Source organism: Rhagoletis pomonella, unplaced genomic scaffold (genome assembly GCF_013731165.1).
Source record: "Rhagoletis pomonella isolate Grant_MI unplaced genomic scaffold, Rhpom_1.0 Rhpom_scaffold_00002, whole genome shotgun sequence".
Taxonomy (NCBI): Eukaryota; Metazoa; Arthropoda; class Insecta; order Diptera; family Tephritidae; genus Rhagoletis; species Rhagoletis pomonella.
Genome location: NW_023458556.1, coordinates 42,183,980 through 42,255,040, shown reverse-complemented (window position 1 = coordinate 42,255,040; position 71,061 = coordinate 42,183,980). Strand labels below are relative to the sequence as shown.

General features: G+C 36.5%; 8 protein-coding genes across 9 annotated transcripts in view; 1 reads left to right on the top strand and 7 right to left on the bottom strand.

Moving 5' to 3' along the window:
* Positions 1-1,393: 1,393 nt before the first annotated feature.
* LOC118733630 (estradiol 17-beta-dehydrogenase 8) lies at positions 1,394-3,016 on the bottom strand. 2 transcript variants are annotated; one of them, XM_036463123.1, is made up of 4 exons: positions 2,832-3,016; positions 2,582-2,766; positions 2,299-2,418; positions 1,394-2,221 (listed from the first exon to the last, which is right to left on the bottom strand). In XM_036463123.1, exons 2-4 carry the CDS (start codon positions 2,613-2,615, stop codon positions 1,635-1,637), a joined length of 741 nt encoding a protein of 246 aa, XP_036319016.1. In that variant the 5' UTR covers positions 2,616-2,766; positions 2,832-3,016; the 3' UTR covers positions 1,394-1,634. The 2 variants fall into 2 exon arrangements, with proteins under 2 accessions (XP_036319016.1, XP_036319015.1); XM_036463122.1 differs by lacking the exon at positions 2,832-3,016 and having other exon boundaries at positions 2,582-2,809.
* Positions 3,017-7,333: 4,317 nt separating this feature from the next.
* LOC118753381 lies at positions 7,334-7,958 on the bottom strand. The gene is made up of 2 exons (XM_036488260.1): positions 7,892-7,958; positions 7,334-7,827 (listed from the first exon to the last, which is right to left on the bottom strand). The coding sequence occupies exons 1-2, from the start codon at positions 7,956-7,958 to the stop codon at positions 7,334-7,336; spliced, it is 561 nt and encodes a 186-aa protein (XP_036344153.1).
* A 27,020-nt stretch (positions 7,959-34,978) lies between these two features.
* Positions 34,979-35,948, bottom strand: LOC118753370 (myotubularin-related protein DDB_G0290005-like). The gene is made up of 2 exons (XM_036488248.1): positions 35,885-35,948; positions 34,979-35,820 (listed from the first exon to the last, which is right to left on the bottom strand). Exons 1-2 carry the CDS (start codon positions 35,946-35,948, stop codon positions 34,979-34,981), a joined length of 906 nt encoding a protein of 301 aa, XP_036344141.1.
* Positions 35,949-39,968: 4,020 nt separating this feature from the next.
* LOC118753359 (peptidyl-prolyl cis-trans isomerase G-like) lies at positions 39,969-41,074 on the bottom strand. The gene is made up of 3 exons (XM_036488238.1): positions 41,002-41,074; positions 40,655-40,932; positions 39,969-40,562 (listed from the first exon to the last, which is right to left on the bottom strand). The coding sequence occupies exons 1-3, from the start codon at positions 41,072-41,074 to the stop codon at positions 39,969-39,971; spliced, it is 945 nt and encodes a 314-aa protein (XP_036344131.1).
* Positions 41,075-42,284: 1,210 nt separating this feature from the next.
* On the bottom strand, positions 42,285-43,314 carry LOC118753350 (SAGA-associated factor 73; the record flags this gene model as incomplete). Its single annotated transcript, XM_036488228.1, has 1 exon — positions 42,285-43,314. A coding segment is annotated over one exon (939 nt), but the record flags the coding sequence as incomplete, so codon positions are not given.
* Positions 43,315-51,791: 8,477 nt separating this feature from the next.
* Positions 51,792-54,402, bottom strand: LOC118753339 (probable serine/threonine-protein kinase kinX). The gene is made up of 2 exons (XM_036488217.1): positions 54,258-54,402; positions 51,792-54,191 (listed from the first exon to the last, which is right to left on the bottom strand). Exons 1-2 carry the CDS (start codon positions 54,400-54,402, stop codon positions 51,844-51,846), a joined length of 2,493 nt encoding a protein of 830 aa, XP_036344110.1. The 3' UTR covers positions 51,792-51,843.
* An 8,796-nt stretch (positions 54,403-63,198) lies between these two features.
* LOC118753329 lies at positions 63,199-64,977 on the top strand. Its single transcript, XM_036488206.1, has 2 exons — positions 63,199-63,262; positions 64,151-64,977. Exons 1-2 carry the CDS (start codon positions 63,199-63,201, stop codon positions 64,930-64,932), a joined length of 846 nt encoding a protein of 281 aa, XP_036344099.1. The 3' UTR covers positions 64,933-64,977.
* A 3,945-nt stretch (positions 64,978-68,922) lies between these two features.
* LOC118753318 (GATA zinc finger domain-containing protein 14) overlaps positions 68,923-71,061 on the bottom strand; it is a 64,873-nt gene continuing 62,734 nt past the window's right edge. Inside the window, exon 3 of the mRNA XM_036488196.1 lies at positions 68,923-70,636. Coding sequence (XP_036344089.1) covers positions 68,946-70,636 — 1,691 coding nt within the window. The 3' untranslated portion in view covers positions 68,923-68,945. The remainder of the gene's footprint in view (positions 70,637-71,061) is intronic.

Below are 71,061 nucleotides of genomic sequence, written 5' to 3'. Positions count from 1 at the left end.
ATAGGAGGCACAGTTTTGCAGACCTTCACATAAGCTACAGTTCCAAAACTACGGAAAAAATCCCCAAGAAATAAGCACGAATAATTCCAAAGAAACCCAGTATGTCCGAAAAAGTAGTGAACGGCCCCAGGAATGTTTTAAGAAACTCGTGAAAAGTCTTGAAAGAAATCCGAAAAATCATGCACTATTTCGGAGGGCTTACATACATATATGCAATACCCTCTTTTTGCAAATTTCACAAAACTTATTTTCTGAAGTTAGAACTCTACTGGAACTTAACTGTCAACACAGATGTTAGTTTCAACTTATGCGTTATTGTATTGTAGACGGTATTGCAAAGAAGCCGTCGATATGTAACTACTTAGATTAATACACAAGTTCATTATTTATACCCACATATGTACAAGAGCAAAATATCTACATAGGTATATCGTACTTTGATTTAATTGGAGATTTTTCAACTTCGGTGATCCTTAGTCCAATTGCCCGCATACAAAACCCTACAGTTGCCATTTTATTGAACTAACATGGAACTTCTTCCAAAAAAGGGCCAGAAAACCCCTTTACAGTTGCAGTTAAGGGGATAATATATTCTCCGAAAAAAAAAAATTGATTATATTTGAAGTGAATTCTTTTGGGATTTGACCACCACAAATGCATACTAAAGTTTGACGAGGAAAACACAATTTAAATTTTGGGCGAAACTTTGCCTTTGTGTTTGCTTCAAAAAAATTTAAAAAAATTCATAAGAAAATCATATTCATAAAAGCAGTACGACCATTTTTTCACATTTTTTTTTTTTTTGCCAAACGCAGAGGTTGCCTTTTTACATTTAAAAATTATGATAAATCGATGTCCTTGTCCAGAGTAATTTTTTTTTTTGTTCGAAAATTCCCACCAGATCTAAGTTCCTAGCCCCCTTATGTCAGTAAAGCTCGCCCAAAAATTTTTAAATTTTGGCAAGGAAGTATTCCATTCGAAGGCAAATTCGATTTTTTTTTGCCGAATCTAGGACTTGCCGTTTGAAATTTTTCGTCATATCTTCGGCATTTACAGTAGGATCTTAAATTATGATATAACGATGTTTTTTACTCAGGGAGATTTTTTTTTTTATTTTAAGTTTCATTGCCTTCAAGTACCCCCTTTTGGTACTTACACAGCAGATCTCAGTTCTTTTCCTTTTTGTGGCGATTTTTTTTTTGCTGTAAGGTGGTACGGTCTAATGCATTTAGTATAGAAAGCTTGAAAGAGCTTTGCCCGCGAGCAAGTTGATGCCCACCACCGGTCTAATGTATATTTGTCATAGTTTGGTTAATTATGAAGGATTTATAGCCGAAGATCAACTACACAAGCTCCAATAAAAAGAAAATCATCAAAAATCCGTGTACATTTATTAAAATAATTTCACTAAATTTGTTACTTAAGTAATATTTCACACAAGTATAAATTTTTGTAGTTTTTATATAACAGTTGATTAACGACACAGCCAATGCTAGTCCAAGTATTCTAGTCTACAAGTATTAAATGCAAATTATGTTTGGTTTATTATAAAACATGTACTGAGTAGTAAAAGCATAAGGATTGATAATTCCCACAGATCTGTACATCACCTCGGCCTTTCACGAGTATTCTATCTATTTCAATCCACCAGTCACTTCAATCGCTGCACCGTTTACATAAGAGGACTTTTCGCAAGCAAGAAATGCAATCACATCAGCAACTTCCTCTGGACGCCCTAAACGGCCCATGGGACATCTTCGAAAAATTTCTTCCTTAATCTGCTCCGGTATTACATCCACCATCGGCGTGTCGATGAAACCCGGCAATATCGAATTTACACGTATGCCAAACTTGCCGAATTCCTTCGCCGCAATTTCAGTCAATGAGATCACACCCGCTTTGGTAGCAGCATAATTAGCCTGTCCCGGATTACTAATGCGTGCCACAATGCTGGATATGTTTATAATGCTGCCATTGCGCACATGGTGCTCGATCATGGCACGCGCAAATTGCTGTGTCATCAAGAAGGTGCCCTTTAAATTCACCTTGTACACATCATCGTAGTCTTTTTCTGTCAATTTGAGTAAGTAACCGTCGCGTGTAATGCCCGCCGCATTGACGACAATTGAAGGTGGTTGCTTGAAATGCTCAATGGATGAAGTGACACCTTTGCTGACGCTCTCCAGCGAAGACACATCCAATTCCAATGCAAAAGCACGATCTGTGTCGATTACAATTTAAAAATAAATAGAAGACACATGCGGAACTTGCTCAATGGTAGCATATTTTAAGGCTCACCATTTCCGATGTCTTTTACTGTTTGTTCAGCTGCCCGCAAGTTGCGATCAGCTGCGATCACTTTAGCACCGTCGCGTGCGAGTATCCGGCAGGTGGCGCGCCCAATGCCAGAGCCGGCGCCTATGGTGTGTAGACAGCATGCGAATTGAGTGTGTAGCAATAAACAATGGCGAACGCATGTGCCAGCACATAAATAGTGGAATAAACAAATATGCAAAAGGAAATCGAAAAGTAACATACATAAATATTGAAAACAAATTGTATTTATGTATGTATCAATCACCTGTGACAATGGCCAATTTCCCCAGCAATACCATTTTGTATTTTCTTTTGCGATTACTTAACAATCCGCAGCTGATTGGAAAAGTAAACAGCTACAAAGATGAAAATCACGCTTCGTTCTTGGATAATAATATTTAGCTATGGCACACGCAAGTAAATGCAACGCGAGTGCCTTTTTCGAAAATGCTATATAGGTATATATGTATGTATGTACTTATATGTACTCGTATATAAATTAATGGTATACACACTTTGCCAAAAAATTAAACAATAAAAAATGAGCGATCCACAACAACAACACTTAAGTTCAGTTTATCGCCCAACAAACAAAAAACGTAAACGACTACCCGTGTTAATGAGTGCAAAGCTCAAAAACCAAACACAAAACAAAGAAGTAAAATTGACGAAGAACAACTGGCAGCTACTGACTAAATCAGTGGGAGTTAAGTTTGCGACTGCAAGACCAAGTGTCATGGGGAAAACAGCTGACCGTTTACGTTCGCCATATTCAGAGATAAGCGGTGGAAAAAGCTTTACGCAATACTCTTACCAGAGACCTTATATTAGCTCTCTGCATACACTGATAAGATGCTAGCTTTCTTGAAAATGTTATGCTATGATCACTGTCTGAAGCGCCTACAATTATGCAATGCCTTCTTCATATGTACTGTTCAGCGAATGGCTTAAAATTGAACACCCTGCTGGAAAAAATTTCGACTAAGTAGGTACAATAATGATTTTCTGTCTAAGTACTTCAATGCGATAACTACTTAAACGATTTCTTTCTTTCCAAATCAAGAGCATACATAAGAGCTGAATATAAATTCTAAAATTTAAAAGATCTCCTCTATATGTGGTCCCTACATACATTGGTCAAAAGGAGTCATATGTAGAGCACCGAAAAAAATGCTTGCAAAGAAATTTTATATTGTGCATGCATTTTTAAATGTAAATATGTGTATGTACTAGGGTGCATCACTCTTTGATACAATTCAGTCGCCGCTTTTTTTTCAGCGTAAATTTAAAATATATTAAATTTTATTATTATATTTTAATACTGCCTCCAAAATAGTTTGGAAAAATATTTAGATTAGCGTGACCAGGGCCAATTTGGAAAAATCTCCAAAAGGCGGAGATTTTTAAAAATAAAATTAGTATTAAAAAATATTTTTTCCAAAAAAACACCTCTGATGATGGAAGAGTTTAACCTTAAAAGGTCTGCATAAAAATGTTTAAAAATTACAAGCCGGAATCAAAATATGTAATGAGATTTTTGGCCCTATTTTCAAATCAGCCCAGCTCACGTAAATCTTATAATTTTTCCGAAATGTGTTTGCGAAATTCTTAAATTTTATAATTCCGGTGAAAACATCGCAACTTTTTTTGGAAAGGCACCCTACTGTGCATAAAATCTAATCAATTCTATAAAAACGTACATAGGTACATTAGGGTGGTCCAATATAAGTACAGTCGGAATTTGAGGTCTCACTTTTTGTTGAAATGTTGTAGAATTTTTGAAAATCATTATTTTTCGATCGGAAAACTCTGGTTCTCTTCCTATCGAAAAATAGTGATTTTCAAGAACTCTATACCATTTCTACGAAAAGTTGTTTTTCCCCATATAAAATGCATGCAAAACTTTGAGCGCTTTGACCGACCCCTAAATATTTTTTTGATTTAAAAATAAAAAATTAGGAGTATATGTTTTCCGGCATAGAACAATCCTTGAGCGCGGAGCAGCAAAAAAATTCTGACTTTACTGTTTCATATGCGGTAGTGGTCAAAACATATCGAACCGAAACGAATATTTTAAAAAAGCTGGCCAATATCAGTGTTTGAGGTAAAAACTTTGTGTTCTTTTGGTTAAGTTTAATGTCTTCTGCGTTTCCTTTAATCCCAAGCGGGACATATTGCATCTACTACGCCGACGCGGTGATCGCTTTAAGCTCCTTCGAGCTTAGACCGAGCTACTTCGTCTTTCGATCGACTATTCTTATCCACGTCTGCCGGAAAAAATGCTTCTGCCAATTAGGGGATTCCGTCCAAAGGTCTTCTTTACGCAAAATGTGCCTAATCTACTTCCATTTCTGTCTTCGAATCCAGATGTCACGGAGCTTCATGTTGGCCTTTCTGAGCAACTCCTCATTTGAGTTTGTTTCAGGCCAAACAATTTGAAGTATCATTCGGATACATGTTTTAACGAAAACTTGTGGCTCCTGGTTATTGCAGTAGTAAATTGCCGGGTGGAATTGCCATCAGTAATATCGAGAGGATACTGGCTTTGAAAACTTTATCCTTAAGCTGGATTTCAGATTGTTAATTCGCTATAATATCTAGCAGAAAAAAAGTTCGCCGTGCACTCCTGGGTCTAAAATATTTTCGTAAGGCAATTTAAAAAAATTTGTTTGCGCAAAGTCACGACGGGATCGCTTTTTTGCATTCTCGTCATATGAACTAACAGATCTTAAAGATATATCGAAGTTCTTGTCTGGAAGAAAACAGTTTTTTTTGTTCCAAATTTAATTGACCTCAAGAACCTCTTATAGTCCTCAGTTGTTATTACTCTAACGAACCACCGTAATGCCAGTAAATTAAAGCTCTGCAAATATCATTCACCTTTTCGGTAGGTCGAGTTGAACGCAGCCTAGGCGCGCGACAGTCAAGTCTACAGAAATTTCATTAAAAACAATAACACAGGTATACAAACAAACAAAAAGTTTCTGCATACTGAACCAAACCTCTATACCCCTATGTTATTCGACGCCCTGAATGCGAATCCGAGGTCTGTTAGCCTCCATCACGTCACGTTCGAGGTCATTTGAAGGTCAAGTAGGGAAAAATTCGCATTCCGCGCGTCGAATAACATAGGGGTATGGAGGTTTGGTTCAATATGAAGTAACTTTTTTGAAGTGAAACTTCTTTAGCGGCGGTTGGTTGGTGGGGAGAAAATGGCAAATTCAACGGAAATTGCACACGGAAATGGTGCAACGGAAATATGCAACGGAAATGGTGCAACGGAAATGGTTGGGCCTGAAACAAGTGCTTCTTATGTGTATGCATATGCTATTAATTTAACTAAAATTTGCTGATAAAAGGTTAAAGAATAACACTTAGAAAAAGGCCAAAACAAGAATGAAAGTAAGTACATAGATAAAGAAAAGGATAAATTCAAAGGCAAAAATAAAGACAAAAACAAAGATGCGTAAAGATAAAGGCAAAAATGAAGGCCAAGGTAAATTTAAACACTTTACTTATATATATAAGGGCAAAGGTGAAGGGGAATATGTATGTAGATGAAGAAAATGATAAACATAAAAGTAAAGACAAAGAGGAAGATGGGGATACCGATAAAAGTAAAGATGAAGATGGTTAAAGAAAGATTAAAATAAAGGTAATTTAAGAGGAAAGGATATAGAGAGAGACACAGAGACTCAATATGGGAATTATTTTGGGATTTTAGAAATTTTCGGAATTCTCGGGGCTTATCGACTTTTTATCGGTTTTGTTATCGACATTTTTATCCATTTGTTATCGATTTTGCAATCGATATTTTTAACTATTTTGTTAGCGATATTTTTATCGATTTTGTTAGCGATTATTTTATCGATTTTGTTGTCGATATTTTTACAGATTTTTTATCGGTTTCGTTATCGATATTTATCGATTTTGTTATCGATATTTTTCGATTTTGTTATCGATATTTATTGATTTTGTTATCGATTTTTTATCGATATTTATCGATTTTGTTATCGATATTTATCGATTTTGCTATCGATATTTATCGATTTTGTTATCGATATTTATCGATTTTGTTATGGATATTTTATCGATTTTGTTATCGATATTTTTATAATGAAAAACCGAATAACATAAATGAGTCAAACCACGCCAACTGTGTCAATGAATTTCCATTGATTTTCTGGAAAGTGAAGACAATTGTGGGAATATGTAGATAATTATAGAATACACTTTGGACGGTTTTTCGAAATTGCACTTCGTTTGAATAATTATACAAGTACGTACATTATTTAACGTATAAATGCTATCACTCACACAAGCTTAAATGAAAATAGCTATTTACTCAACGCTTAAAGGTGACAAAAAAATCGATAGCGACTGTCAAAATTGGAAAGACCATTTTTTTCTTTTTGGAACTTAAAAATTAATAAATAAAATAAAAAAACTTATTAAAGAATTAATTGTTTTGCAAATTTTATTCTGCAAATCTTTCTATTGTAAAAGGAAAAGCTTCAGCAACTCTCGAAATAAATTTCATCAAATGGGTCGCGAGTTACGAATTTTTATTTCAAAAACTGCAATATTCTTATAATACCAAAAAAACAAAAACTAAGCGCAATTTCGAAAAACCGTCCAAAGTGTATTTTTGTTCTATAATTTTCTACAGATTCCCACAATTGTCTTCACTTTCCAGAAAACCAATGGAAATTCATTAACACAGTTGGCGTGGTTTGACTCAAACGTAATTAAAACGAACAGAGGTAGAAGTAGGGATCTAGATAGAAAAAAGAGAAAAATATAACCTTAAGCAAAATCAGATGTATGTATGCATGTATATTGGTTATGACACAAAATAGATATGTATGTAACGTAAGTTTCACTTCTCCAGTGTGGCCAAGGCGCACTTACTTTTTTTTTTTGTAAACCTGTGTAATTAACTCTTTAGTTATTATATTTTAAAACTTTATTTAACATGACCCTTTAACATTTCACAGCTTCTCACCAACAGTCCCATTTAACCAAAAGTATGCACAACTCTCTTAAAATAACGCGTTGGCTTCTTAATCAGCTGGCGACGTATGACGCGTTGTATTTTGCGCCAAGGGCGCTTTTTCGAGCGTTCATCATCATCTTCATCAACCACGTCGTTAGCATTTCCATTATATAGCTCAATAATGGATGGAGAGGCGTCTGCACTCTCAACTAACTGTAATTTGCCGCTTTCAATGAGCTGTAGCGTTTCTGATTTGCTTAGCTCAACAAGTTTATAACCATTTTGGGCATGTGCTTCGTGCGCAACTGCATCTGCAATGTTGTCTTCATTCTCATCCTCATCCATATCTTCATCTACTTCTTCCTCTGAAATCCGTTGTGCAGCATCATTCTGCGGTGGCTTTGTCAGACGCAGCATTACAACTGGTTTTTGAAAAGTTTCTAGCTCGGTCGAAGAACACTTTGGTTTGAGATTTGCATCCTTCACGAAGGCAATGCGGGAAATGGTGGCCGATTCTAGTTGAATGGTGTGTATGTATTATTTTCAATGTAGATGATTTAGTTGATTTTCGTTACGTACCTCCGAGTTCCAAATAGAGTAGAAAAATTATATAGAAGAAAATCAGACCGAAATTTCGTGCGTGCATGATTGCGGTTGAAATGTTTTGAGTTGAGTTTGCAAAGTTAAAAATCCGCTACTTGCTTCGTGCTCTTTTCGACTTTAATAATCACGTTCGTATAAAAGTTTTTTGAATGGCTTGCAGAAATTTATAGAATTTTTATAAGTATGAACCTACTTACATATGTAGATGAAATTCGTTTGGTTTTTCTTGCAAATCATCTTACTTACTTGCGGGCAATTCAAGTACTCGATAGGCCACTTGTCATGGTGCTGAACTACTTCCAAATATATTCACTTATGTAATGTAAATATGTATGTGCATATGTATGTATGTATAAGTGTTGATTCCCAGTACGGCATAGCTAAACCAATAACCTCAGAAAAAGTAATTTATTTCTGCTTATGTAGCAACTAATTTCAAATTAATGTATGATTACGTAGCAGCCTCTTTGAGATAAAACAAATGCTTACACTTTTGATACCTTTGCAAATACATAATTCAATATTAGTTGAAAAATCATCTAACTTTGGGCAATTAATGAATGCAACATTTAATACTAAGTAATTTTAAGTTGATTTGAAAGACAACTGCAAAAGAAACATACTGACTTTGAATTGCTTTAAGCCAAATATAGTTTAAAGTAGTTGAAATCAAATGCAGAGTCGGACAATTGACTTGCTGCTTGCACGCAACTCAAAACTGAACATTTGACAGCACATTTACATGTCTGTAGCTGAGCGTGCAGAGATGCCAGCTGTTACTTGTTAGCTTCCAGAATGTCCGGGCTCGAATCCCAACAGAGGCAACATGTGAAAATGATAATACATTTTGTGTCCGTGTGTATTTGGAAATATGAAAAAGCATCTGTGAAGTACAGAACGAAAGCGAATTCAAACGAAACCTACTGACTTTGAACTGCTTTAGACCAAATGCATTTTAAAGTAGTTGAAATCAAATACAGGGTCGGATAATTAACTACTTCCTAGTTCCTAAGTTCCTAAATAGTTCGTTCCAAGGAAGAAAATCAGATCTTCAATTTATTGCAGTGGGTAAAAAACTGGTTGAACATCAATATTTAATCTAGTTTCTTTCCGTACTGGGTTTGTATAGCGTATGTATGTATGTATGTATATCGAAATACACGCTTTCGCACTTTTATAGCTTTCCGAAAGCAGCCACTACATTTAACTGTTATTTTACATTGTAGGCTGGAGTTTTGGAAGGTTTAAAGAATTAAATTAGATCAATTGCTTATCAACTCAAGATTTTTGATACATGCCATAAGTGTTCGTAGTATACGAGGGTATTTACAACCATGTATATATGTACATTGTATCTATACATTAGTATGTATGGTCGGTTGACCTAATTAAATACGTGCGTACTGCTATTAAGGCTATTTATGCATGCACATACGTACATATATACGAAATTCATTTATTTGCTGGGGTGCTTGTCTAAACTTGCATAATAACCTTTTATTTTAAAAGCAAAATTTCGAATGCAGGAATACTTTTGTTTTTCAATAAAAGAGAGATTTCCAAAAGTTTTTTTAGGATTTTAGGACCTAAAAACTTGAAACTTTTGGGCAGCACTATCATTCGATTAACGCAAAGAAAACCCTTAAATGTACTGGATGTGCGCTCTTCGCGAGTTGATAAGAGTTGTGCCCAAGTGCCCGGAGTGTGTGAAGGGGTATACATACTTTATTTTTTGGGGAAAACGAGAACTACAATAAACAGTGTTGCCGCGCCGTCTCAAGAAAATGTATCCCTGACCAAGCCAAAAATGTATCCAAATGTATCCAATTTTCTTTTTCTACATATACATCTCATAATTTGTAAGAAAACCAAAAATTTTCTTGAAAAAGACATAATTTAACCCATCCTAAGGACCTGGAATACATGTGCATAAAATCAAACATTTGTAATTTCAATTTATAAAGTACATTTTTTGTGCATAAGTATTTTGCAAAGTAAATATAATAAATAGCAAGTACACTCTAAAAAGAGCATGTAAAACTACTATTGAAAAGTATCTATTTTTCAACAAGAATCTGTATAAATATACGTATAGGATGTTCAGTATTTGATTTTGAACCTGAGATCTTTAAAATATACACATACATATATAGAATGTATAAAATTGCAAAAATTTTCAAACTACAAATACATTTCCTAATAATAATAAACATTACTTTATTTTAAACATTTTATGTGTAATTTTGCTCTTGCGACAAATTCGTTATGTAAAAGTAAACAGGCAATGATTAATTTTATTACACGGCGTGCAAATTTGCACACATTAAAAGAGGAAACTGGTTACCTCTCTCAATATGCGCAAATAAACAAAATTACAAAATTACCGTAACTGACATTTGCTGCCAAAAATTGGATTTGCTCACACAAGCTCTTGACTCAATCCTTATCCATTCGTCCTGAAATATTCTAGCCAGAAATGCGATTGCTTTATAAAAAAGAGAACCATTTTGAAATATAAGTGTTTTTACTCCCTAGAAAATAATTTATGCACCGTCACATACGCGGTTTTGCATTATCTTGATACGCGGTTTTGCATGTTGTTGATTCGCGGTTTTGTACTTTAAACGACGATATATATATTAAGATCTTGCTTAAAGCATCCTTTTAAGCTAATTAAAGCAATTGCGCTTATACCTATTTTGGTGAGATCTCTTCATATGTTCATTGCTTCGTTCACAAAAAATAAAATGCTTTAATTTCACGCGTAAGTAGCGATTCTTTATACGTTTAGAAAACGTAATGCTTTCTACCATCTTTAATGAAAATCGATTTTTGAACGAAAAAAACTTTATAGGAAATATAAAATTTTGGCCTATTTAAAAAAGTATCCATATTTATACTGGCGGGAAAAAATAAGTATCCCGCAAAAATTCGTCTAAAAATGTATCCAATTGGATCTCTTTAGATCCAAACGGCATCCCTGACAATAAATATTACTTTTCTGTCCACGATAAGAAATATAAATCCCTTTAATTTTATATATGTATGTACATATACCTACGGTGACCATCCGTCCTGTATTATACGGGACAGTCCGCTTTTTTGACCAATTGTATTGTCAATTAATTTATTTAATACGGGCGCCAAACGTTCTGTATTTCTTTTAATGTCCTGTATTTATCCCGTATTCAGGCTTCGGTATTTCGACGCCTTGAAAGCTCATTAAAATGGCATGCCTATGAACCAGTGTGAATGCCTGTGCTTCGAATCGAGGAACACTTACAGTGACCAAAAAAAAATTAAGATTCTACATTTTAATAAGGTTTTTCTTTTGTTTATTTAATGTTTATTATTTTTTTTAAGAAGAGCTCTTTTCCTAACAAAAACCATATAAGTTGAAATTTCCGACTTTGTGCAAAAAAAAATTTTTAACCAAAATTTCAAACTTTTTAATCAGAACCTTTAGAATTTTTTTTTTTTTTTAGTTTTGTAGCTCATTAAAATTTGGTATAATTAAGTGTAAGTGCAACGTGCTCCTCATTTGCTTCCCTATCAACAAATTGTCAAACATACTAACTTTGTATAAAAAAATTCGGAGCACTGTCGACAAAAAAAATTGCCAAAAATTAACGGTACGTCCTAGCTACTTAAAACTTGCACTTTATCGTACTAAAATTTATCGGAACTTTAGTAAAAAATTTTGTGGAGAAAAAATCTCCAGAAAAATCTAAGATCATTTATGAAGGTCTTAAGATCTGTTCGCTTTTATGGAAAAAACTAGTAAAATTATTTTTTTATCCCGTATTCGGCTCGCATAAATATGGTCACCGTACATATACCCTTGTGTTCAGCAAGTTTTGGCTACTTTCCTTTTATCTATTTAATGTTTATAATTTTTCTTTTTTATAAAAGTATAGCAAAGTACATAACCAGCAAAAAATAAATCCACATTTCAAACGTTGTACAAAATTTATAAAAATTAAACATACTTTAACAATTACACCCAAAAATTTTAAAATTTTTATTAAAATTTTTTAGAAAATTTTTAGAATTTTTATAATTTTTGTATTAAGTTTGTAATGTGGATTTTTGTGGTGCTGTTTATCGAATTAGACTTTTATAAAAAAATTATAAATATTAAATAAAAAAAAGTCAAAACTGGTCACAATTGTCGCTGACCACAGGGGTGCAAAAAATGCGATTTTTTGACATTTTGACCTTGTTTTTCTCAAAATCAGGAGCTGATGGAAACTCTATATTTACGGATTCGTAATCAGCACAAAACAAAAGTTCTACCAAAAACCGATTAACATTTGCCGCAACAAATTGTTTCCAGATTTTTGTTGGCCTAGTTTATATATCGCACACAATCTTCAGAAGGTGACACAACTCAAAATTACACGTTCGTCAGAAAATGCGAAAAACTAATTCGTAGCACATGCTAATCGTATGGGCGAGGAAGACTTTACCTTCGGCTTTTTCAACAAAATATAAAAAAAATTTGCTCCAGCTTTTGCTGAAAGGTAAATAAGAGCTCTGTGTACATTTTTTTAATTGTGTCTCTTTTAAAGACGCTGTACGATATATCCTACAAAAATGGCATTTACAAAAATGTTAAATAAACTAATTTTTTTAAATCACCTAATTAGTTTTATTTGAAAACTCTATAACTAAAACAGAAATGAATTCAGCTCTCAAATAAATTGTCTTAAGACCTCGCTGTACCCAAAACCAAATGAACCCTCTTCTCCGACGTGTATTTGAAACAATTTGTTTGAAAAATAAAACTTTTCCAAGCAAAAGTCTTCAACCAGAAAAAAGTCTTCAACGTGCAAAATAGTTGCCGGTGCAAGGATTGCCCGGTAGAACCGGTATTCCTATGGGAAAACTTCCCTAGGTCCTAAACTTCTCCCATCTTCTGGATGATCGTCACATGGCCTGGGCGATAAATTCGTTTAAACCATTAAAGTACCTGTGCAGCTGCAAAGGGATCTGAAGGTGTCGTGCAATTGGTTGGATCCTAGTTATGCGAACTGCGTGAGGACCAGGAATATCCCCAAGGCTTGGAGGGCAGTCTGTGTTGCGGAGGGATTTTTTGCTGAAAACGCTAAAGAGACTGATAGAGCTGTACATAAGAAACGAGATTCCTCGTGACTGTCTTTCAAGAGCTCAATATGCTTATTGCAAGAAAAGGTCAGTGAATACCACCCTGCATACATTGGTAAAGTGGTCAGAGGAAGCATCCACGCTTGAAGATTATACAGTAGGGGCCTTCGATATCGAAGGAGCATTTAAAAATGTCACTCCGGAGCAGGGTTGCCACTTTGGTAAATTGTTACCAAAATTGGTAGAAAAAATTTGGGTTGGTAAAAAGGTAAATTTTTTCTCATTTTGGTAGATATTTGTTGAACTCTTCGTTACCGATTTATTTTTCGTAGTTATCTTTATATTATAAATTTCTTTGCTTACTTTTTATATACTTACATACGTATAAATGTATATCGATATAAGGCGAACATATCGTGCTCCATTCAAAACTCATTTTACTGGAATCCCGGGGAGCTTTTGATTGCCTAAATATTTTAAATGATTATTTAAATACAAATAAAAACAAATTTACAGGTATGTAATGACGCACTATACTTGTTCGCAAAAAAAATTTAATCAACGTCATTTTTTATCAATAGAAATTGTTAAATAAAAAACACAAAAGACTGGTGGCAAAAAATTAAAAAAAAAAAAAAAAATCAACGGGAACCACAGTGTGAGCTATACTCAAGTATTATTTGCTTTAAAACTCGGTATCTTAAATTGTTCTAAAAATTCAGAGTGAAAAATTCGAAATTTGGACGAAAATTTTTTGAATTTTTCTAAATGTTGTATATAGTTTGAATCCTTAATTTTTATGAATTTAGTTAAAACAACAAAAAATTTTTACTTGAAAAACATTGCGAATAATAAAAAAATCACCAGGTGCTTTTTTGAGTCACTGTATTTGTCAGCCTTGAAATCCAACGGAGAATCACTCTTGCCAAAAAGTGCTACGTTGGGCTGAGTAGGCAATTGAGAAGTAAAGTACTCTCTCGTCGTACAAAGTTCACACTCTATAAGTACTCATCATGCCTGTGCTGGTGTATGGCGCGGAGGCATGGACAATGAAAGCATCTGATGAGGCGGCTCTTGGAGTTTTCGAGAGAAAGATTCTGCGAAAGATTTACGGACCTTTACGCGTTGGTGATGACGAATATCGCAGACGATTTAACGATGAGCTGTATGAGCTTTACAACGATATAGACATAGTGCAGCGAATTAAAATTCAGCGGCTCCGCTGGCTTGGCTATGTCGTTGGAATGGACCTGCTCCTGCTCTGAAAATTTTCGCGCGGGCCGCGATGCTGATAACAGAGGAAGAGGAAGGCCTCCTCTGCATTGGAAAGACCAGGTGGAGAAGGACTTGGCTTCACTTGGCATTTCCAATTGGCGTCAGTTAGCACAGAAGAGAAATGACTGGCGTGCTGTTTTGGACTCGGCCAAAATCGCTTAGGCGGTTACAGCGCCAATAAAGAAGAAGAAGTATTTGTCTATAATAACTCGAGTTGAAGTTTTTCAAATTATGAAGTTTCGTTGTTGCCTTTAGTTTCATCACTTCCGCTTTGAAAGAAACTGCGAATATGCTAATAATATGACTCAAATACCGTATAATTAGCCAAATAAAAATTTCCTTAAAAACAACTTTAATTCTTATTGAAATAACTAAAAAAATAACAAAACTTTAGTTTTAATTGAAAAAAAGAAAAAAATAAAGCTATAGTTTTTATTAAAATAACTATAAAAAATTTATTGGTAAATATTTTTTAGATTTGGTATATTTTTTCTCAAGTGGATGGTAAATATTTTTTTTCGTCAGTGGCAACCCTGCTCCGGAGGCAATAGTCAAGTATATTCATAATCTGGGGGATGAAACCAACCTAATAAGCTTACTGCGTGCCAGAACTCTCACGGCGGTGTGGGGGAGCGTCTGCACTCAGTCAATAGGAGCACTGCACAAGGTGGCGTTCTCTCTGCCCTGCACTGGATTGCGGTTGTAAACGACCTTCTAGAGGAACTGGAAAAGTGCGCTGTCGGGTGATCGCCTATGTAGAGGACGTGGAACTTTTGGTTAAAGGACGATTTCTATACACCCTTTTCGATCTGGCTCAACGGCGGCTGTCGTAGAAGCCTAACATCGAGGAAAGGGTAGGAAAGTTTTCTGTTGCCTTGTACTGTTGTAAGGGAACTAAAAGGTGGGGTCTCTCGCCCAAATTAATTGGATAGTTCTAGGAAACCAGATTAAAGCCTATATTATTTCAAGGAGCCCTTGTCTGGTGGAACTCACTAGAGAAGGCTAAACTAGTAAAACAGGAATTAGCGGAGCATTAGTTACGACACCTGCACTGGCGCTTAACATACATTTTTTGAAGACGGCGCCTGCGGATATTGCAGACGGAATTGTCGCAGCACGAACTGCTATTAGTCTAAGAGAAAACGGGTTCTTTTGTGACATGAAAAAGGAAAAGGCGTTTCTCTGCTGCAGCAAACGTTTTTATAGGGCACTTTAAAACACGTTATCTCTCAAGGGCTAGTGATAGGAAGTTCTGACAGGCCATTGGGTGATTGGTATTCATGCGGTGAGACTATCGACTGATCCTTTTGTATTAGCTGTCGAGAGGAAGATGAAGTGGAATCATCTCCACACTTTCTTTTAGACTGTCCAACCTTCGCGAGGCTAAGATGGCAGCATTTTGGCTCGCACTTCTGAAAAAACACTGAGCTCTCAGGGATAGAAATTAGCCGCATTCGAAATTTCGTAATCGGCTCGCGGCGTTTACTTAACCCAACCTAACCTTTACTTCTTTGAGCTATGAAATAGTTCGTCACGTTATGTATACCCCTAAAAACTAACTAACGATTATAACTAACTTTGTATTTTTTCCTGAGTTGTGCTTTCAACGAAGTAGCAAATAATGTACCAACATTCTTTGTACTCTAAAAAACGTTATTTTATTTTAGTATGCAGGTATAAATAAGTTAATATTAACATTTCAAGAGTTTTTTTCCTTTTGTTACAATGACAATATGACACATATCTTCTTTTCACTTTATGAGCAGCATTGCTGTTGCACATACATACGTACATACATATATTGTGGATAATTTTTATGATTTATTATTTACGCGACGTCTTTTTCCACCAGCTTTCCTTCTGCGATTTTTGTTGACACGTCTCCTTTTTACCACGCGTCGCTTAGGTGGACGATTGCCTGTATTTAGCATAACCTTTTGTCCATTCTTGAAGTACTGGCGGTATCTCGCCGGTATACGCACAGTGACGAACTGGCCCTTTTTGCCGCCGGGCCGTCGCAAATTCACGCGTGCCGGACCCTTGGACGCCTTGGCATCGGAAGTTCCACGAATTTCCTGATCTGTCACTACATACTCTTGAGCGCCAGCAGCAAGTGCCGCTTGTAATTGTTGCTCATCAATGGCTACAGCAGCCTCATCCGCCGGCTGCTCATGCTGTCGCTGGCCCGTGTCACCCCGAGTGGCGGTTGAGGTAGACGTGCCAGTACCAGTACCAGTACCAGTACCAGAAGCGGAGGTAGGAGAAGTGCTTATGATGCCCGTAGCTGTAGGAATGGAGCCTGTGGTGGTAATTGTACTGGTTGGAGAAGTGGATGTAGGAGTGGTGTATGTTCCTGTGCCGGAATTGGCAATGATGATCGGAATAACCTGCGGTTGTTGACTACTGAACATATTTTTAAAGAGCGTGAGCTTTTTCAAAAACAAACGACCGCTGGATGTGCCAGCGCCTTTGTTTGGGGTGGTGGCATCATCATTGGCATTCGCATCGGCATTGGCATCGGAGTCGGCGACAACGTCAGATTTACTTTTGTCATCAGCAGTATCAGTATTACGTGCATCCTTCACATCACCAGATGAGCGAGAGCGAGGAAAAACGGCGCGCAGCGCTAGGAAAATAAAAAATAAAATGGTGTAAACAAACGATGAATCTAACAACTTAGATCGCTTGAGCACCTTTCGCAGGTTCCGGTTCTGGTTTTGCGTGTGCGCACAGCGCTAGAGCAGCAACAAGGATAAATATCAACGCGAGACACTTCATTTGGAACTTCTTCTTCTGCGGCGTTGAAGAAAGAACTTTCCAAAGTATGTGGTCAGTATGAAAGTAAATCGAACTTTGATTGAGAATTCAGCTCATGGGGTAGCTTTTATACAAGCGCAAGGAAAAGTAATGTAACGCTATGTAAACAATACGCAATTGCCAATTGCAAATGAACGTGACAGGGCATACGCCGCTTCAAGCCAAACACCGTACAGCCTTATAACGTCCATCGTACGGTAAATTTAGGGCACAACAATGGGCTTTGAAGCAATTGTTGCTAGACTACTAGTAAGTGGATAGAGCTTCATGATCACCGAAAAATGTGTATTCTCCATGAAAAAAAAAATAAAAATAAAAAAAAATCTGTTAAATTGCTTCCAGCTATTTGTATAGTACGCAGATATAATAAGAATAACACCGGTAGGAAGCATTGGCCGCGAAAACAGTTTTATCCACTACTCTTTCTAAGTTCAAAATTCATTACAAATATGCTGAAATGCGTGCAAAATATTTCAATGTGAAATTATCCATACACTATTGATTGCCATTTCTTTATTAGTATGAATCTTATTATTTTCAAATGTCAGCGATCTTTATAAAATTTATAACAACAACTAACAATCGACCACATTCAGCTTAGCCAACCTTCGCACACACACACGCATGAAGTACTTGAAATAATTAAAGAAATTACGCAGGTATTGCATGTGCGTACATACATACGTATGTTCGTATAATATGCAAAGATATAAAAGTGAAATTCATTGATGCGTACGCATTAGAAAGCTTCGATGTGTTAAGCCCACAATGTACTGCACGAAAATTTCAAGACTAGTGTTCGCCCAGCGTTTGAAATTCAACCACCTGACCTGCGAAGAAGAGGAGGCAGGAAAGTGGTCTATGCAAAACGAAGGAAAAAGAGGCAGAAAGAAGTACATACATACGTCTGTGCTAAGAGCTTGGGTTGCTGGCAGACAGAAATGCAGGCCAAAAATTCTATCAGAAAATAAAGCAAATATTAAATGGATTGAAGACTAAGGCTAACTCTCACAAGATATGGAAATGGATGGTAGCATTCCAGAGCGGTAGTGGCACCGGCCTGCGTGCGAGCAAAGCTCTTTCAAGCTTTGCATACATTTAGTATAGTAGGTAAGATGAAAGCGCTTTGCCCGCAGGCAAGTTGATGCCCACCACCGATCTAGAGTATATTTGGGAAGTCTACTTAGCGAGACATACAAGGCACTATCGACGCTTATGCGTAAGAGACTGAAGCGCTTCAGTGATTTTGGCCAAGTTCAATAAAGTACGCCGACCGTTTCTTTTCTGTGACAAACGACGCCAATTGGAAAAAGCCAAGTGAAGCTAGGCTTGGTCGTTTCATCGCAGAGGAGCCTTCCCCCTTTCTCCTCGGCTTCCATGCCTCTACGTCATACACCAGCCGGACATGATGAGTAACTTATAGAGTGTGGTTTTCCTACGTCGAGAGATAACTATACTTCTCAATGGTCTACTCAGTCAAACGTAGTACTTGTTGGCAAGATACGTCTGTGCTGCATTGGAAATTGGATTGGATTCACGTTTTAGGAAACATGTCACTGTTGACAGTTGTAAATTTTTGCTTCTCAATGACATGGAAATAGTTAAACGCATAAAAGTACGCTCCACACAAAACATCGGCGCGGCATCCATGGGGTATAATAGGGGAAAAACGGCGCCCACGAATACAGTGGAAGGGCTAAGTACAGAAGGATCTGACTGCACTTGGCATTAAGAACAGACGCATATTCGCAAAGGAGAGAGGTAATTGGCAAAGCTTTTTGTTCTCGGCCCAAACCGAGACATGGTTGTAGTGTCAGATGAAAAAAACAAATAAAATAAAAAAAGGGTTTCTTTGAAAGCGTTCATTGCCTTGATGGACGGTATTTTCTCTAAGCTATTATTTTACAAATCTGTTGTTTTAATATCGATTTTACGATGTTTGTGCATAAATCTCGATGCCTGGAGTTCAGGCTTACCAAAATTTCATTTTTGCCACAACTGCGATTTAGGCGGTTTTGCAACTGGTCGCTGCTTAAACTTCTAAAAATATATCACCATAATAATAAATGTATTTTCATTAATATCTGCTGAGCAAGCACGTTCTAACAGTTATGAGATTTCTTAAAATTTTTTGTATGGAAACTTTCAATTATAACAGTAATTGCGGCGCTAGAGTCGCTCCTGGGATGGACTCCTTCCCATATTTTTAACCAGGAAACAGCAGCAGCGAGAGAGCTGCAACTTTGACTATCTAACGACGGCTTCTTCGCAAAGAAGCTTCATGCAGATATTCTTGAGAAGTTACTAGGTTTGGAATTATACGGAATCTCTGATTCCATGACTAAAGAGGTCTGCTTTGGCAGAAAATTCCAAGTGGTAATCCCCGATCGCGAAGATTAGGCAAATGGTTTCCCTGCACTTGATCACAGATACGTACACTGGTACACAGGCGGTTCAAGGATGGCGGACAGAGCAAGTGGACCTAGAACCAAATTTTAAATTCCCATGGGCAAATGGCCCACGATGTTTCAGGATGAAATAGTCCCACTCTTAAACTGCGCAAAATTAAACCTTGGAAAAGGTTTAAAGGGCGCTTTTCTAGTTATATTTTCAGATATCAGACTATCAAATCCAAGCTGGTTAGAGACTGCTTTGACATGCTACAAATTTTGGTAGCCAAAAATACAGTAACACTGTGCTGGGTGACAGGCCATTGTGGAATCGAAGGAAATGAGATCGCCGACGACTTAGCATGAGAAGGATCGCTAACTGCTTTTTCGGGACCTGAACCATTCTGTGGTCTCAGTTGGTCCTCTTAGAGAGCCATAATTACTGAGTGGGTACACACGGAACGCAGTAGACAGGCGATGCTCTTCGGCTACTCTTTCAGCAGAAATGACATTGTCCTAGTAAATAGAAATGACATCTTTCTGGCTATCTGACGCGTCCAATTGCGATTCCACTTGCACCGAATAGGTGCGATCACAAAGTCGGAATGCCGGCTCTGCCTCGAGGCTAATGAAAATATGAAGCATATTCTCTGTCACTGTCCGGCTTTAGCCAGACAAAGACTGATTTCTTTTAAATCTTCAATGGTCGAAACCTTTGTTATAAGGAATTCGTCTAACCAAGGCTCTTTTAGGATTCATTAGAGAAGCCGAAGGTAACTAACATCGGAGCTAATTCTCATGAAAATACAATAGCCGTTCGGAGTCGGCGTAAAACTGTAGGTCCCTCCCCTTTGTGTGCAAAACATCAAGGCATACGCCACAAATCGGAGGAAAAGCTCGGCCAAACACTAACAAACTGCGTAAGCGCCAATCTATTGTCTTTTTATTATTAGACATAACCTTATTTCCACTGGAAATAAGTAGTAATATATAAAAATTAAAAAAACTTAAAAACTAAATTTATAACTTACTTAAACCTACATATTTAAATCACTTTTATAATTTATATTTAGCTAGTCGAAAGGACTTGTCAATGCTACATCAGGTCGATAACCATAGACAGGTGTTGCATCTTCATTATCATCAGAGTAGGAAGAGATGCCAGTTGGCGCTGTGTAAGCTGATCGGATACCGTTGTCGTCATCGTCATTATCAAAAATATTTCCAATATTATCATCGCTTTTAGCATTCGCTCCACTACCTAAATTATTTCCCTCATCGTAATCATCATTGACTTGATCTAAGTTGTCACTACCATCCAGTATGGCATCATTAGTAGAGTCATCGAGTCCATCATTAATTTCATCATCATCGAAATTTTTTTCGAATTCATCATCGTAATCGTAATCTTCAATTTTAATATTTTCATGCGACTTAAATTGTTTAGCCACTGCAGCGACGCGTTGACCCAATGGATGAGATACTAAAGAGAAAGAAAGCGTTGTAAAAAGAGAGCAAGTTTGATAAAAAGGCGATTTGGCGATTATAAGCAGTGCTGCAGCTTCCAAAAATTATTCGGCCCTTTTAAGGTTGTCGATGTCGACGTCGATGAAATTTTTTTTTTAACAAAAAATAGCTCTCGTAAGTCCAACTCCAGCTATGCTGACCACAGAATTTTTGGGAGGAACACCTTTCTTAGAAAATATTGTTTACCAAGATTTCTAAATAAAAGCGACCAAACCGCTTTACTTCAAGGGGGAATAGAATTTGTCAAACTTAATATCGGAATGAAGCAATTTTTAAGTTTTTGAATTAACTAAAAAAAATTCTTAACCTGCTAATTTGTCAACACCACGTCATACTTACACGCTTAAAATTTTGGAGTCTTAAAAGTGTAGTAGACCACAAAATCAGCTCGACAAACCAGGCGAAATTTCTCTTTGCTTCAAGTCATATGTAGTGTGGGTGGGGGTGTTTTCGTGTTTGTACTAGAGATGCCAAATCGAAATGAGAAAAATCGATTTTTGAGTCCATTCGAATAGAAATAAAAATGATCGATGCACGAAGAAATCGTCAAAAAATAAACGATTCCCCAAGATCGATTCATATATTTTACTTAATTTCTATTAAAAAGAAACAAAAGGCAGCGATCTGACCAACAATGAAATAACAAACATTTATTGTAATTAATTGTTAGGACTTATGTATATTGTTCATAACGGTTTCAGTGTCTACATTTATACAAAAGCAATCAGGTAGCTAACAATCTGTAAATAATAAAAAAAAACCTGTAAGATGGTTTTTTTCTATATTAAGCCGACGATATGAGCAAAATTGTTAGCCCTACTTAAGGAAACGGCAAATTTATTTTTTTTTAAATTAAGTTTTTTTTTTGTAACACAAGAGAAAAAAAATTATCTTTTACTTCAAAATTAAGCGGTATTTTATAAAAGTGTATTTTAAATACACTAGCACATTAAAGCTCATGTACACAAATTTTTTTGCAATACGGACAATTTTTTAAAATTTTTCGTTTTTGCTAACTCTAAATCGCACTCCTTAATAACCCTTTTTAGAAAAACATTTAAGAATGCAGTCTTTAGGCCATTGAATTTTCGTTTAATAGAGTGCAATTTTGCTTTCTCGCAATTTTTTCCCCTGAAGATGCTGCTCATTTCCTCCATAGGTCGAAAATATATTTTTTTATGTGGAAGAAAATGTGCACGAGCGTCAAGAAAAAAAATCTCCAAGAATCAACGCTAAGTCTTTACATATTTAAGCTTCCACCGACAATTTAATGGGCTCAAGAACGGCATATTAAAATTTTTTTAAAGAAGATAATTAGGGTGTGCAAAGTTTTATCGAAAATATCCACAAATTTGAAACTCCAAGTTTGGAGTTTTTAGTGTAGTATTACCAGTGTTGCCAAGTTTTGAATTTGAAAAAGCACTAAAACCCAAGAAAAATCGCGTCTTTTCTCGAAAAAAGCACCAAATATTTATTGGAGTATTTAATTGACTTTGTGTGCATGAAAAATTGTATTGTAGGGGCGCCGATTCAAATTAATAAAAATCAATGTTATATAAATAAAAAGTTCACTGAAAAAAAGAAAAAAAAAGGTTTGAAGATACATAATTTTAAAGGTTAAGATAATTATTTTATACAAAAAGCTATTTATCCTGAATTCTACATCTCAAAAACTTAAGAATACCGCTACACTTATTTCGCAATATTTGCTTTTGTTCTTTTTTTCCAAGATAGAGCGCAGAGAGTCGGTCGGTCGACACCGCTTTCTCTGTGTACGTACACTATAATTTTTTTTTGTCGAAAAAATTTAGATTTGTTTTTTGTTATTTTATGGCCTTATAACAATTATTTTCAACAATTTTTATTGAGCTCGAGGCCGTTTTTAAATGAAAAACTATTGTGGACAAGCAAAAATAATTTTTATTTTTTGAAAAAATGGTGGAAGTGATAGATATTTCGGAAATCGCCACATTTCCTCATCAGACTTCTTTCAGTAGTATTCGAACCGACGATCCCACTGACTCAGCCAGTTGCCCACGCACAAGGCGAACTTAGCACAGTGCGTAGGCAACTGGATGAGTCAGTGGGATCGTCGGTTCGAATCCTACTGAAAGAAGTCTGATGAGGAAATGTGGTGATTTCCGAGATAGCTATCACTTCCACCATTTTTTTCAAAAAATAAAAATTACTAGTGGACCCGCATGGGGTCAAAACGCCAACATTTCGTTAAATTTTTTAAACAGGTGAAACCCCATTCAAAAACCTCTAAATATATTCCTAATGATTAATCTAAACCATTTATCAGTGATGAGAGGTCTCGCATGGTGTCGGTTTTCATTTCATCAAATTTAAAATCTTCCTGTAACTTCAAAAAATATTTGTATGTGAAGTCAAATATTCAAATCTACTGTACTCTGTTTGGCTAGAAGTTTGAATGAATTCATGCAGCCCTCTAATTGATACCCATCTTTTGAAAATCCATTTAACTTATTAAATAATGTGAGCTTAATTTTTTCAACAAAAAAAAAACCAAATGTTCAGCTTAAAGATTTCTTTACACTCGTTCTTTTGATATCCATATTTTAAAATTTCATGTAACTTATGTATAATTAAACGAAATGCCACTTTCAAAACATGCGGCAACCCTCTTAAAAATTATTTTCGAACTAAAATTTACTTAAATATTTTTCGTCTGACATTGTTATAAATATTTCATGTAACTGATGAATTAAGTGACAATTTATTTTTTAAACACATGGCAATCCTCCTTAATATAGTTCCTATATAAAGGATTTTAAACCCATTTCCATTGATAACCATCGGTTAGTAATTCATTTAACTTATAAAATAATTTTAGTGTAGCACTTTAAGATGGGCAACCCTCAAACACATCAAAAATGTTCTAAATTGACAAACTCAGTATTTCTTGAAGCTCTTTCATTTGACATCCATCGTTAATATTTCATATAAAAAATTTTCAATTAGACTGCTCAAATAGGTGGCAACCCTATTCAAAATATTTTCAAACTACAACCTTCTTAAACCTCTTTTGTATGACACCCATATAGCGATACCTTATTCACTTACCAAATTCATTTAATTAAAATTGAATTAATTTTTTTTTTAACATGTGGCAACCCTCCTATACGTAGTTAAGTTATAAAGCCTTTTTAAAACCATTTCGATTCATACTCATATTTAATAATTGATTTAACTTTGTAATTAATTTGAGCTTACTTTCTTAATAGGTGGCAACTTTTTTCGAAAAAGTAAAACCTTCTTGAATATCCATACGCCAAACCCTTTAATTTAGTACCTCACTTTTGTAAATCGAACGGACGGTGTGGATCTGATGGCATTGATTATTAAATTATTTGAATGCTAATTTTTTATCAGGTGGCAACTCCTTTCGAAAAAATAAAACCAGTCTGCACATCTACCGGCCAAGCGCTTTAATTTGACATCCCATCTTTGAAAATCTAACGAACGGTGCAGATATTTTATGCTGCACAAAAAATGCCTTCGCGTATTATATACATATATAGATTGTTGCTTGTCCACAATAGTTTTTCATTTAAAAACGGCCTCGAGCTCAATAAAAATTGTGGAAAAAATTTTAATTAAAATTAGATATAGTGGATTAGCACAAAACGGCAACACTGCTGGCAAAATTAATTCGGCAGAATTGAAACCGAAATAGTAGCTCGACTACTTACCACAGGTTCGGATCGTCGTTAACAAAAATAAAAATAAATACAACTGAGAGCAATGCATCTTTTAGTTAAGATTAATTTTGAAATGCTCAAAATATTGCGTATCCAAGTATGCCTATTAGAATCTGTGCTTGTTTACAACAAACTGCGCACTAAGTATACTTATGCTAACATTTATATATGGCTACTAAATACTTGGCAACGTTACATATATATACATACCGATATATGTATGTACAAACACACATCACCAACATAATAGTACGACCAAAAGTAGAGAAAGAACCAAAATGTTATTCGAAGAGCTTAGCAGTATTATACCTATACATATATCGTCGGTGATACCTACTGCGAAACGTTCTATGTCACTTATTACCTCTGGTGCTTAATTCATCTGTTATCTGTATCTGATCGATTCTGGCAATCGTTCATCTTCATCAGCTAAAGGTAGACAGTTTTGTCATTCGTTTATTAGGGAGTAACGATTTGCAGATGCATTCCGGTGCAAGTACGAGACCATCTAAGTGTCAAGGGTACTAATAGACATAGAACGTTTTGCAGTATCACCGATATACATATGTATGTACATATATTCAGAATTAAGAAGGCGAAAGAGTAAAAAAAACAACGCTGGTAATAAAAAAGGCGTGTAGCCACAAAATACCGTGCAAATGTCTATTCATTATTTAAAATAGATTTTTGTTTGGATTTGGAATTTGAGATTAATATCCACTGACAGAAAATAACAGCAATATACGAACAAAATCAAATTTTAAAGAGGAAAAGGATTTATATACTTTTTACCCCGAACGATTTTTTGTTCGATGAAATCGAAATAAGTATACTTTACCAGCGCTTTAGATACACCGGCTTGGAGCACCAAGCATAGGCAACAATATACAATTTCCTTAAGGGGAATCTATGTCTGTATGGAAAACACTATGTGCGTGTACATACGAAAACTTGCAACGACACTTTTTTTGTGTTCATAGAGGGCTCCTGCAAAAGGCTCCTCCACCGACCCTTTCGCCAAGTTTTGTCTCTCAGTTTAAAAAAATTTAGACCGGTGCCTACTTCCAACCACTGCCTCTCGTCCGCTCAGCCCGAGGGTACATTTGAGTAAAGAAAGAGCTAATTTGTATCAGTCTAACGACGCAGTGATCCGTGTTAACAGGAATAACTAATGTCGAAGTCTCAACGAATGTTAGAGTATCCAGACCCTGTCGCCGGGAACTATTTTAAACTTGGCATGCAGCATTTTTGACAACATCTCCATTTTTTATATGCAATATCAATGCAAAAATCCAGAGACACACCGGTATCTAGGAATAATGTATAAGTGTTTTACGTTTTAAAGATATGAATGACCTTTCAGCAGCTCACCAAAAGTTCGCATCTTAAGTCTTTTATATGATGGCAAATATGTACATACATACATAAGTATCGCCGGTTTGTTGTATCAGATAATAGGGTAACTGAAGTTTCATACTAAGCTGAAAACTGGCAGCAATTCCGAAATCTCGGACCCTGAAAAAAATACTTGTCAAACATAAAAATAGCGCAGAAAGTTTACGCTTAGTTTTAAACTCCCTTTCGAATATTTGGTTCTAGGACAAAAGATCTGTACCGTTCGCCCGATTTTCAAAAATGAGATATCAAATTAAAGCGCTTGGTCTGCAGATGTGCAAAATGGTCTTAGGTTTTCGAAAAGAGTTGAGAGTTGCCACCTGTTAAATAATTCCACTTAAGTTATTTAATAATAAATGCCCTCAGATCCGCACCATTCGTTCGATTTTCAAAAGTAAGGTGTCAAATTAAAGGGGTTTAAAAAATGTATTTCAATTTAATTAAAGGAATTTGGTAAGCGAATAAGGTCTCACTATATGGGTGTCAGATAAAAGTGGGTTGAATTCAGGCCGATAGTCCTAGTTACTAGTTGCCATATCAAATGTAATGTAATTATTTATAATTATATTTCATAAAAAATAAATAAATAAATAAATAAAAGAGGTTTGAGAAAGTAGTAGTTTGGAAATATTTTGAAGGGGATTGCCACATATTTGAGTAGTCGAATTAAATTATTTTATACCTAAGGTATATGAAATTTTAAAAATGGATGTTAAATTAAAGAGTTTTAAAAAATATTTAGTTTGACAATTTAGAATATTTTTGTTGTGTTTGAGGGTTGTTTCAGTTTAAAAGGTTAAATTAAAATTATTTAATAAATTAAATGAATTTCTAAACGATGGTTATCAATGGAAATGGATTTAAAATCCTTTATTTCAGAACTATATTTAGGAGGGTTGCCACGTGTTTAAAAAGTAAATTTCCACTTAATTCATCACTTACTTGAAATATTTATAACAATGTCATATGAAAAATATTTAAGGAAAAATTTTGTTTGAAAAAAATCTTTAAGAGGTTTGCCGCTTAAAAAATCAAATTCAACTTAATTCATCAGTTAATTGAAATATGTACAACAATGCCAGACGATAAAAATATTTTAATTTGAAAATACCTTTAAAGGGGTTGCCAGCTATTTGAAAAGTCGAATTGGTTTTACTTATACGAAAGATTCATAAATGAATTATCGAAATATTAGTGTTAAACGAAAGAGTTCAAAGAAAACTTTAGGCTAATAATATTTTTAATCAGGGTTGTCATCTAATAAGTCAAATTAAAGAACTAGGATTCTACCTAGATGTGGAATAACGTTTTATTTTTTGAAGTTAGAACTTCAATGAAAACCGACACCGTGCGAGACCTCTCATCACTCAGAAATGGTTTTGATGAATCATTAAGAATATTTGTTGAGGTTTTGGAATAGGGTTTCATCTTTTTAAAAAAATTAAATTAAATTGTGGCGGGTTCGCTAGTATTATATTAATTCACAAAGGCCCTAACCAATATTTTACAGGAGAAGTAAAAATCATAATAAAAAGAATATCAACAACAGGTAGAGCTTATAACAAGTGGCGTGTAACTCCGTTTTTTTGGTACTAATGTTTTTAAGGTGTACTTTAATATATCCTACCGAAATCTGTGACAAACGCAGCTTCGAAAAAAATGTTGGTTAGGGCCTCTGTGAATTTATGAATAATTTTTAGCTGTATCTCAAGATGCTCATAACCATAGGTTGACTTCAGAATATATAATAATATGAACAGTCATAGCATAAGAGAATTGCCATTTACTTAAACACTAATACAAGGGACACTCAATAAGTACTTAGACTAGTTAAGAAAAAAATTAAATTTTGAAAAAAATGGTCTTATTTTTGTTTTTCAAGATATTCCCCAGCAAGATCTATACGCTTTTGCATACAGTCGAACCTAATCGTGAGGCATTTACCCTAAGGTGCCAAATTAAGTCTGTACGCGGATAACCCATAAATTCGATGTTTGGGTGCTTACAAAATCATTTGTTTGTTGAGATAAGCGTACAAGCATTTTTTCCAATCGACACGAGCCTTTTTTGTGAAATTATCACATTATGGGGATACCACGCGCACTTGCATACTTATATACATAGAATTCGAACGACCACATGTTTAGGAAATATTGTATGTACGGGCCATTGATAAATCGCTTACCATTCGGCAGGCTCCGACATCAAAAAATCTAAAAATAAAACATTAAAAAGTTGCTTCTAATAGCTGTCGCCCCTCGGCAGTCTCCGATAGAATTTTTGGCCATGAAAAACAGCTTCTCATAAAAATACAATCGCCGTTCGGAGTCGGCGTAAAACTGTAGGTCCCTCCCCTTTTCTCCACAATTCGGAGGAGAAGCTCAACCAAACACTAACACATACTACATATATGTACACTAGGCGACTGATGAGAGTGTACACCTTGTTCTAATATAATATTTAAAATTATTTTCATGAAAATTTTTTTGTATTGATTACTTATAAAGATATAGTTCATTCTATAATATAGATCAAAGTTTAAATTTTTATATGAAATTCACAAAATTTCAACAAATTTTCATAAAAACTTTCAACAAGTTTTCATACAAATTTTAAACTCTAAAATTTTTTGCAGAACGCAAACATTTTTATCACAACAACATCTTAGACTACATCTAGATCTAGGGCTGTACCTTCTTGCTACTAGGCTTCGAGGTGGGGAAAAATTTAGTTTTTAAAAGCAAAGACAATTTCTTTCGTTATTCTTATTTTTTATTTCTTATCTTTTTATTTTGTATTCAACACTTAACCCAAAGTCGCATTCGTTTCAGTTATCAACTCAAAATTGTTTATGCATTAATATTGAAAACACGTCTACGGCCACCTGTTCTTATGCGTGGCACTGCACCACGTCGTACTACAATACGCCTGCGCCGATTCCGATTGCTAGGTCTACGCCTGCGTTGTCCACCGCGTCGACGCCTTCGCTGTCCATTACGACGACGTCTGCGTCTTTGGGCAGGAACACGTCTACGATACGGCCGGGGCCGATTTTGTCGTGGCTGACTTCCTTCGGTGCGGCCTACAAATTGCACAACACGATCAATGCCATTGTCGGGGCTTACAACATCCTCATTTGCAATGCTGCGAGCGCCTTCGTCATCTATATCCTCTTCACTACTCACAGGCTCACTATTGTCGTCGTGACCCGCGCCAAATTGTCGTATTGGTAGGCCGTCATCATCATCATCATCATCATCTTCGCCATAGTACGAGTTGTCATAGTAGTCATCATATTCATCATAATCATCATCACCGCCGAGTTCAAAACGGCTTACATAATAGAATGGACCACCTCTTGAAGGAGCTGCAGTTGTGGTTGTCGTTGTCGTTGTCGTTGTCGTAGTAGTTGTAGTTGTTGTCGTCGTTGTTGTTGTTGTAGTTGTAGTTGTTGTAGAGCTAGTGTCATCTCCATCGTAATACCCATAATCGTCTCCACCACCATCAACTGGAGTTTCAATGTATTCTGTATAAAATTCGGTATCATCACCGTTTGAACATGTACTGGTCGATGTTTGTCCCTTTAATGACGAGAACCTATTAAAGAAATCACTAGAGATCACACGGCCGGAAGGAGCATCGTCTTCGTAGTCGGGTAGCGGATGGCGACGGGAACTAAAAATTCTGTGTTTATCACCACGGTTTCGCCCGACATATCGTGAAGCTGTAACATAATGATACGATTTTTGTTTCATATATATTTTATGCAAATATGAACAGGGAGTTGCAGTGATTTTAGAAAAGCGTAATTGAACTCACCTGTGGCTTCCAATGTCAGTGCTGCGAGCAGTAGCAGCACTGGTAACAAATTTGAACAGATGGGCTTCATTTACGGCTCGCCACGGCTATATGCCTGATTTCGAGTGAAAACCGGTAAATATTTAATTCGACTGCTCTTTATATGTATTACTTTCTCGGCACTAAATCCTCTTTGCCCGTTTGACTGAACATACCAAAGTGGACTGTGTATATTCGTTGGCACCGGGGGGACTTTTATATGTGCTGTACAATTTGGTCTAACTAAAAGAAAATAAAAAAATAATTCACCTGCTCGCAGGGGTACATCCAATAGTTAACAGTTATTTAAATCGCATAATAACATTTCCAATGATGAAGTTGTTGGCATGAAATAAAGAACTTGAAAAAAAAAATTCATATATATATATGTATGCATGTATGTATATTCATACTGACTAATGCTTTTATTCTAAATCGCATAGATTTAGTAAGTAACAAGAAACTATGCAAAAATATTCGCAAATTTGCAAAAGCTGCTAGTCACACATTGGCAAAGATTACAAAGATTAAAAAAGGAGCATACAATAAGCATGGCTGTTTAAAACTAAAGAATCGGAGAATAGGGAAAAACGTTGTAAGAAATACATAAATAAGAACCTAGCAAATATTTCGCAGAAATTTTTGAGCTATACATGAAGAAAACAAGAGGAGCGAGTAAAAGCCGGAACATTTTTAAAATACATATGAATGCGTATACACAGTAATCAATACATACACATACATACATGTACACACAAACATATTTATATGTGTGAATATATGTATGTATATACTTGCCATATCATAAAGTATATCAAATATTATATCGCCATCACCCGCTTCTCTGAGTGTATGAAATTTCGGCGTGCTTTATTAGGTGTAATTTATTTCATTAAAACCCAATATACTTAAACTATGCCAAGGAGGGAAGATTTAAAATTTTTCTAAACCTTTCAATTGAGATACGTATTCAACTAACTTATCCCCTGAATTCAATTTGAGATTTAGAAAAGGTGACAACATGTAGTTAAAAATTAAGCGCTTTCGAAACCATTTCGATTGATACCCCTATTGTAATACTTCATCGAATATTTTTAATTTAATCTTTTAAACGGTTGGCAACCTTTTTAAACCACTTTCGTTTGACATTCATATTGTTATACATACATATGTATTCATATTACCTAATTCCTATTATTCAAGTTGAATTTTAATAGTATATGGAAACCCTGCTATAGATATGTAGCTTAGAAATTATCAATCAATAGCTATATGTATTGTAATAACTCATTTAACTAATAATATAATTGTATTTGAAATTAGGTTTAAAACAGGTGGTAACCCTCTTCACATACCTCAGAAATTCTACACGTTCAAGTTGAACATTTCTAAACACTCTTACGGTTGATACTTTAATTTGACTATAATTAGTTTATTTTGACTATTAAAACGGATGGCAACACTCTTCAAAATATTTTCAAACGAAAACCTTATTAAAACCTCTTTGACCTGACACCCATATTGTGATACATATTCGAATTACCTAATTCCCTTAAATCAAGTAGAATTTGAATTTTCAAACAGTTGGCAACGCTCTTGAGGGTAGTTTAGAACTAAAACCTTTTTCTAAAACATTTCAATACAAAGGGCAGCATTTTTTTGGTCAGCAAGCAGTTACTTAAGGATCTCAGCCAAAGTTAAACCACCGTTGTGTTGTTGCTGACGCGAAGTCCACTCGCGGGTAGAGCGATTAAACTCAAGACCAACCTGAAGAAGATGGATGCTGCACAGCGTTGCTCCAGGGACGAAAAAAGTCATTTCGGTACTTACATAGAACTGACTGTCGTGGGAGCAAGTTTCATTAATCTCAAATGCTATGAAGGCTATACTTCTCCCTATGGAAATCTACGAAGTATGTAGGTCAAGCTTTATTTAAGTATCGACGTCGATGGCACACCAATTTTGACATTAAATACAATTCTATATATTAATTTTGATAACTTGATCTCCTTCTATGCGCAAACAAATGGAACTGTTAACAAAGTACAGAGCGGCAACAAGCCTATCAAGTCACTCGTCGACAGCACTTGGCTTAAAGCCAAAAAATCCGTGGTTGGAAATATACAAGGCAAATGGCTTCAGACTTGCCAAAACTCCACACTCCGGACTGCGACAGAAAGCGTTCTGATGTCGCCTGACCACTACAAATATGCGTAGTTAGGCATCTATGCTCCCAGTTAGGGAGCACAACCCACAAACACACGATTGCTTGAGGCAAAGTCTCCTCAGTATGATTTATGCTTTATTATCTACAATATTTTTTTTCGCACTTACGTCTCTTACGTATTTTTTCCTCTTGGATACATATACATATGTATGATGCGTATGAAGCGACGTGCCACTTTTCGTCTTACCCCTTGTTTCATCGTGGAGGTTGGTAACCTTTTTCATAATTTACATCCATGTTACCGGATAGCTTTGGACCACGTGAATCGGTTTCGATACCTCAAGGGTGCACTCATACTAATTTCGCTTATTGGAACATGAAGAAATTAAAGGTGCTCCTAAATTTTTGTATGAGCTTTGAAGGCGGTTATGGTTTTTGCTTAAAAATTGCTGTTTTGATATAAAGTTCTTTGGTAAAACGTAATAATTATGTTATTTCTACTAGCAGAAGTTCTTTTTCAATCTAGATGGAAAATCTTACTAATATGGCCTTAGTATAAGCATTTAGTAGTTTGCCTAATTAACCAGGCATTGAACCCGGGATCTACTAACTAGCAGCTCGAAGCTCTATTTTTTCGGTTGCGGAGCCGTCATAGCGTTACTTTTCTTTTTAAAACATGATAGGCCATATGCTTTCGATTGGTATATATGTAACTTGTTAATTAAACAAATGAGAGCAAAATAAAAACAAATAATTTTTGAATATTTAATTAAAAATATCTTGCCCAGAATTTTTTTCAGCCAACCGACTCGCGAAATATTTACTAGCGACGTTAAGTTTCATACAAAATAAATTTCATTCATTCAACGGATGGTTGAAGGTCGTGCCCTATTCGAATCATCTACTACTGCGTTGACTATATTTGTGACAGCCGAATACAAAACGAAAAAAAAAATTTTGCCAATTTTTTTCACAAAAGCTGGAGGAAATAGCATCTTTATTTAGCTAATATTTTTCGATCTTTTGTGAAAGCAACACATAAATATTCAGTTGTAACATCACATATTTGTAGAATATATTTAAACATTCCTAGGCGGGGAAACATGATGAAAATATCCGACTACTTTGGAAAAATCTGTTAGAAAAACCTTTAAAAAAATAAATACTTATGAAATTTCTCTTAGAAATTTGAACAATCATCATTAACGTCTAATTTCGAATCATACTCACAAATACCCAGTTTTTCTATACAAAATTAAAACTTCAGAAACATATCATAGGCATGTCATTTTTACGCGCTGTTGTTAAGGCGCCAAAATAACGAATACGAAACAAATACGGGACATTAAAAGAAATGCAGAACATTTGGCGTCCCGTATGAAATAAATAAATTACCAGGACAATTGACGAAAAAAGAGGACTGTCCAGTATAACACAGGACGGATGGTCACCGTAACAAGATTTAAAGATTTTTCCTACGAAAAAAAAAACTAAATTAAATTTCTACTGCTTATTTTTTTAAATAAAAACGTTATCTCTATGGAATTCATTTTCGTTCTATTTGTCTATCTTGCTGCTTCGTCCACAGCCAACCGTTTACCAGTGTTGTCACCCACATATTTTTTCTCCTACCATGAAACGTACCAAAACGCCTTTGAGAGTATTGGATTTAATTTTTTCATTAAAGAAAAAAATTTTAAAATACATTAACATTACGAAATTAATGTTTGACAAAAAGTATTTAAAAACTAAAGCTTAAAATCACACAAATTAAGAGGAACTACATTAATGGCAAACAAATATTGGCAAAGTGAAATTCTCACAATGTCGATATACAAAATTTTGTATTATAATTTTTTCCCGCTATTTTTTTATAAAAATTTAGTACGTACTATAACAAAAAAACACATAATTTATAAACTTTGTTCAAAACTCAGGAAAGTTGAAAAAATTTTCATGCAAAATTTAAATAAAAAAAATAAGATTTTTTAGAACTTTTTTGAATATGCAATTTGGTAGTTCTCTGCGGCTTTATTGCATGCCTCGCAAAAGGCCGAATCAACTTTGAAAGGCCATGCAAATATGTTCATAGTTCAAAATAGAAAAAAATACAGATATTTTCTAAAAATACGCAATCTAGGTCTCTGACATGCCTTCTTCAATTGAGGTTTCCTGAGGTGAATTGCCGTGTGTTAACTTATTTTCTTACTTCTCCACCATTCCAATAAAAACTCATCCGTCTTTATGTGCTCTTATTGCAAAGTGAACAAGAATTTTACGAATACGCACTGTTAGTCGATGTTTTCATAAACGATAACTTTCGCGTATTGACGATTTAATTGTACTGACGATCGCTTAACAGCCGGTTTGACCAGCAATTTAAATGGAAAATGATTTTTTATTTTATGTAAATTTCCATATAAAATTAAAAAAATTAAATTCATGTTTCACTTAAATTGCTTTCGTGAAATTGGCTGTAAATTATTGGAATTTCAATTGACGAATAAAAATAGAATATAGAAAAATTAAAAATGTGTAAATAATTGCTTTCTCGAGCTGTCGCTTTTACGGAAAAAGTACCAAAACCAAAATCAATGTACCAACGTACCAAATCATTATCATTGGCAACGCTGCCGTTTACCCTTATTAAAAGCCATATTTTTTGTCGTGACTATTTATATATGTAAACAAGAAATAGAAAACATCGTTTATATTGTATATTGTCTAGTTTTTATTTAACTTTATTTGTACTCGCATTATCCTATTGTACACATATGGCCATCTCCTATAAGAGATACATAATATGTATCTCTGTGTGCCACTTTCAAACGGCCACCCGAACAATGCGTCTGCGTTGCCCTGAGCGCCTTCTACTCGTATTACCGTTGTTACCTGCACGTCGTTGACTGCGGTTGGTTCTAACATTGCGACGACGTACACGTTGTCTGCGATTACCACCACGCTTACGTTTTTGCTGTTGCTGCAGAAGTTGTTGTTGCAGGCGGCGCATGCGTTGACGCTGCTTCTGGCGACGACGTCTATTCAGCTGTTGCCGACGGCGTCGTTGACGTTGCGCCGCACGACGTCGTTGCGACTGGCGACGACGCGTATTTGTCGTTGCACGCGTGCGAGTTGATGCGCGTCCATTTTCCGTTCCGGGCACGTTTTCTTCATCTTCAATTGCTACGCCGTTGATGTCGTCACTCTGTTCGTCGGCATCATCATCGTTTGATTCAGGATTTACGATTTCATAATTGTTACCAAGTCGTAAAACAATATTAAAATCGTCATCTTCATCATCATCACCGATTTCGCTGTCGTAAAGGCTTTCTTCTGATGGATATGAACGCGATGCATTTCTTGTTACTGTTGTTATTGTGGTCGGTGTTGTAGCCGATGTTGTAGGCGATGTTGTAGTTGGTGATGTCGATGATGTGGTTGGGGAAAGAGTAACTACTCCTGTTGTGGGACTCGATGGAACAAATGTTGATGTTGTAGTAACTGTGGTAGTAGTTGTAGATGTTGAACCTTTCAACGAAGTGATTCTGTTAAGCAAATCCTGTGAAATTACGCGGCCGGTACCAATATGATCATGGGTGCGTCGACCTCTGTTCGCGCGCTGTTTATTGAAAAGTTGGTAGCTGTGGTCAGATCCTTGCGGGTTGCCTGTAATTCAATTGGCATAACTGTTATAATTGCTTACACAAAAGTATTGGTTTGGTCATCTTACCAGATGCTTGCAGCGCGACGGCAGCTAAGCCAAACGCGAAGAGGGCTACTTGGAAGAAATGCATTTTGTGTTAGTATACTGTGTCGCTCCTCACTCTGCCAGGACACTATGAGGTAAGCTATTTGTTAAACTAAAACCAATCGTTGAAAAAATATTTATTCTACAAATATTTTTCTTGTAATCTTACGTTACTCCAAATGCTTGGAGCTCACTGATCGATAAGGCCTACGACCGCAATATTTATACGTTGACCCATGACAAAGCCTACCAAGGGCCAAAATTCTAATTAGTTCTTGTAGGCCTATTCAATATTCGCATATTCGCACAAACAACAGCATGCATAATTAGCAATGGGCTGGTGTAAAAGTTACAAACAACAACGTTTAACCCATCTTACTTGGCTAAAGTTACAGAACATTGTAAGCGAATTAGCATAAAACACATACTTACTAACTTACACACTTACACAGATACCGAAAAGTTAAAACATTTGAATAATTTACGCTTAGGCTTGAAAGAAATTAGCCTAATCAGCTTTCTTTTTTTTTGTATTACTGCGCCAAAAACTTAGAATCGACGCTGCTTCTTAACGTTGTCAAGGCAGCCAAAAGGGCTTATTAATTTACAACTATTTTGAAAGTATGCAAAGGTATGTTTGTATGTACGCTGTCCCTACCAGAACAGACTGGGTAAATACTCAGGTAGCTTTACCTGGTGTATTAGGTAAGGTTTCTATAAATTTCTTAAATTTTACCGTTTTCTCCTGTACATTTTTGTGTACGTTTGAGATTTTGTTCTTATCTAACACACTGGAAAAATAGGTAAGCACTTCACGAGGTAATCCATGTTTTCTTTCACTTTTTAGTACCAAAATTGTCATCATGACCAATGTCATCTACTAGTAAAGCACAAAATGAACACCTCCGACGACAAATTACGCTGCCACTTGCAAAATAGCGTGCCACACAAGTTATGTCCAAGCGCCGAACTACTGTGAGCGACTGCTCTACATTCTACGTCACTTACTTTGTAAAACGGTTCAGAAGTATGTCTTATACCAAATGTAAATTCTTACTTATATAAGGCGGCCACGCCTTTGTTAAAGTAAGGGAGATTCGGCAGGGAAGTCCGGGAAGTAAGGACCGCCGGGTGAGATGCAATACCTTACCAGCAACTTACAACTAGGAGTATAGGGCAAATTGTTCTGGTAGGGGTGTTTAAAATTATGTATTGCAAAGAAATTAGTCACAATTGTGGAATTTATTTATTTATTAATTCAAGTGAATTGCTCATTTAGCGAATTTGTTAAATATGAAAGAGTAGCGGACGCGACGAATTGCGTCCCGCCTAAAACTGATTTCTTTATTCAAACATTTGGTACAAAGTTTTCACCACAATTCACGTTCACGTTTGGTTTTGTGGTCGTCAGAAAGCATCTCCCAAATTGCCGTCTTAAATAACCTAACGGAAGCGTTATGTCCGTGAAGAAGTTCTTGTGGCAACTATGATCCGGTTTGATCGTGAATCGTCCTTGAATCTGTATAGAAAATAGAAGTACCATAAATGTCTTACAATTGAATTTGTAGGCATTCACCTAGAATTGTCTTTATTTTGTTGTTATGTCTTTTTTTGTTTAGTCGCCGTAAAGCAATGACTGCAATGGTTATGGAGGTATATTTAACGGTGGTAATTTGATTTTGATCCCTGGTGTATCTGAATGACTTCAACGGCGATATTTTAACAATAACTCGACTCCAGAGCCACCTTTCGGCTCTTTTATTTCAATAGTATTGCCCTTATTGGTACTAATACACATCTCGATTATGAGACAAATCGGACCATAAATACGATTTTTAGTAATAACTCCACTCCAGAGCCACCTGGCGAGCTATTTCCCCTTTACGTTGTCAATACGTATTTTGAATATTAGCCAGATCAGATCATAAATACGATTTTTAATAATAACTCGACTCCAGCGCCACTCGAGGCTCTAAATTGTGAGCCTAATTTATACAGGGACTTTAGGACAAACATTTTATTAAAGGAGTTCACTCGCAAACACATGTACGGAAGAATTATATGTATATCTATTTACAGATAGGTAAAAGTTTCAGTATGTTTGGAAGGCGCCATGCCCTCTTTTCCAATAGCCCCCACTTTTCTCCAAGAGAAAATTGTTTTGAGTGGTGTATAGTGCTCTTGACGCACTTACGCACTTACCGTCACTTTGTGTCTTCATACGTGTGAACGCCTTAAAAGCCACCTACAGACTAAAAAGAAACGGATGTTGGTATAACTCTCCGTGGGGCGAGGCGGAAATTTCTGGCGGCAGAGATTTGAGCATTTGTGTTTATTCAATTCCACAAGATTGTACGCCACCATTACCTTTGTTGAAGGGATTCTATAATGTTCAGTTCCCTGATGCTGAGCACTGAGCCAGGACTCACACATTACTGATGGCTGCAGAACTGACGCTGGGTCAGGATCTGGGGTATTTTTCGAAGTCAATGGTAATAAGCTTCACTTTTCTCCAGGCTGAAGTATATGCAATCCTCAAAGCCATGAACTACGTGGTGGAAAGGCATTGGCCAGCGCTCTAACTAAGTACTTTCAGACTGGTTCGGAAATGCAAGTCTCTATTAAATTAAGTTGGTAAACATAAGGAGCTTGCTTTACTCTAGGTGCTAGGTCACTCGGGGGTACCTGGTAATGAGACATCTGACCATTTGCCCATAGTTGGCTTAGACCAGGCATTCGTTGAACCGCAACCAGTTATAGCATTTATTATACACAAAAACAATTCTATGTAGCGTTTACGAATTTCCAAAAAGAGTGTTTTCGTGAACCACTATGATTTATGTGTATTTATCTTCATGTAATTAAAAAAAAAAACACCCAACATAGTTCACTCCAAGAGGAGAAATTTTATTTTGATCAGCCCATAGTTCGGTGCCGCTGAACCGCTCAGAAATCCCACTCATATGTCCCTCATTGTGTGATTTTAGAAAATTGTCCTGGTGTTCTGCTTTTTTAATGGGGGTCAATGCAGACTACCATTTAATTTTTGGCAGATTTTTCCTATAAAAAGGCTGAGATGTCAGTTATTTTAAATCTAAAATCGATAACGAAAGGTTTTTCCAACGTATTGAACAATGTCGGGTAAGTGTACCTTCTTTCTGTTTAGTTTATTTTGTTGAAATCTTACTTTTATATCTTCAGGCGAATCCCAAAAAAGTGGAAGTTCCAGAACTGGTACACGGCTAAAGTGTCATACATACTACCTAGTAGATAATTTCAGGAACTAAATTATCTTCTAACAGACCTTTCTGAAAGTCATTCCTTTCTACTTTATTTTTTGTAAGAAATAGCACAAATTGTATATGAATTACGTCAAATATCCTTACATTGGGAGGATTTTCAAAAGGGAACCACGTCTTAATTTGAAACTCCCCCTTCGGAGCCTTTAAGTTTTTAAGTAATTCGTTGTTAAAGTGGTTTTGCATCCAACTCCGTTCTGCTTCAAAAAAATATAGAATGTTAGCAGCGCAGAGTTTATATCTAGGAGTGAATGGGGTCAAAAGTATCGTGGTGAGAACAAGATTTCGGAAAGCGAAAGCTCACCGAGCTTTTTCGAAGGATAGATAAAAGGTATACAGTCGGTTTGTGAAAAGAGCTAAACCAGCATTAACAGCGCCAATCAAGAAGAAGAAACCGGCTACTAAGCTCGCCTGAGGAATGCCACAATGTGAATATATCGTGGCTACCATGTCAAACTATCCAATGTGAAAATGGGTACTTTTCAGGAGAGCAAAAAAGCAGTTGTAAAAAATGTTGTTGTCATTATGAAAACGTGTTAAAGCCAGTATCCTCTGCTTCTAAGAAAACTAGAAGTTTGACGATTTTCCAACTTGCGTATCATTCTAAACGTATGCGCAAGGTATCGTAAGTGAAAAAGCATTTTCGCACATGAAAAAGTTGAATTAAAAAACCACTTTGCGTTTTCAATTTAATTTTATTTTCCTTATGAGTAATTTACTAAATTTAAATAAATTAATTAATTTAACATTTTTTCGTGACTTAGAATTTACGAGCTTGCTTCGGGTGCCTTATTATCAACAATGACGAGCATTTGAGGCACTTTGGCACCTTTAAATCGGTAAGAGTTTACATCCCGCTGCTCACCGTTCACATAATTTCGGCCTCTGTAGCTGTTCCTATTCGTGCGCTTCCTTTGCGATGTTCTCCGTTTGGTTTGACTTGAACCCTTCTGCGAGGATGTGCGACGCTTTTTGCCAGCGTTTGTTCTCTTTGGACTTTTACTCCTTGTTTTCTTTGTGCTTTGGCTGCTACCACCACGACGACGCTTATTACTAGAATTGGCAGGACGATATTCATCGTTGCCTTGTTCATCTTGCCTGCGTACGGATTTGCGGCGTTGATTGTGACGATGAGCGCTATTTTGACGATTGGCAACATTCCGTTTATTATGAGTGCGACGCACATTGTTGTTAACGTTGCGACGACGCACACGCTTGCGCCGACGAATGGCACGTTCTTCAGCCTCTAGTTCATCATTTTCGTCGTCATAAAATTCGGCAGCGCGTTGCTTACCAGCGTATTTTTGTGCACGATATACCTGATAGTTATGGAAACTCTCTAGCTGACGTGCTAAACGTGACTTAAAAATAGAAAAGAAGTACATAAATTTGTATATACATACATGTAAGATTTGTTGTTTATGAAAAATATTCGTTGTCTCTGAAAACTCACCATGCCGGGCTGCTTCAGTACTTCGGCGTTTATTGCTAGCTCAAGATTTTCTTTTTTACTATCCTCGGTAGGTTCCTGTTCAGGTGCAGATTCCTCTGTTTTGCCAACATTTTCATCCGGCTTATCGTTCACTTCCACGGGTAAAATTGGCACTTCGGACAATTTCGGATTGACTGGCAATGGCTCAGCAAGGTCTATGTCGGCCTGTGGCTGAGGTAATTCAGGAGCCGCATCATCATTTCTTGCTTCAACAATCGCTTCGGCAGCGGATAGCTCTTCTGAAAGATGAACAAGAAAGAGGTGAAAATTAATTAGCTGTGCCAAGTCGGTTATCTACGACAACGTACCAGCTCCAATGCTGCTTAGCAATGAGGCAGCGCACAAAAGCGCTAGCAAACCGCACAAGCTGGACTTGGCCATTTGTATGTCAACTTCGTTATTGCTTTTGGTACTACTTCAGCACACGTTTGCTTGTCAAAAAGGTATGCGATTGAAAGACGCGCTGTTGACGCTCTTATATCGCCATTTGCAAAAGTAAAACTATTTCCAAATAGTGTTAAGCTGGGTGAGGAATAAGGAGGGAAAGTTTAGTTTGAAAAGCATTTTGTGGCTTGTGTGCGAGCGTTTCACTAAGCCATTGTGATTGGTGCGCGATATTATCATATTCCAACAATCGATTAAACACAAGATTTACGACGCTGATGCATCTTTTTTAGCGAATGCTTATAATAATCAACAATTTTTTTTGCAAAACTTATAACTCCTTATGTGGTGAAATTAACCCAAATAAAAGCAAAAAGATAGCCGCAGAATCTATCGCGCAAGCAAAGATGTTGCTTAGTAAAGGTGATACACACCAGCGTACATGATTAATGACACGAGCGGTTGACACGAGCGTAGAGACTCTTTTTGTGATGCTGCTTTCTTCCACAAACTATGCATGTCGATGAAAGAAAGAATGAGAAGAAAGCGACTGAAAGAAATTGGTGTACTATTTTATATATCTGTGGCCATAAGCGATAGCTCCCTAAGTCGTCTTAATAAATAATTGCGTTATATATGCTATCGTACTCCGCAATTACTATTCTTTGCGTATGTGAAATCCCCATCTCGCCAGCTATTAAAAAGTTATAGATGACACTGTTTTCATTTTAAAAGTCTTTTTCTCGAAATCAGGTTTTTCGATTTAGGCGGTTATTGCTTGTGACCACGAATATTTTCTACCTAAAGTATTTTTATTTTTATTTTGTTTCTTAGTTAGGTATGCAATTCCCAATCTTATCTATCCCTGTTCTATTTACTTCATTAGCCTCCCTTCCTTTCGTTTCTTTTCCGTTCCCTCTCTTCCCTTTCTTTCTTTTTTTCTCAACTTATCTCCCTTTTCTCCAAGTAAAAAATTCCTTTCTTTTCTCTTTCTGCCTTTAATTTCTTCTCTTATTTTTCCTCCTTTTCCTTTTCCTTCTCTTTCTCTTTCCTTTCCCCTTCCAATCCCCTCCCCAACCATGCGTTCCTTTTCTTTCCCTTCATTTCCTTTCATTCAATCCAGTATTTTGTCATGTGCTCCCAAAATTAAAATTAAGATGTTTTTTTTTTGTTTTCAAAAATCACATAACATTTATTTATCGTTTATTCCTTTTCCAATATCATACATTTCGTTCCGAGTAATCGCCGATTTTCTCTAATCTATAATACTAAGAATTGTTGTTCCATTGGGCTTTCACTCAACCCTGCAGCACAACAGGACGTCCGCCACGACGGCTACCACGTCGACGTGTTGCACCACCCACCTGATATACGCGCACATTCTGGCGCCTGTTACCGCCACGACGACGACGACGATTACCTCCTTGTCGACGGCGGTTGCCACCTTGTCGACGCCGCACATTGCGTCGCGAACCCTTGCGGCGACGACGTACTATAACACGATTGGCGCGCGCCTCCTCAGATTCGTCGGCGGAACTCTCCACCAACGCCACAACACTTCCATCGGGTATGGCCTCGAGTGCGGCACGTGGCACCAACAACGCCGTCTTGCCGGTTTTCTCATCAACAACACTTTGTCCCTCGATCTCAATGAAACCATCGGGTACCATAATAGCTCCGGCGTGTTCACGTGACACCATCATATTCGTCGGTTTGGCATTCTTCAGCACAAGTTGAGCATTGAATTGGCTGGCGCGATTACCAAAAGTGGAGCTCTGCACGGGGTTTTGATTTTTCAATTGACTGCGCAGACGGGGTGAGTGCGGCACACGCGAACGCAGGAATACGATATTACTGGCTACATCATTTATATCGTTTTCATTCTCATCATCATCAGCATCATCATCATTTAACTCGAAGCTCGCCTCGTCGTCATCGTCGTCAGCATTATCCACTGAATTATCTTGTTCTTCTTCGTCATCATCATCTTCTTTGGCGTCGTCAATATCATCGTCATCGTTATTGCTTTCCTTATTAACATTGTTAACAGGATTATCGTCCGCATCGTCGTCGTCGTTGTCAGCGATTTGTACGACCTTGAAGCCCTGCACTTCATGACCATCGCCATTGGTACGTGGACGGGCAAGAAAGATATAAGGATGATTTGATGAGGCGATTGCGGCGCCGGAACGCAGTTGCCTCTGTTGTTGTGGACCCAATCGGGGTTCTGGGAATAAAAAATGTAATTAACTAAGTAAATATGAGTTCTACCACAAGTAATTCTAGGACCCCTCTCCTGAAGTGCTTTACTCGTTTGGCGCAGTTGAATATATTAAATATTTAAATATTTTGAAAAGTTGTTTTGGTTTGTAATAAATTATTTACTTCTTCTGTAAGCTATTGTTTTTTTCTCGAAAAAAGTTGTATATTTTTCCAGCGGCTACTAGCATTTAGCTTATCACATTTGGTCAGGATGAGCACTGTGACAAACTCATCGAGCTCTAAAATGCCTCAACTTTATTGCCACCATTATTGGAAAGCGGATCGCCTGCCGAATAGCTACTCATTTTTGTTATTCAAATTAAACCATTTTTTTAACTCAGTTAATTAAAGTACATTTGTGAATTTTTATGAAATTGTATGCTTTTATTTAAAACCCCCAAACATTTAAGTATTATTACAAGCGAGAGAAGCTCTAACTTGAATCCTTATGAATTCAACTATGACAAAAATTAAGCTATCAACCCTCTCTTTATCTCTACTCTTCCCCTATACGCACCTGCACACGCCAACGCCACGCAGAGCAGCAATGCTGCCACGCTTGTCAATTTCAGCATTCTCACTAGGCTTTTTTTCTGATCTCTTCGCCGATCAATCAATCAATTTAAATTATAGATATTAAATATATCTACCAGAAGACGCAGTACCAACAAAAATTGTCCTAATTGTAAGCAGTGTCCCGCAGAACTGTAACGAGCGCTTTGATCGCTTGACGTTTTTATGCAAAAGTCCGCATATAAGCAGGCAGGCAGGCCACCATATGCCAGAACACTGGACAACGGCCAAGAATGGTCAAAGAACCAAATTAAGTCAAACATATTCAAATGAAAAAGGAAAAAGAAAGATATCTACACGAAAAGTTAAAACATAGCAAACAGCCGAATATCTAACTGGGAACAAATGTAAGAAGACAGTAGAATGCTTACTTTTATTTTTTCAGCATCGAATGTTGGCACCATCTACAGCAAGCTTAGACAGCTGCTTGTCTTCAGTCGGTGTGATTTTCGCGCGTGCTCATGCGCCTACATCTGTTCTTGGTTGGTTGGATGAGTTGCTGTTGATAAACAAAAGTACATAGCCAGCAATCTTTGTCTACACCTCATTACTGAGGCTGATGAAGAAGTTCATAAAAAAAAAACAGAAAAAATTACAAAATAATAGCATTGACTTTTGTGCGTGTGTGTGCTTGTTGGTGTTTAGTAAACACTTGAGCAACTTACCTGTAGCACAATTGTCCAGTTGTAATGTATAGTGGGAATTCAGTTTGGAGATTTTCTTTTTTAAATTTTTGCGATTTAAATAAATATATGTATGTAGAAAGAGCATTCGGAACGCTGGCCGCAGAAGCACTCGTTAGCGATTGCTGCTGGCATCATAGTGACCAAAAATTTACACGCATGATTGCTTATAACCCTAATAGCTAGTGCGAAGAGGTTCAGCGACCTCCACCAAACTCCTTAAGAATAATTGTCAATTCATAGGCTACGTTTTGATACGAGTTGGTTTTTTTTTTGTTGCTTTTGTGAAAGAGTAAATAATACATTTTTAAATATGAGGCGGACAGTTATTTACTGAACGAAATATTTCATTTCGATTGGCCGTCCAATCAAATTCACATTCTTGCAGCAACGATGAAAAGGTGGCAATGTAAAACAAAACTAAGTTCAATGCTCTTGTTAAAAATGTTTACTAATAACGTAATAAAACTAATTGCTTTTTTTAATTTGATATAAAAAAGAAGCGTAATCATATATTTAATAAAGTTATTATCTCAGATGATTGCGTTGTCGGAGTTTATAAAAAGAACATAGAGCGATTTTTACTGCCCCGTTACTTCCTGCCATACAAATTGAAATCTGAGAAGCACTTAACAGCTACATATCTAGTACAACTTTTTTGATTAAGTATGTCAATATCTTTGCCACATAAGAAATAAAATTACCAACAAAAATATCAAAAATGTCAATAAAAATTGGTCACTGACATTAATAGCCGCCCTTAGAGCCGTTTAAGATTACTTTAGGCCTCTTTGTATTTGTTAGTACCCTGCAGGAAATGTATGTATCTAATTATAAGTTTACGTGACGTTGATTATTAGGGAACTAAAGGGAGAAGGACTTGGCTTCACTTGGCATCAGTTGGCACAGAAGAGAAACGACTGGCGTGGTTTGTTAAACTCAGCCAAAATCGCTTAGGCGGTTACAGCGCCAAATTATACTAACATGGGCATAGCCAGAACGAAATTTAGGGGGTCCTCCTATAAAAAAAATGTTCAAAACCAATAATTTTTACTAAAAAATGGTTTATTTTAGCTTAAAATTATTGTAACCAATAGAGGTATGTTGTACAAAAACACATAAATAGAAGTTCATAAAAGTTGATATAAAACTATTCGTCGATTTAAATAATTAACTTATTACTGCACATATTTTTTTTCCGAGGAGGAAGCATCGAAAGCCTAACCCCGTCAGTGTGAGACTTTAACCCAAACTAAACCTCCTACCGTTATGTATCATTCCCCAGTGCGAAAGAAGAAGGATTTGGATCCAATTTTTATTTCTAATGTACAGATAATATATTGGAACTTTTTCAATTACATACATACTAGGGATTTTAATTCTTTCTCTTTTTACGATCCCGGTATTTTCTGGATGTCATTATCACAATTCCGGGGTCCCGGGATCAGTTCCGGGATTTAGATATTCATTACTTTTCAACAACTTAAATGGAAAAAGTTGCTTCTATCTCTCCTTCCATAAAATAAACAATAAATAAATGGGTTTGAAACCTACTTTTTTATTTAAAGAGGCGTTTTTTATTTATTCTCTCTGACGTCAAGATTTATTTTAAAGGGCTTTGTAATTTCAAAGATATGATTAATTTCAAAAATTATTTAAAAAATGCAATGCAATGTATTTAGAATAAAAATATGGGTAACAAAGGCAAGAGGAAACTTCTTTAGATGAAAAAAACAAAATTTTTTGGATGCACAAGGACGAATAGCTAATTTTTTAGCCTAATAAAGTTAGAAGGACGAAATTCGAGGATGTTATCGAGTTTATATAAGTCCTTAATATATAAATTTTTCAAACAAAAATATTGTGAAATTTTAAGGATAAAATTTCAAAAGGACGATTTCAATACTTACAAGTCCTCATGCACCAAAAGATTTAATCTGCTTATATTCTACAAAATGTCCTCTTTAATTTGGTATCCATACCTCTTCTATAAGCACATTTCACTAAATTTTTAAAATCATTTTTGAATTACTGACGTCAGAGTGAAAAACTAAAATCGCAAATTTTACTATACATATTTGGCCCATGGTTTCGCGAATATATATTGATTTTGGTGTGTAAAATTTACTATCGCATGGTGTTATATGTAGTATAATCAAACATTTATTATAAAATATTAATTATGAAATTAAAAAAAGAAATATAGCCAATACTGGTTAAGAAAAGGAAGTTATATTATTGCCATCAGTGCAAATTATAAATCCCGAAAATCCCGAGATTATTTGCCCGGAATCCCGGGATTAACATTCCTAATATATGTATATAGTGTTTCCGCCAAAAACAAAAAAAAAATATTAAGGGCCGGTTCGATTTCGATATCATGCATATCACATGTGATCGATAAAGCAGTCATTGTACTTAACCAGAGCTTCTACCTCCGATTTGTGTTAAACAGACATTGAAAAACCGGCCCTAAGATTTACGTGAGATGGACCCATTTAAATATAGAGAGTATTTTGGCGGAACTATTTCAATATAATAGTTTTTTATATTTCCTATAGAAAAAAAGTACATATATATTTTTTTTTTGTATGAAGAGTGATGCACACTAATGTATGTACATACATAAATATCCACAGATATGTATGTGTATTAGCATGCACCTTTTTGAACAACATCCAGACTTTTGGGACATTGTAAGTATTACTTGCAAGAATTTCAAAAGCTCTCAGTTGATAGTTAACTGAAAGTTCTGAACAAATTTCTGCTACTGGAGGATGTCAATGAAAACCACACAATAATGAGTGAGAAGAAAGTGGCATGCCCTCAGGCCAAACACTTATACTAAGGATAGAAAAATTCATTTAAAAAGTAAATAGAAAATTTCAGTCTAATAAAAGAGCAACAAACAACGCCAAATGAAGTCATTGATCTGCAAAAATTGTATAAACCTTTATACAGAAAACGTATTGGAAAGCAACTTCAATTTATATTCCCACCAAACTCTCGCTCTAGTCAACCAATTTGGTTATCTCATTTATTATTATTTTTTTTTTTTTTTTGCTAGCAATCATTAATATTTTTTTTACGTTTCATCTCAGCTTCCTGCTTAAATAAAGGCGCTGGAGGTAGAATTCGTGCCAAGGCGCAGATGTTCGTGTTAAAAAATGTCTGAAATAGTTTCTATTACACTGAAATACGTATGTACGTGTATGAGTGTGTAAATGCTAAAGGTTACAATTTTATATGTATATGTAGCTACTGATTGGCACGGCAACGAAAGTTAGTTTCTCTTTAGAAATCACTTCTTTATTATTTACTAGCGAAATTTAAATTCGTATTTTCTATTAATTTTATATGCAAGAATGTTAGTAACGGTATTCTGTCGCACAGGTAGATAAAAAGTTAAGGAAAGCTCATATGTATGAGTGCATATTAACAGAGCCAATAACAGACCCTAAAGGAAAATTTAGATACATATGTATATAGTCTATGTAGAATTTTACTAGGCATAACGAAAAGTTTCTATATTTAATTTAGAATGAAGTCGGAATATCAACTAAATAATGGAAAAGGATAAAAAAAGCCTTAAAGTTAGATTTGATACTGGACCTTGAGCTTACAAAAATTTTGACAATTATATAGTAGCTATAGTTAACCGTCAATCTATTCTGAGCTAGCTTATCGAAAGAAGATATGTAGTCAATTTATGCTTAAAAGAAAAAAATATGCAGTTTTCGGGGAAGTATTCGGCTGGATTTATTATGATTTATTATTATATGTATTTTATTAAAAACGTTTGTCGCCTATTAAACCAACAAAATTTTGCCGGCTCGACTAGTAACATTTCTCAATTTTTTTTGAAAATACCTTCAAAGAAAGCTCGATTCATATAGGAATATTCTATACTTATATACATTTTGGGGTGAGAAAAATATGACTTTTGAAATCCAAAAGATTTTATTATTACTAAATACCCAATATATATTACTATTTGTAATTGTTAATCAAATAAAATGATTTTCCCCTTTTAACAAACTGCCTTCTTGAAAAAAGGTTTAGTGGCTTATTTCATCGGGCTCTGTATACATAGTTCTCTTTTCTGAAGCCGAATATCAAATATGATTTTTTCCTATAGAGGTTCCCTTCTGCAAAGGCAGATATTTTCATATGAGCATATATGTATATTTGTTTATGTAAATACATTCTATTAGGATTTAATCATGTCACTTATTACCGTTTAACCCGTTAAGAAGTTCATGCCAATAAATATTGATTATTTGGGTCTTATATGTGTAGGTATGTATGTATGTAAGAATGCATAAATAGTTGAAAGTTCATCGAACTACTTTTGTCAGTTTGTCTACTCATTTGCTATGCTATATATGTATATAATTATATTCTTGGAAACACATACGTACCTATGCACAAATAAATTTCATATGCTTATGCACATATTTAGACGTAAGACTAACTAAAATAAATTCACGGAATTCATTCATGGGCACTCGATAATTCCAAAAATTGGCAAACTCTTTTTACTTTTCAAATTTAAACGAAAATATTTCAATTTAAAGGCGTCAACCACAGATTTATAAGTTAATAAATTAGAGGGAAAATGGGTTAAGTCTATAAAAATTAAGATATCTACACTCTAACTTAATAAATTATTCGTACCTTAAATGTATCTCAACTTAGAGGTGAGAAAAGAAAGTAAGTATTTTCTAAATCGGTCAACACTCGGTGGGAAATTACAAACATTCCGGATTACCTACTTTTGCCATTCCATAAAAGATCATCTAAATTTGTATACAAAATATTAAGGCGTACACCAAGCAGAAGCTCGGTGAAATTTTTAACAAAAATGTAAGCAACAAATGAGGCCATGAGAACAGAAGTGGCCTATCCCAAAATTTTTTTTTTGTTTTTTTTTGTAGTTAACCTCTTAAAAAAGGTTTAAATGTGTTAAATTCTAATAAAAATGTCGCTTATTCCTTTATTGATGGTACGCTATGTAGCTTTTTACTTTACATAAAATTAAGGAGTCTATTTAAAGTAGGTAAGTGAAAAAAAAACATTGGGTTAGGCTATTTCCGCTCTCACGGCCTCATGACTGTTGCAGGTGCCTTTCCCGTCCATCAACAATGACAAGTGAAACGGTGTGTGCGGCTACACAAACAAACGTGGTCTTTGAAACCATAAGTAAGGGAAGTTCATGAAGAATTTGGTCGGCCAAAGATCTGACATTTGGAAGATATAAATGTTGCCTTTGACCAGACCACATACGTTTTAAATTTCTGCTCTGCTCTAATACACCATTAAATGATACTAGTATCGTCCAGTTGTTGAAATTCCACCATAGGGACTTAAACGATGGTCGGCGAATTATCTGAGTGGTCGATATTCGTCAGTCGTTTTCAAAGAAAAAAACCAGCAAACTAAAGAAAATTAAACAGGGGGTCCCACAGGATGTTGTCCTTTCCTCGTTGCTGTTTAATTTTTACATATCGAAGTTCCCTCAGCCACCAGAGGGAGTCTCGATTGCCTCCGGGCTTTCTCCGGGCTTCTTTACCGCAAGGAGCCTAACCCTCTCCCCTACGAAATCTTCGGCAACCCTTTTTACCAATTGTCCGGCCGGTCCTAAACTATGCAGCGCTTGTGTGGTCGCCGGGGACTAGAAGAAGGCAGCGAACGAAGCTGCGGAGGTTCATTTAACCACCCCTGGACCCAACTGCATAACGACAGGCTTTCAACGGCATTCACAAGGAGTCGGCCTTGAGTTATATAGTCTAAGCAAGCACTCCTTTGTACTAAAGTTTGAAGAGCTATAAACCTGTAAATCAGCAATTTTTCGGAAAATATTGATTTAAAAGTTTGAAATTTTGTTGAATTTTAATATTTTTTGTTAAAAATTTAAAATGTGGATTTATGTATAATGGTGTGTTTTATATAAAAAATAAAGTTATAAACAAAAGTTAGTGAACGATAACATAGAAATTGAGTAGAATGACCCACATCTCTTCATATCTTACAGAAATTTAATATCTAAATCCAAACTTGTTTCTGCCATTAATCAAAACCAAAAAGGATGGACATAAATATATATATACATATATACGTAAATATCACTGGCATGCTTCTACATATGTGTGAGGAACCTCTGAAAATTTAACTAGTCATGCTCATTATGATTTCTATTTTGCTAATCTACATATAAATTAATTTAGAAATTTCACCATCGAATCCACACGCAGCCGCTCTAAATAGCTGTTGCTTTTTAACAAAAACTAACGGCATTTCGAAGCTTATTTTCATATTGAACAGGTTCAGCCAAAGCGTGTCGTATACGAAACAAAACTTCTTAGCCTGAAGTAACCACTTGAACTGTGTTAACCCATGCAAAATTAGAGAAATATTCGTATTTATGCAAAATCTCAACAACGATTAGATAAAAACAACAACAACAAACACTGAATGGGCGCCGCTAGAAAGCGCGTTTAAGTGATGATTAGACTTAGCTTTTGGGCATTACTGACTGATGAATTCAAGCGAATTAATTATTCAGCTTCATGCTGCGTTGGAAGACACATAATTTGGTGTGACCGCAGATGGTCAGATTAGTGAAAAACCCCGTTGCCAAAAGAGGCAACAAAAATAAACGACACTGAAAAAAAAAAAATGTATTTCACTGAAAGATTTTGGGTGCACATACACACATATGTACAAATATGTACCAGCATTTTTGGCGGTCTTTGGTAGCATTGAACTCTAATGAGGTCAGTAGGGAAATAAAACAGGATTAAAAAAAAAACAGATATTTTATTTTGATATTCATTCATTTTATTTTTATATTCACACTTAAATCAAATACTATGCATCTTTTAGTTGATTGATAAATTCTTTTCTGCAACGCTTAAAAAAGTGTGAAGAAAAGTCATCTAATATGGCTAGGAGAAATTTTATTCGCAAAATTTACTTAAATGAACCAAAGGAATATTAATCAGAGAAAGTTTTCAGTTTTGAGTGCAAACAACTTACTTGCATAGAATCGTGCTTTCTCTTTTGCCCAACTAAAACTAACCACCCCGGAAATACATATGTAAAAAAAACCGGAAATTTGAATTTAAAACTTTAATTTGTTTTTATTTCGTTTATTTTTTAATTTATTTTTAATAAATTATAATCTCTATGCATAACTTAAAATTAAGAAACTGCCCACTTAATTTAGTCTTTCGTCTGCCCATCCCGTTACGCAGTCGCCACCGCCCCTTCGCCGGTCTTATTCTCCTCCACCGTCACCTTTACCGGCACATCAGCGCCTTCTAACGCCTTCTGTTCTACTTCTGTTTGCACTGCTTCCGCCTGTCCCACTTTTGTTTCAATTTTTTGTGGTTGCGCTTCCACTGCGACCTGCAAGTCCTTTGCAGGCGCCGACTCTTCTGGCTCGCTGATAACTTTTACAGGTATGAATTGTTCGCCACTCACCGGCTGCAACTGGTCTAAGTTCGGCTCACCAGCTGCTGGCACCTCGAGCTCACGTCCGCTTCTACGCAGTTGTGCAACTCGCCCATTTTTCAGCACCTCAAAGTAGGGTGAGCCATTAGCACCGTAGACATAACGCGCCTCACCATATACGGGCTGCACCTGCTGCGTCAGACTGGGCTCATTATCTTCACCCACAAGGATGTATTCGTTGTCCCCATTGTGTACCGCTTCTTGGGCGGACATTTCTTCAGCAGCTTCCGGCTGCACGTCTGCGGTGGCAGGCGATTTTTCGACAACCGTTCCTGGGCGTATGCGCTGTGGTAGGTTCGTAGCAGTTGTGGCTGCATTGCTGCTGCTAGCTGGCTTATTTTTCTTCTTCTTTGATGCAATAATTACAGGCATGCCTCCGGTGGCGGGTTTTTGAACTGACGCATCCATGGAATGGCGATCGTGTGGAATTTTCGGTGGCTTAAAGACGTCCATAATCGAAGCCTCGGCCAAAAGCGGCACAGCTTCAGAAGTGATGGCGGGTTGCTTCTTACGTTTTGAGCTTTGATTCTGCATAGCTTGAATGGCGCTGGCTGGAATATTCAAGATGAGTGGCTGACTCTGCACGCCTTCGACAACAGAATGAAGGTTATTGGGTTGTGTGATACCTAATTGCGACCAAGGAATTGTGATATACTGGGTAGGAGCATTCTTGCGCTTGAGCGGCACCGTCAAGGGGGGTTGTGGAAACTTTGTGGCTCCTTCCTTGAGTTGATGCACTTGTGGAAGTTCGTTGTTTAGAAGTTCAGGCGCCAAGTAGTAGGTTTGCCCATTGCGATTAACAAAAAGTGTCGTCCGTCGTCGATTCTGTTTACTGCCCGTCTGCGCCGGAGATGTGCTTAATAGTGCGCCAATCTCAGCGGGTGTATGGCCGCCCGTTAATTGACGTATCTGTTTAATTACGTTGTCCTGTCCACGCCGAAAAAGGGTGGCATCATTCTGAGAGCGTTTTGTAGAGGGGCGGCTGCTGTAATAGAAGTGCTCATCGGCGCCATCGTCTTCGTCGTCTTCACTTTCGATGGGTTTTGTTATACGCCGAATAACGCTACTGGGTTGCTGGCGCTGACTGCCTACGATAAGGCGACGGCGTTGTGGTTGCTGACGCGGGCGGTTGTTACCATTGTACTGTACCGGACGGCGGCGAGTATTCACGTTCTGAGGCACAGGTTCTTCTTCCTCGTCGTTTTCATCATTTTCCACATTTTCATCTTCTTCATCATCTTCAATAACTTCTTCGTCTTCATCATCAACAAATTCGTCGGACTGGGGACCGTCATCGTTATCTTCTACTTCTTCTTCGGAGATGTCATCTTCGACAATGGGACGACGGCGACGTTGTGGTCGATTCTGTTGTGGGCGCCGTACAGGGCGAATATCTTCTTCTTCTTCGTCTTCATCATCGTCAATTTCTTCCTCTTCACGGTTTGGCCTGCGTCTGTTATTATTGTTCTTATTATTTCTACGCCTGTTCTTATTTTTAATAATCTCTTCCTCTTCTTCGAGTGGGTCATCCAAATCGTCGTCTAGTTCATCATCGTATTGGACATTTAAATTATTATTATTATTGCTATAGAAGCGATGTGGACGATTTTCGTTGGTGATCGATATGAGTGGACGACGTGTTGAACCCTTGTGCTGCACACGTACAACAATATCTGGACGTTGTGTTGTTGTTGTTGTAGTGGTCGTGCTGGTCGTGCTTGAATCACGTATGGGCGAGTCCACCAAACCAGGCAATTGGATACGATCGGTCAACCAGCCACTGACAGAGCCGGCCAATGATGAGACCGATGATGAGACGGTTGATCCCAAACCCTGGCCGGCATTAAAACCGAATAGTGTCCAGGGGGAAGGCGTTGTTGTGGTGGACGAATCGCCAGCTTGTTTGCCAGCCAAACCCTCTTCGGGAGAACGCGGTTTAAAAGCGATCAGAGGGTGTATGATAAAGTCGGCGACTGTATGGGGCTGAGCATTTTGTGGCTGCTCACTTTTCGTAGCTGCCGCAGCTTGCGCTTTAATAGTTGCAGTAGTTGGCCGCTCAGTTGAGGTTTTCATTTGGGAGTCTAGACAAAAAACGGTGATACTAATTGGCACCAGAAACGATTTAATTACGAACATTAGCTACTCACCTAAAACCGCTAAGTCAGCAACGGGCGACTCAGTCGAATCCTCCATACGATGTTCCATATCAGCATTATCAGCATCGGCTGCAAAGGTGCTGCTAGATGTAAGCACCAAAGCCACAAGGGCGAAAAGTAAATATTTGGAGCCCATGTTATTTTGCTTGCTGCTGAAGCAGGTGACGTTATCCTCCGATTTGGTGGACTATCACACAAACCAATAAAAACTGTAATTTATCTCTGAGTTATGTTACTAAGTTAATAACGAATAAGCTGCGTTTTCTTAAAAAAAAAAAAACTTATTAATCAATTAACAATTAACCCCTTGTCACGCCAGACACTTCTTTTTACAATCGCAACTTTACGCCAACTGGGCGAACGCTCGCATCAACATGAGCTTTTTATGTGACGTTCAATAGTGTTGTTGTTGTGTGTGCTATTATGTGTATTTGCCGCTTCAGAGTTAACCTTCTTTGCTGCTCTGCTAAGTGCGTCGCACAGTGGGAAATCGCTATATAAACTGCGACAAAAAGTAGTAATAGTTTTTGTCAGGCATGTGGTCTGCCCAATTTTTGCTTATGCGTTCGTAGTTTAGTGGTCAAACAAATATTAAGACAAAGTCCCATTCAACGTTCAAATAAACTAAGAAGCTTGGCTTTGCTCTCGTTTGCGGTATCAGTAAAAATTGTTCAATCGCGGCTCGGGACTCACGCCCAATATATCTTTTAAAGCATCAGCAGCCCCGAAGGATTTTGAAATGCGAATACTGGCGGTACTCTTTATAAGAACAAGAATCAGACAAATATTTTGGGAACAAAGCCCTGGTATAATAGATGCCGGACTTCTGAAACTATTGTAAAGAAATCTGTTTTGGAAGGAAATTCCAACAGAAATCACATGATGCACCGATGGGCCAGGTATAAAAGACAAAGCAGGTGGGAGTTTTTATGGCTATTCCATTTCCATTACAATTGGCAGATGTCTAGCAATTTTTCCTACACAGATGCTAAATACGCAAACCTCCACCAGAATAAGCCTGAAAATGGTGTAAAAGTCGCTTTATTTTCTAATAGGATGACTCCAATCTAAGAATTGGTGAGGTACAATACTGGGTACCTGGGAACTGCAGTATTGAAGGACACCAGGTCGCCGACAAACTAGGGAGAGAAGGTTCAGCATTTGTTCTCGTGAAATGAAACTACTTTGTGTTGTCTCAGTTTCTCTTCTTTGAGACTTTTAGGCGCAGAATGGTTAAACTCAGAACGCAGTAAGTATTCGAGAGCGGTAACGCGCAAGCCAGACTCTGTGGTTACCGTTCGCTACAAAGCAGAGCTGTGCGCTGGGTATTTAACCGGACGTTACCGGCTGCGTTCCCCTATAAACCGGAGTGGCCTGTCTTAATATATGTGTGCAGTGGACTTCTAAGGCACTTCTAGCATTCATTATGCACTAAAAGTAGAATGAGCCTCCAGGGTCAGGGATCTCATAATAGGGACATAAAATATCTTCTAATTAGCACTTTCCCTAGAACTGCCTTAGTGGTTACCGGGTTCAATTGTTAAATTTTTTACTCAGGAAGGAATTATAGTACTGAAGCTAAGTATCCAGCTCTCAACCAAAGCCTCAAGAAATATTTTTATATTTTTCTGTCGCTTCAAAAAGTACTTTGCCGTTTCTCCAAATTTTCGTAAAGAAAAAAATTTACACGCATACGAGCATTTTTTTGGGGGGGAGCCGCAAACTGGTATAAGAAATTTTCACAAAATAAATTCTTTTCATTCCTTGAGCGTTTCTCAATGATTTTTTTTCGCTTGAGAGCTGAATAATATTTATACAAATTTTTTAAAACCTCAAGGCTTAAACAGTAGAAATAACTCGTTTGAATAAGAAAGGAAAGGAAGCGTATACACTGAACTTTAAGTTTTAGTAATTTTGTATTTGTTTGTTTTTAGCTCTTTGTACTACACCCAAAACGGCACAACGTCGAAACCGGTTATCTCCAAACCAAATTACCAAGTGATAACGGAGTACTTAATCTAAGTATCAAACCCAACTTAGTATCAAATTAAGTTTCAGAATTGATAACTGAAACTTAGTTTGGTGCTTATTTGCAGATATTTCAAAACTCCAACTTTTTGCCCATTTCAGACCACTGTGCATCGTCACATTTCGTCGCTTATGTTGATGTTGCTAGCATCATCATGGCTCAACTTTTGGAGCACTTCTTTCTATGTTCGCTATCTTGTTTACATCGTTTCGGTTATGTTTTGCGCCCATTTTAGTATATTTCATTTTTCTTCAGATGGTCAGACTGTAATTTTTGTGTTTTGTCTAAATTTCTGCCTCTGCATTATGTAATGAATATTAAAAAAAAAATAGTTTTTAAAGAATGTAAAGAATTCTTTTATACGTCACATGAATTTATATAAAGCAGAGTAGTTATTTCAAAAGCATGACAACATTTTTCCATTCTTTTTAAAGAGCACAGAATATTTAAAAGTGAGATAAGCAATTGTGTTTTAATTCGCATCTTTCTTATGCTCGATTTCCACAAGGCATTAAATGGCAAAAATTGTAATGACAAAGTTGGGCATTAAAAAATTATCGTTCATTACGTTCAAAAAATAGTCATTAAGTTCATTTTAAGACGGCATTTTTAAATTACACCAATTTTTTGTCATTTCAATGCCTAGTGAAAATTCGGCATTACTCCTTATAATTTAAATTGCGCTACTGAATGGCAAACCAAGAAATCTAAAAACTAGTTTGCAAAGTTCTTGAAATGGTTTTTCATTTAACTAATTTCTTGAATTCTTTCACTTCTATCCGAAAAACAATTGTTGTACTAAGATTTAACCATTTATAAGTTAAAAGTGTTTTAGTACTTTCATTCTGAACTCATACATACACACTTGTGGTCAGCTGATAAAGTCAAGTGACATTTTGACTAGTTTTGGCTATTTTTCGTTTGTTTATTTAATATTTATATTTTTTTATAAAAGTCTAGAACTTTACCTAACCAGCTCCACATTTCAAACTTCGTAAAAAAGTTATGAAAATTCAACAAACTTTAACATTTGCACCCGAAAATTTTAAACATTTTATTTCGAATTTTTAGAAAAATTCTGGGTATGCAGTTTTGTAGCTCATTAAATTTACTTATGTAGTTTAATATTTTTTTTGCTGATGGTGCTAGGCATTTTCTCCCATACAAACGAAATTGCCGAGCATATTTTATATGGAAGAAAATGAACAACACCATTATCAAAAAAAAATTCTTTAAAAATCATTTAAATCTAGAAATTTGCACTTTAAAAAAGTAAAGCACTTTAATGGCCCAGAACTTAACTCAAAATAAGCCAATATTTACTGTTGTTTGTACGACAGAAACCGAATTGGTTACTTACAAGAATTAATCTGTCGATAGGTTTTGAATTTTATCTTTGAAACGCCACACTTTTCTTTGAAATCGCTTCATTAGTTATGGTGCAATAAGCATTTTCGTGAAGCTTTAAAAATGACAACTACAACATTTGAGCATAGCCTTCATATCGAAACGTAAGACGTATTCTACGTCAAAAACACCATGTGTCCCGTTTTGGCGTCCAGGGTAAAAAGGCTCTTTCAAAAATCAGAAAAGGCTAGACAAAAGCTTAAAAACTAGACCCAAAATGGCGAGGCTAGGAAATAAGATTAAAAGCTAGAGGTAACCTTAAAAAAGGTTTAACTGGTAACACTGGCTATATTGAGCATGCCCGTCATGCGGAGAGTCGCCACATGACTCACGGCACCTGTTCGCATGCCCCCACAACACCACCCAGCTAACGCCCCTGTCGCTATTGACATAGCCCGTTGAAGTCGCGCACTTCCTGCGCCTCCCCTTAGCTGAAACAGACTACAACGTTGATGGATGAGCCGACCCGAGGGAGGCTTAGCAGCCGCTACAACAACAACAGCTAGGTATTTTATTTTTAGTTGGAGGCAACTGTCTTTCCGGCTATGCTGTTACAGTTGCTCGACCATACTCAATTTTGCGCCACCATTCGCGCACTCTGGTAATCGTGAGCAATTAGCCTTAGGAGCCTTAGGTCTCGCCAGAAAGAGATAACATCCGATGATGCCACTCCAAAAATTTTTCCATAGAAAATTTTAACCCATTAACTTCAACCAGAACGGGTCTTCCAACACAGTTTTGAAAGTAAATTAAAAACAAAAAACATGGAAAGAGAGAGTATCGCCAAGCCCCACACAAGAAGTTTTCGGGTATTGATAGGCACATCCCTTTGGGCATTTATAGATAACTTTTAAGTCAAAGGTGAATTCAGAAAATTTTTAACCTTATTTTCGACCGCAATTTCTCCTATTCGATATTCCTTATATGTACTATTCACTTTTCAACTGCTTTCAACTTCTTTAGAAATCAAATGAAATTTCTAAGTATATAAACTAACCACTTAATATGCATAGTTATATAGAAAGTTGTATCTAGTATGCCGCTAAAATTTAATGAATACATACGTATTTGGTATTGTAAAAGACGCTATTAAAATTGAGTGTTAGTATTGAATACTGTTTAGCAAGCACACAACCATCATCGACATCGCGAAAATGTACATATGTACATACCTTCCACGGTCTATCATTTGGGAATCGCGTTTTGGCAGTTTTATTACTAATTAATCTTCTTTAACTTTCCATTGTTGCCTTAATATCAGCAAAAGCTAATATATGGCCGGAAATGTAATGAAAATCGTTGGCAACTACCTTATGAAAATTTATATGACTGCGTACATTTTTTCCTGTAGAAAAAATAAATCAAATTTGGCACTTAGTACTTCAGTTTATTAGAGAATGAATCTTTGTTAAGATGCATGTATCTATAGATACACTTAAAACACAAATTATGCTTGTACATATCGCGCACAAACTTCAAAAGGGGCACACTAAAAAAAAAATTAAGTAGATTTTTTTACATAAATCGATTCGTATGATTTACCTCTAATTAATGCAAATATTTTTTTTCTTCACTATAAAACTACTGATATACCTGTTTCTGTATTAATTGCGTTGAATCTGTACCATCCACAAGCAGTTATATTTTCGGATCTGATTTTTGAGTTATGCCTCTTTTGAAGATGGGGTGCGATGTGTCCGCAGTTGCGTCCTGAACCGCTTGACCGATTAAATCAAAATTTGTCACACTTACTGCAGTTGTTTCAAGGATAGCCATAGGTTAAAAATATTTTCTATAGATCGATGAGGCGTGGTACCTTCCAAACAAATTATAATTTCCATATCTCTTGAAGAATTGTGAAATCATTTCCATACTCATGGAGAAAAATGGGCTTTGCTGGAAAATAGGGCGTTGCACCTCCCACATACACAAAATTTTCCAAAGTGCATATCTCTGGATTTTCATGCAGGATATCTCGAGAAGTATTCGTGGTGACAGATAAAAGTGCGAGTTAAGAGAAAAGGGCGTAGGACCTCCCATGGAAGCCAAAAGTCTCATACTACATACCTTTCGAAGCATTTAAATTTACTAATGGCATGTATGTATGCAATTTACTAATAGTTTTAAATAATAAAAGAACTGATGCCACACCTCCCTTGGAATTTTTAGCAACTACACACTTGCACTTTATTTGACTAAAATTTATTGTTTGAACATGTGGCAATGCTCCAAATAGAGTTCAGGAACAGAGTCTTGTCGAACCCGTTGCGATTGACACCAATATTTTAATAATGCATTTACCTTACTAAAGAATTTGAATTTAACTTTTTAAATGGGTGGCAACCCTTTTAAAACATCTCAAAAATACTCTTAGTGTTAAAAGATTTCTTGACACTCTTTTGTTTTACAAATTTAAATACATATTTCGTTGTGTATAAGTTAATTGAATTCGCCTTTTCAAACAGGTAGCAACCCTCTTCAAAATATTTAAAAACTTTTACCTTCTTAAAGTCTTCAAGGGGTATTTATTTCTATTAACTAATTTCCTTAAATGAAATTGAATTTAATTTTGTAAACAGGTGGCACTCCTCGTACACTGAAGTTAAGAAAAAAATCTTTTTAAAACCAATTCGATTGATATCCATTTTGTAATAATTTATTTAACTTTTTAAATATTTTGAACTAAATTTTTTAAAAGGTGGCAACTCTTTTTGAAAAAGTAAAGCCCTATTGGATATCTACGGGCCCGAGGCATTTAATTTGACACCGCATTTTTGAAAATCGAACAAACGGTGCAGATCTGATGACGTGGACCAAAAATCCTGTTTAGGCGCGACTGCTAACACCGGGCTCCTAAATGATGCTATGTACTTCTGCATTTGCAAAAATTTCCTTCATTAAATCAATGCAATTTTCGAACATGCACTTCTCAACTGCCATGTAATAAAACTTTCTTAAGTTATAATTTGATGGCAGTTCAAAGTATGCTTGGCCTAGTCTGATGCATCCTCCGAACATTGTTCCTACAGCTAACCATTGGCCACAGTGCCTACCCACCATTTTGGAACCAATAAATATTTTTTTTATGAATACATGGAAACATACTGGTCTTCCATCTCACTGAGTTATTCAAATCCCTTCGCGTATTATATATATAGATAGATATCTGAGCATACTATTAAAATCTTTGGCAAATTAATTAATTTGATTTTTTAATGGAAATAAGCAATCGTTCTACTGAATAATTGTGGATTGCGTGTGGATTTAATGAAAAATAGTTTAATATAGAGATACCTATATTTTTTGATGGTGGCTTCGAATTCCAAAACCATTTTATTTAAATCTCAAAAAATGCACTGAGATTCTCGACATGTTTGATAGGATTTTTAAAAATTTGGACACAGTTCGCTTTAGTTTACATTTTTCTATCGATTAAGCTTGTTTACTGCAAAGAATTGCGAACTATGAATTTTTGAAGGAAAAACGTGCTACTTAAAAAGCGTTTTGTCATTGTCCTGGACTTGAATGATCATTAACTCATTAAAGTTTTTTTTAGTGTTGATTTGGCTTATTTGCTTCAGTAAGCAACGCAGTTTTATAATTTGGTGAGATTCTACTGTAAATATACATTCTCTTTGGATACAATAAACAAGTATGTAAGTATTAGCACATGACAGTTGAAATATGAATGTCTAAGTCTCATAATTAATTCAAGATTTTTACAGTTTTGGGTCACTCATTTTTTTATTTTTCAGCGCTGAAATTTTATTAGATACCCCTTTATTTTTCTCATTTTCTCCTATGGTTCACAAATTTTATGGGTGCATATATTTTAAAACATATCTACATAAGTTAATTCTTGACCTAAATGCAAATCGCCCGTGTTCAAATTACTTCGCAACTTTTCACATAGTTAGTGGGAACAATCTAGCAATTAATACGCTTTTTTTATATTTCTGTTGCGCTGTCGCCAAAGCTGGAGCTGTCTGCAGCTAACGGAGAATATTTGCTTATTTTGTTGATTTCTTCAGCATGGCATCTCAATCACTAGCCACACGAGTGTAATTTGTTCAGACGACCGTCTTGTCCCTTAATAAGTTAACTTGGTCAACGACTTTAGACAACGTCCAAAAAATTTACTACATAAATACTGCCATTCTCTGTTATTAAAGGCACTTCATTGCCCGCTGTACGGGGTTTTTATTCTATTCGCAACATAATGATTAATGTAAGCAGGGCTGCCACTGACGAAAAAAAGTACTTACCATCCACTTGAAAAAAATCGACCAAATCTGGAAAATATCTACCAATAACTTTTTTATAGTTATTTTAATGAAAACCATAGTGGGCAAAATTCAAAAAATTTTCGTTTGAATTTAGAATTTTTTACTCTGAATTTTTAGAACAATTTATGGTATGGAGTTTTATAGCCAACAATATTTGAGTATATCAAACAATGTGCAACTAAAAAATCCCGTTGATTTCTTTTTTAATTTTTTGCCGCCAGTCTTTTGTGTTTTTTTTTATTAAAGAATTTCCATTGATAAAAAAAGCGTTGATTTATTTTTTTTTTTGTGAACAATCATAGTACGTAATTACATAACTGCCAGTTTTTTTCTTTTTATTTAAATAATTAATTAAAATATTTAGGCAATCAAAAGCTCCTCGGGATTTCAGTAATATGAGGTTTGAATGGAGCACGATAAGTTCGCCTTATATCGGTACACATTTATACCTATGTATGTAAGTATATAAAAAGTGTGCAAAAAAATTTATAATATGAAGATAACTACAAAAAATAAGGCGGAACGAAAAGTTCGACAAAAGTCAACCAAAATTAGAAAAAATATATGTTTTTACCAACACAAATTATTTCTACCAACTTTCGTAACAATTTACCAAAGTGGCAACCCTGAATGTAAGTATCATTATCATTTGTAAGTTTATCGTTGATTAAACTGCCACATAAATCAGCGCAGCTGCTTATATAAAAATTAGCACACTTTTGTATTCTCATATTTATTAAATATGCTACACCCTATTAAAATCTAATTATTATTTATTTCTCAGAAATTCGCAATGTGTATGCTTTCTTCTCATACATCTGTCTACGTGCAAAAATTAAGCATGCAGAGCAACTGGCGAGACAAAGTCATTTCGGATTGTCTATTATGTTAATAAATGCTTTCCTCTTGTCAGCTCTGATAATTTTTTCGATTTTCTCTATATTTTATTATATCTATTTATTTTAGGGAATTTTTCTAAATGTTAATTTGCATTTAATCGCGCTTACAACCAACTCCGTGCCGCTAAAGACACACATTTATTTTTTGTTCTTTTCTCTACTTCGATTCTATTTTGTCCATATAAAAAGTCTATCGGTATTTGTGTCCTCAAGCATTTAGTAGCAGCGCCTTAAAGAAGAAACATAACAAATAGCGGCTTCCCGGTTCGCAGTAATTTAGCTAGAAATAACTAATTTCTTAAGGTAATAAAATGTTTTCCAAATCAGTGTTGAGTGTTACATTTCTCGTGTTGGCGTTGGCCTGTCTTGCGCAAGGTGAGTTCAAAATATACATATATGTACAATAAATTGGGAAGCATAAATGCATATACGGGGTGATCCAAACAAAATGTTTGTTATTGGACTAAACATAATTGAAAATCGTAGAGAAAGAGTAAACTATTATTACTCTTATTAGGATGAAGCTCAGATATTTATCCGCAATACTTCCCGCCTTAAGTTGATCAGTCCGAAAACCTATCTTCTCAGTGGCAGCACTTTTTTTATATTTAAGACAGCTCAAGCTTATGAAATATATGGTTGGGCAAACCGCAACTTTAATGACCAAAGATAAAAATGCTTTGAAGCCTGCTAAGAGCCTACTCAAGTTAAGCATATTCATTAGTGTTGTCCTTAAAATATCAACAGCTAAATTTTGTATGGCGCATCCCTTTTTTTGTTCATTGTACAAAAAAAAGATATCCTCGAAAATTAAAAAATTAAAAAAAAAATTTAAGTCGCTACCAAAGTTTGAAAAAACTTATTTTTTAATCACACAGGCTAGTTGAAATTTTTACTTGAAAAAAAAATTTGACGTATGTATTATTGAAGGTTATTCAAATAAATTCATAAACGCGCTGAGTTAAAGCTGGTAAAAATTTTGCAGAATTTATGCGATTAAAAAAATTAAATTTTTCAAACCCTGTAAGCGAAAATTTTGTAATTTGCACAAAGTTTGGAGATTTGATTTTTATGTTTTTTGGTGGAGTATGAACCATATTTTTACAAAAAAAATATCGCAAAGAAAAAAGAGTAAACAATTTTGCATATATTGCGAAAAATTCACTGTGCCAATACTTTTGTTCGTCACTGTACATACATATGTAAATATTTTGTTTTCCTTATTGGTGCTTTTATTGGTTTATTTTGTTTTCCCCTCCACAGCTCGCCATGCGCCACGTAGCCGCAATCGCAATGTGCAAGTTGACGACGAGGAAAACGTTTTGCCCGTTTACGCCAGTGTAGCTGGTCGCCGACCACACCCAAATACAGAGCAGGCACTTTCACCTAAACAGGCGCGTGTCTTCCCCGGCGCCACTTTGGCTCTTAAGAAATTGGTGTTGTTGAAGTTCAAAACGATTGTGCCTATTTCCTTGATTTTACTTAGATCAAGTGATGAAAACGAAGCCGAATTAGTGCCTGTCTACCCCGCATCCGAAATACCCGCCGATGTACAATTTATTCCAACACCAAACGGCATCTCCGGACATCGCGACGTCCAAGCCATTGCCATACCTAGCGCATTGCATCAACAACTCGATTTGAGCGGTCTGGCCAATTTGGAGAGCATTGAATCCCTGCTAAATCAAGCTGAAGAGGGTGAAGCTGAAGCCGATGTGGAAGATAAACCACTTGCAGTGGTCAATGAACAGCCTAACACAGAAGATGAGCCATTGAATGTAAAAGAGGATGATGTGGATCAATTATTGGACAATGCGTCCGTCGATAGGACTAAGATAGCGACAGCGGACGTACAGTCGGTGCGTCGTTTGGCAGCCGATGACGTGATACGACCAAGCGTTGTGCGAACATCTCAAATACAAACCGGAGTTGAGGAGATTCCTTTGTTCCTCTATGCGGCCAAGGATACGCCGCAAGCAGTGCGTGGAGTGCGCAAAGGTGGACTCCAACGTGTGAGGCATATCGAACGTCGCTACCATGCCTAAGAGGTGTACATATGTACATACATGTATGTATATATATACTATATGCTAGATGACTACTTAGACTGAAAAATAAAAAGAAATTGTAAGGAATAAAGTTAACAGAAGAAAAATGTTTTGTACATAAATATTTTTGGAGTGTTTTACTTTTTAACGTTTTCCCACTGAAGCAGACATTTCAACTTGCTCGCCTTAAACCACTTAATGTGTCTCCGGTAGGACATGTCTTATCAGCAGCGCCATGCCACAGCTTTCACAAATGCTTGCTGCCTTTCGCTTCTGTTCGCAACTATTTTCTTTACTCTCTACTTAGTTTTGCAACCTTTTGTTTCTTGCTATTTTTTTTTGCATTTTTTCCTATCTTAATGTTGCTGCAGCTGTCCCTGTAATCTGTTCAATTTGAGCGCGGAACAATGGCGCTTAAACGCTGATATCGCATAGTTTGCTTATGCATTTCATGAATTCGCAGTGTTTTTCCATTGCTTGATGGCCTTGGCTGACGCTTGGCAGCAACTTGGCGATAAGGACTCTATGCACATATTCGTCCTTGTACGCGATTTTATAACTGTGTTAGCGTGTCTTTTCCAAAAAGTGGGTGGTAAAATTACTTGAAAAAGATGAGTAGGTGCTATAGTTAGAATCTCTGTCAAAGCACTAATACGTTTGTTTTTGTTTTCTGCACTGAGTTCACTACGCAGACAAAGTGTCTGAAATTTTTAGAATTTAGGTCAAAGGTAGCAGCGATAAAAGTGCGGATGCGAGATGGTTTGTTGGAAAATCAAAAATTCACATAAATTGATTTCATTAATTACAAAAAAATTTCATAATTGATTGACGAAGAAAAAAGTTATACTTCGATAACAATGGTAACGTGATACTAAATTGATATACATACATACCTCCCGGTTTTTGGATAAATTCTTAGAAGCCTATATATTGGGTAGTGTGAACTTAAGATTATTATTGCGATCTTCCTGAGGGTTATCACGATAGACTAATAGGGCAAATCTAGCTAAAAGAACGTTGACATATGTAGAGATTATACTAATTTTCGGGCTTAACTTCCTAATCCGTAATTAAAACACAGATTTCTTACAAGAAAGGCTTCCTTGCTAACTTTCGTGATGAAAAGTTCTTTTGACTGAAAGTACTTGAGCATGCTCGCGCTGTTTCTTATTTTTTGTTCTTATTTTTTTATTTTATTTTTTATTTCCACACAATTCTTTATTAGAAACGGCCTCACAACAATAAAATTGTTGAATACAATTTTTTAATTTTATTTGTGTAATTTTTTTTATATCTAAGTTTTATTGTTTTAAAGAGAAAATATATTTGTTTCGATTTAATTTAATTGGAAGATTAAGATTATTTTATTAATTTTTCTTTTTTAATCAAATATTTTATTTTACACAGAATCTACACAAATGACTTAATAACTTAACTAAAAATGTCAAAATGAGCTAACCAAAATACGATGAGCCAAAACCTAAGCCACCATAACCTAAATTACCCACACCCCCACCGATATACAAGCCGCCTGGCCTACTACCAAATATACCGCCTCCGCCAAACAAACCACCAATACCTCCCTGGCCATAATAGTAGCAGGGCGGCGGGCCATAAAAACCATATCTGCAGGTATTGCAGCAGTTAATTGGCGGTCTGGGTGGCAACACCGGCGCCAGCTGAGGTGGTAGCGGCGCGATTGGTGGCGGTGCAGCAGGAGGTGCATACTGGCAGCAAACTGGTGGCGGAGGGTTAACCATCACAATGCAACAACGATTCTGATTGTAGGCGTCGATGGTACAGGGATTGACGCATGATGGCGCAAACAAGTCACTGATGAAACCGAAAGTGCGTGCGCTACGTTGCGATGGATCGACCAGCTCGAATTGCTCCGTATTCGTATTGTTTACCTGCGTCGATGAAGGCGGTGGCGCTGGCCGATAGATAAATGTATTTCCACTGCCATAGGGATATGTAGAGCCAAGCGGTGGCTTTGCTTGTTGCTGTACTTGAGTCTGCGCCACTCTGTGACCGTTGTAAGTGTTGTAGTTGTGGAAGATTGGCTGTCTGCTGGTGAATTGTGTGGGCACTTGGTTTTGCTGTGGTTGTTGCTGCGGCGGTGGAATGTTGTTGTAGTCATTGTTATTATAGTAGATTGGTTTTCGTAAGTCGGTGACTTCTGCGGCCAACATTTCTTGTTGTCGTCGCATTTGCTGCAATTGTTGCGGGGTGTAGGGCGTTTGGGGCATTGCTTGTGGTTGTTGCTGCTGCTGATATGTTTGTATTCGTGCATTGCTTTGGCTTTGCCATTGTTCTCTTGGCACCTGTGTTTTATTGTAAATGTAGGGCCAATGGCGTTCCATTTCTGTAAAAGCGGAAATGTACAAAAGTTTTATACTCCGCCTAAAAGCGCTCTACAATTTAAAGTGCAGTGCTGTGGATGGTTTCACCTGTGAAGCGCCTGTAAGTGGGCAACAGGTTGGCCAATTCAATTTTTCTCAAGTGCCACAAAGAGTTGCCACAGGGAATTTTTTTATTTTTTTTTTACCAAAAACCACCAAAAGATGTTACCAAATTCAATAAGAAATTACCCAACTTATTTTATGTGCAGAACTAAACATACAGACTATGGGATTTTAAATTGTAGTGTGCCCGAAGAAACGAATTTGTCGATTGCTCGTCGTTCTCAGAAATTGGTACATTATGGCATAGAGGCGTTGTCTCTTGGCCACCGCGACCATCCGACTAGGCACCGCTGAACTTTTTATGAGGCTACTCGAATGGCCGCATTTATGCGAATAAACTTCAAACTCTGGAGCACCTCAGAATCAACATTAATCAAGTTTTGGCCAAGGTACATGTCGAAAATATTTCAAAAAGATCAACGTGCGAAGGATTCCAAAATTTTCTGAAAGCCACTATCAACGAAGAATTTTGGATTCAAGTAACCCTAAATAAAAAAAATTCAGAGCGGTGGTATCACACGATAACTTGCTGAAACCAAATGTTGCCGACATCACGTGGTTCTATTTCAGGCAACAAAAATGTCTTTATAAAGGTAAAGGGCAGAAATTGTTCTTTCGGGTAATATGTAATAGTTGATTTCCACCAAGCCTTAACTGCAGTTTATGCCTATTGGAATCTTCTATTTTGGAAAGTAATTTATTAACTTCATACCCAAACAATGAAAGAGAAGAAATAAACGAGTAATTTTTAAGCAAAAAATGCAACCGAATTCAATGCTCATAAACAAATTTATGAGTACCGTTAATCTCTTCACGATCCACTGATCGGAACTAAACCAAATTAGCGTGGAACCGTCCTTGAGGTACGACCTTACCGACAAAAAAACGGTTCGCGTCGTGCAAAGTTATCCGGTAACATACATAGAAAAAATAAAATGAAATAATACATGAAGTGATAACATTCCTCCTTTTTTAAGTCGGTTTAAAAAAATGAAAGTGGATTGTTTTGCTTTTGAATAGTATTTTTTACTCTTTGGGGAAGACGGTGGACATTTCATGGCAGAGGATTACCGTCCTCCTATGATGGTCCATTGCCGAAAATGTAGTAGTACGTTTAGGTACTGACGGTAATTTAAGTCATACTCAAGTCTTCTGGAAATAATTTTTTCTGGATGGGCACACAAAGCATAATTTTTTATTAGACTGCGTTAAAAAGAGGAAGTATTATAAGGGATGTTTTTGTATATTTTATGGCTATTTCGACAAGTCTGCATCTTTAGTAACTACGAAATTCGGCTCAATATTTTTAAAACGAAAAATGAAAATCACAGTCACCCCGGAAACCCTTGAAAATTTAATAGGTGATAAATGTGCATTTGATACACAAAACACAGTGCAGCTGTATAAATAACAATCACAACTTTATATGCAACAACATAAAACATTAACATACATACATATATATAAATTAGTTTATTCATAATCTAATAACATTTCAGCATAATTGAAACAAACTCTCTTTTGTCAGTTTCTTACATTCCTGTTTCATCGGAACCATCCACCTTGGGCACCTCTGTTATTTTGCGGCCTACCAGCAAAACCGCCGAAACTGTTAAAACCACCAAAACCACCGAATCCAGCAAAGTTATTATTGAAACCACCAGCATTGGCGTTTGCATTGGTAAACGCATTATTGCCAGCACTACCAGCCGAGGAGGAAGCTGATGCATTCGCATTACCACCACCTTGGCTACTAGCCGAAGCACTACTGGACGCAGAGTTGCTCACTGAACCATCGGGTCCACGTTGTGAATTTACATTGGAGTTCGTGGAAGCGCCAGCATTCTGACCGTTGGCGCCCTGGAAGATAGACTGACTGTTTGAATCGGCAGTTACGCTTTCTGAATTACCATTACGCACAACATTCGTTTTGGTGTTGGCTGTGTTACTCGATGAGCCAAATTGATTGTTGTTCGTTGACTGTGAGTTGCCATGCGAACTAATGTTTTCGCCATCTTTGTTGCGAGTGTGTGTCGTACCAGCGTTGGCCGATGATGCCTGCTGCTGGTTGGAATCAAAGTTGAGTGACTGACTTTGCGCGTCATTGGAACTGGAACTGCCGTCCTTAGTTTGCATATTTTGATTATTTGCATTAGCAGAGCTCACCTGACCACTCGAGCCATCTTTGGCTATATTTGAGCTAATACCAGAGGCACCATTGTCTTGCGAGGCGCCGTCTTTGGTTACGTGTTGATTTGAGTGCGAGTTGGAGCCGGCTTGCTGATCAAAGCGATCTCCTTTGTTTTCGGCTACGCCTTGAGACTGGGCATTGCTGTCACTGGGAAAAAAGAAGCCACCTGGTTGGGGATAAGGTGGGCGCCGCTGCTGCTGCTGGAAACCCTGGTTTGGATAACCAAAGGGAATAAACTGTGCGCGTCGTTTGGGCCGCGCGGAACGCTGTTGTGTGACTCCAGTTGCCGTGCGACGATTAACGCCACGGCGTCTACGTAAGAAGGGGAAACCAAATGAATTGGCAATGGTGTTAGCACCACCAACAAAACCGTCAGTATTAGCTGAAGTTTGTCCATTTCTGACGCGACCGAAGGCGTTTGAACGTGAAGATGTATCGGTGATGCGCAAGCCACCGAACTGGCGAGATTGCTGGTTTGAGTCGCTATTCGCACGTGCACGTGCACCTTGGCCCTGTGCATTCACTTGCGCTTGAGTTGAAGCCGCTTGATTATTCTGTGGAGAAAGGCGATCTAAGTTCAAGCTTAGCGGACCCAAATTCAAATCAGTTCCACCGTTGGGGTCACGTGCCAAACCAAAACCTCTGCGTAGATTATCGCGCGACAATGAGCCACCAAATTCCAGGTTACCGACATTAAATTCTTGAGCAACGCCGCGTGATACGGCGCCATTGGTGCGTGTCTGGGTGCGTGTGAGTGTGCTGCCGATGTCTAGTCCGCCCAGATTCAGTTCGCGATTGATGGCATTGCTCTGGGCTACGCTAGTTACACCACCGTTACGTTGGCCGCCATTTTGTCGGGTGACAGCGCGTGAATTGGTCACACCCTCCTCAAGACCGATTGGACCTAGATCGAATTCTCTTTCAAAAGCGTTGCTGTTGGCGCGCGAAACGGAGCCTTGGCGGGCAAAGCGACGCGGTTGCTGAACGAACCGTTGCTGGGGATTGAAGAACTGTTGCTGAGGATAGAAGAACTGTGCATCCGTTGCTGTAAAAACGATTATAACAACGTGTATACAACTTAGTGACTGGTGCAAAGTGGAAGAAAATCGATAAGACAGTAATCTGTGTTGTGCTGAGTGCAATTGTTGTTGGTGAGACAAAGTACTATTTGATGTGTTACCATGTATAAAATTACACAAATTTTTAAATAAATAAAAGATAAAAAATAAAAACGAGTGAATGATGAAATAAAATAAATGTAAAAATTTTAATTTTTTGAAAAAAATCCAAAATTATAGAATAACATTAAATTCAAAAAGGCGTTCAGACTAAAATAAAATTATTTAAAAAGAATAAAAATTTTGGAAAAAAATCCTGTGAACTGCATTTAAGAGCAATTTTTGTATTGCAAGCATAAAATTTAATAAGTAAACTAATTAGTGTTGTGGAATTTTTGCCGGTTCAGTTTTT

What these genes read in the sequence shown, in the direction of transcription:
- LOC118733630 (XM_036463123.1), bottom strand. Translation starts at nt 2,615, where the DNA reads ATGGTATTGCTGGGGAAATTGGCCATTGTCACAG. An exon ending in GAAATTGGCCATTGTCACAG is followed by an intron (nt 2,419 to 2,581) that starts GTGATTGATACA and finishes TACACACCATAG; the next exon opens with GCGCCGGCTCTGGCATTGGG. An exon ending in AGTAAAAGACATCGGAAATG is followed by an intron (nt 2,222 to 2,298) that starts GTGAGCCTTAAA and finishes TAATCGACACAG; the next exon opens with ATCGTGCTTTTGCATTGGAA.
- LOC118753381 (XM_036488260.1), bottom strand. Translation starts at nt 7,958, where the DNA reads ATGCACGCACGAAATTTCGGTCTGATTTTCTTCTATATAATTTTTCTA. An exon ending in ACTCTATTTGGAACTCGGAG is followed by an intron (nt 7,828 to 7,891) that starts GTACGTAACGAA and finishes CCATTCAACTAG; the next exon opens with AATCGGCCACCATTTCCCGC.
- LOC118753370 (XM_036488248.1), bottom strand. Translation starts at nt 35,948, where the DNA reads ATGCATTTCTTCCAAGTAGCCCTCTTCGCGTTTGGCTTAGCTGCCGTC. An exon ending in CGTCGCGCTGCAAGCATCTG is followed by an intron (nt 35,821 to 35,884) that starts GTAAGATGACCA and finishes ATTGAATTACAG; the next exon opens with GCAACCCGCAAGGATCTGAC.
- LOC118753359 (XM_036488238.1), bottom strand. Translation starts at nt 41,074, where the DNA reads ATGGCCAAGTCCAGCTTGTGCGGTTTGCTAGCGCTTTTGTGCGCTGCC. An exon ending in GCTAAGCAGCATTGGAGCTG is followed by an intron (nt 40,933 to 41,001) that starts GTACGTTGTCGT and finishes TTCATCTTTCAG; the next exon opens with AAGAGCTATCCGCTGCCGAA. An exon ending in TACTGAAGCAGCCCGGCATG is followed by an intron (nt 40,563 to 40,654) that starts GTGAGTTTTCAG and finishes TCTATTTTTAAG; the next exon opens with TCACGTTTAGCACGTCAGCT.
- LOC118753339 (XM_036488217.1), bottom strand. Translation starts at nt 54,402, where the DNA reads ATGGGCTCCAAATATTTACTTTTCGCCCTTGTGGCTTTGGTGCTTACA. An exon ending in TGCTGACTTAGCGGTTTTAG is followed by an intron (nt 54,192 to 54,257) that starts GTGAGTAGCTAA and finishes TTTTTTGTCTAG; the next exon opens with ACTCCCAAATGAAAACCTCA.
- LOC118753329 (XM_036488206.1), top strand. Translation starts at nt 63,199, where the DNA reads ATGTTTTCCAAATCAGTGTTGAGTGTTACATTTCTCGTGTTGGCGTTG. An exon ending in GTTGGCCTGTCTTGCGCAAG is followed by an intron (nt 63,263 to 64,150) that starts GTGAGTTCAAAA and finishes TCCCCTCCACAG; the next exon opens with CTCGCCATGCGCCACGTAGC.